Raw genomic sequence first — 72,089 nt, 5'->3', positions numbered from 1 at the left:
GGGTAACACTGGTCGATAGCTTGTAGGCTGCTCAGTGAGTCAGTATATAGGAGAAATGACTCGCCAGGACAGGAGTGGATGTACTCAAGAGCACGAGGTATGGCCGCCAGCTTTGCATTGAAAACACTGCAGCCAACTGTCAAGGAGTGCTGCTCAACATGTCCTCCATGAACATATGCTAAACCTACGTGACCATCAGCCATTGAGCCGTTGGTGTAAACCACTTCAAGCCCCAGAACATGTCAAGAATCGAGAGGAAATAACAGCGGAGAGCAGCCGGTTTTTTTGTTATGATTGTAGGGCGCAAAACGACTACGGTCATTAGCGCCCAGTCGGTGACTTAGGAAACCAGCAGCCATGGGAGCGAAACTCCAAAAATTGGAGAAACTAAAAATTGAAGGAAAGCTTAAAAAATCACTATAGAAGGGGGTTGTTTGTCCCCCAGAAGAACTTCAAATGACTGACATCATCTCACTGACACTAATAAACTCGAGAACGCGATCGGCTGAGCGGATGTCATCTGCTAAAATGGAAGATATATCAGGCGACGGCTGTAGACCGGCGCGTAACTGAGTAAAATAGGGGCACTCAATTAAAAGGTGTCTCACTGTCCACAGTTGAGAGCAGTGGAGACAAAGCGGGGGAGGATCGCAGCTTAAAAGATGTCGATGGCTAAAAAGACAGCGCCCTGTCCAGAGTCTCGTTAAAATTACCTCCTCCCTTTGACGAGTTCGGGAGGAAAAGGTCCAAGCACAAGGAAGAGCTTTCACGTCCCGCAATTTATTATTGGGAAGTGTCGACCAATGTGCGTGCCATAAAAGAGCAACACGACGACATAAAACACTCTGTAGACCCTCGAAGGGAACCATGCGAACAGCAGGCTGAAGAATAGAGATTGCAGCCTTGGCCGCTATATCGGCCGCCTCGTTTCCACAGACACCATCATACCCTGGGATCCAGAGGAACGAAGTTGTCAAGGAAGTTTTAGGAAAGAGAACGTAGCAGTTGACGGTAGCCGACTACCGGTGGTAATAGGAGGAAGGACGACCTGCATACCCTAAACCCAAGGAGGCATCGAAAAAAAAAAAAAAGTCATGGGCCGGATTAGCAGGCATAGAAGACAGATGGCTAGCTAGAACGTAATCCTTGGTGGTGGACACAGCCGAGACGCCGAAGAATAGACGGTCGAGCACAGGATTAAACTGTGCTTCCATAGTCCAATTTCTAACGCACTGAAGTGCGATCAGGGCGGTGAAGGACCACTCTGTCCGCTCTCCAGGAGGTGCCATTCAGGACACGGAGGGTCTTGAGGGATCGCAGACAGCGAGCTGAAAGATAGAAAACGTGGGAGGACCAGCACAGCTTTCTGTCAAACATAAGACCTAAGAATTTAGCGACGTCTGTGAACGGAAGGTTGACAGGGCCTAGTTGTTAAGAAGGCGGAAGGAACTCCGTGCTACGCCAAAAATGAATACAAACGGTCTTACTGGGAAAAAGCAAAAGCCGGTTTCGATGCTCCAAGAGTGGAGGCGATCGAGACATCCTTGAAGACGTCGTTCAAGAAGGCTGGTCCGTTAAGAGCTGTAGTAGATCGCAAAATCGTCCACAAAGAGAGAGTCCGAGACATCGGGAAGGAGACAGTCCATAATTGGATTTGTTGCAATGGCAAACAGTACAACACTAAGCACGGAGCCCTGGGTTACGCCGTTTTCTTGGGAGAAAGTACTGGAGAGAGTGGTGTTCACCCGCACTATAAATGTGCGCTCTGCCATAAATTCACGAAGAAAAAGGGGCAGCCGACCTCGAAAGCCCCAAGAGAACAGTGTGCGGAGGATGCCTGTCCTCCAACAGGTATCGTATGCTCTCTCCAGATCAAAAAATATTGCTACTATTGGGCGGTTCCTGAGAAAAATGTTCATGATGTACGAGGAGAGAGCAACAAGATGGTCAAAGGCAGAACGATGCTTTCGGAAACCGCAATGGGCAGGTGTTAAAAGACTTAGGGACTCCAGCCACCAGGCTAAACGGCTATTAACCATACGCTCCAAAACCTTACATACACTACTCGTGAGAGAATAGTGGCGATAGCTAGAGGGGAGATGTTTGTCCTTTACAGGTTTCAGTAGAGGAACGACGATAGCTTCCCGACATCTTCTGGGGAAAATACTGTCGGTCCAAATTCGATCATAAAGGCGAAGGAGGTAGCGCAGACTATGGTGTGATAAATGCAACTACATTTGGATATGGATACCATCCGGTCCTGGGCCGGCAGGGCGAGAAGAAGAGAGTGCGTGTTGGAGTTCCCGCATGGGGAAAACAGTATTATAGCTTTCGCGATTTTGAGAGGAGAAAGGAAGAGGTCGCACTTCCGCTGCACGTTTCTTCAGGAGAAAAGCTGGCGCGTAATTTTAAGAGCTTGAAATCTCATCAAAGTGTTGACCCATTGAGTTAGAAATTGCGATGGGGTCCACTAAGATACTGAGCCCAGAGACCGGGCAAAGAAACTAGGCGCCCCAGATAACAGTCGAATCCGACTCCAAACTTCCGAGGAGGGAGTGAAGTTGTTAAATGAGCTAGTAAAGAAGTCCCAGCACTCACGTATTGCGGCACGGCACCCCTCGTCCCACCAAGGAACTGGAGGGTGCTGGGAAATTGGAGGTACGGGTTATTGAACGTTCCACAGCTGTAAGAATAACTTCTGAAATATGAGTGACCTCATCGTCGACGCTAGAAAAGTGACGGTCGCTGAATGTCGCTAGAGATGAGAAAAGTGTCTAATCGGCTTGGGCAAACTTCCAGCAGCTCGGGCGCATAGATGGCAGTTGAGGCTGCAATCTAAGGACACATGGAAAGTGGCCACTCGAGCGCTAGCGGAACAGTACCGACCGAAAGGTCCTAATGAGAGAAATTTGTCGTGGAGACAGACAAAAATTTAGGGTCCCAAGTGCTGAGGCAAACAAGATCCGCTTGGTGGACGATGTCTTAATAGTGAGACACATGGACAAGGACGCGAATTTCCCCAAAATGGGTGGTGCGCATTGAAGTCCCCAACCAGCAAATAGGGGAGCGGAAGCTGACCCAGATGAAGGAGATTAGGTCTTGCCATTGGTGTGGATGATGGAATGTATACAGTACAAAGAGAGAATGTGTATCCAGAAAGGGAAAGACGGACAGCAACAGCTAGGAAGGAATTGTTTAAGGGAATTGGGTGATAATGGACAGTATCATGGAGAAGTATCACGAGTCCTCCATGTGCTGGAGTGGCATCAACAGAGGGGAGATCAAATCGGACTCTCTGAAAATGGGGGAAACAAAGCGGCAGTGGGGACGCAGCTTTGTTTCCTGAAGACAAATGACGACCGGCGAGTAGGATCATAAGAGAATCAACAATTCATCCAGATTGGCTCGAATGCTGCGGATATTCTAATGGATAATGGACATAGGGTGGACAGAAAATGGAGGAATGTGGCCAAGGTTGCCCTCAACTCCACGATTGCTCAGAGCCGGCGGCCGAGAGTGTGGAACAGCATTCTGCCGAAAGCAGAAGATCCTGATCCATAGGTTTTTCGGTAGCAGCTCCTGCCACCAGCAATCGGCCGATTGATCGGCCACCAACAGTGTGCCTTGGCGACACAGAAGATGGCCATGGGTGATAACCACCAGGTGGTGTGGTAAATGAAACATGCCGTGAGAGAGACGGAGAGGAACTGGGTTTCCTATTAGCTTTCTTGGATACAGGACGTTGAGGTGAGTGAGGAGTCTATAGTTGTTGAGTCAGGGTACATAAAAAAACTTCACAAGTAGCCTCTTTTTTTTTAAGTCCTGGTGTCTGATTTTGGGGCTCGTGTTTTAGCTGAACCCAATGAAGGGTGAGACATAGGGAGAGCAGGTGACAGTGGGGAGGTTGAATGGGCTACCTTGGCACTAAAGGTGAGATCACAAGTGTGTGGCTGCCTTCTTTGTAGGCCAAGGAGCGGCAAGGACAGCGCTGTATTTACCTGTGTGAGCCACAGTTGGCGAATAACTTTCGAGTAGCAAAGCTCGACACCTATTCCTTCACTCTGATTTCCTGAGTGATCCGCTCGTCTTTGAAAATAGGGCAATCTCTAGAGGAAGCAGCGTGATCACCCATACAGTTGATGCAACGAGGGGATGGAGGTGGACAAACACCCTCATGGGTGCCACACGTAACGCATTTGGCCGGATTGGAACATAACTAGCTGGTATGATTAAACCACTGACGCCGATAGCAACGCGTATGGTTTGGGATGTAAGGGCGAACGGAAATTATCTCATAGCCCGCTTTTATGTTCGATGGAAGTTGAACTCGGTTCCAACCCGTACTTTCTTGGCATTTGACAGTCCTTGTCAACCCTTTTCATGACTCGAACAGCCGCTATGCGGTGGTCGGACAGGTGGCTTTGAATTTCCTATTCCGACAATCCGTAGAGGGAGCGTGTATAAACCACCCCACGTGAGGAATTTTTTAAGTGCGGTGCGCTTCCACCTGGACATTGAATGTTTGTAGCAGTGAAGTATGCAGCAATATTTGTCCCTGGAGGGCACTGACTGTTTCTAACAACAAGGTGCCATTTCATAATCAGGAACAAGACTTTATAGGACCTGCAGTTGCGTCGACACCTTTCTGAATAATGAAAGGGTTGACTGTGGAGAAGACTTGACCTTCGTCCAACCGAGATAAGACAAGGAACTGTGGCACTGATGGAAGAAATGTTCGTGGCTGAGACTCATTTAACTTTCGCTTGTGAGCAGACATAGTAGATGATGAGGGAACCATTGCGGATGTATCCCCCATGATTACTGGCGTCTCCGATGGCGCGCTCCTTCCTTGTGGGGGCCCTCTCTGAGGGCATTCCCACCTTAGGTGATTGTTCACACCTCAGGTCACACCTGCCAAGAAATGGACAGAGGAACCAATCGGGACTTTCGGAAGGTACCAGCTCGGGTGATCACCCCTCTCTGGGCCAGGCCGTTACCAGATGGTACGTGCGTGTCCTACCTGTCTACCCGAGGCGGCTAATTACGTGTTATCCCATCTCCGGCTGTGTGTGGGAATGCACGGGTCAGCCTTCAGCCACACACAGGGAGGGAAAAAGAGAAAGGGAGGGACAAAGAAAATGAAATGAAAGAAGAGATATCTGAAACGCTGCAGCAGAGAAGAGGGAAAGAGAAGATGTGAGGAAAAGAGAACGACAAAGGAAGGACAGAGACGATATATTAGAACAAATAAGCCCTCGGTCACAAATATTAATAAAATGAAAGTTTGTACTGATTGGAAAGAAATGCAGTACTTACAAGTTACAATTTTAAAAAATCTAAACCGGAAAGGCGACGTCATAAATGGTTTTAAATAAGATGACGAGTCGCTAAGGGCTGCTCGTACATGAATGAACAAGGGTTGCAACAAGGACATACGTGCCTGCACAGAAAGCGAAGAAGAGAGACTGTTTTACAGTTTCAAGCATCTGTCTCTAGACCTAGGCCCTAAACATACTTCCATGGGGGAGAAAGTGAAGGGAAGAAGTGGAGGTGAGGAGGGGGGAATATGGGGGATGGGAAAGGGGATGGAAAAGGAATGGAAAGGAAATGGGAGGGGAGGGGGTCACACTAGCTTGGGGTCCCATGCTCGATATGCACGTATCCACCCTGGGGGTGGGGGTTAACGTCCTTAGGGCCATGCAAAATGTCCAGACGAAGTTTCGGCCGCAGCATACAAGAACGGATGGCAAGTAGAGGTGGTGAAAGAAAGGACTTCAGTTCAGTGAGAAGGGACCACACAAACCGCAATCGTTATCTCTGACATGGGCCGCCATTGGGGGAAATGGACTACCGAGGGCGGAAAAAGGAGACAGTAATTTGGATGCTCAGGGGAACTATATATGTGTGCTGCGTATCTGACGAGCAGTTGCACACGTCTGACCTGGAGTGGAGGGACACCAGCCTCCGCAATAATGCTTGTCACCGGACTCGCCCTAAAAGCTGCTGTCGCCAATCTAACCCCACAGTCGTGCACAGGGTCGAGGAAATGTAATGCAGGTGGCGCAGCTGTACCATAAACCACACTCCCACACCCAATTCGGGATTAGACAAGGGCTCTGTAGTGCTGCAGCAGCGCAGAGTGATCTGCACCCTAATTGGTGTTGCCCAGGCAACGAAGGGCGCTGAGGTGCTGCCAGCACTTCTGATTAAGCTGACGAAGATGAGGGAACCAAGTCAATCGAGGGTCAAAAACCAGTCCTAGGAATTGATGTCTCCGCTAAAGTGAGTGGATTGTCATTAACGTAAAGTCCGGGTTCTGGATGAACGGTTCAACGCCGACAGAAGTGCGTGAGCCAAGACTTTGTGGCTGAAAACTGGAAAAGGAAGGCTAGAGCCCATGAGTGGGCCTTGTGAATGGCTTCCTGGAGGCGCCGCTCAGCAACAACAGTGCTAGAGCAGCAGTACGAAATGCAGAAGCCGTCAGGATACGCTCAATACAGAGCCCTGTGGGACCCCATTCTCCTATTTAGGGAGGGGGGAGGGGACTATGGGGGCACCGACATGGACATGGAAAGTACTGAGCGACAGGAAGTTTCGGATAAAAATCGTGAGTGGTCTCTGGAAACCCCACTCATACAATGTGGCAAGGATATGATGTCACCAAGTCGTGTCGTATGCTTTACATAAATCAAAAAGACAGTAATCAGGTGCTGCTGTCTGAAAAGGCTGTTTAGATAACAGACACTACGGACAAAAGATTATCAGTGGTAGAACGACCCTTGGGGAAGCCACCGTAACATGGAGCCACCAAGCCACGTGGCTCAAAGATCCAACCCAACTGTGGAAATACCATATATTCCAGCAGCTTACAAATTTCGTTGGTGAGGCTGATGGGCAGATAGCTATCCACATCAAGCAGGTGTTAACTGGTTTTGAGCGCCAGATAGATGGTGCTCTCCCGCCATGGCGATGTAAAGACGCCATAGCATCAGATCTGGTTGAAGATGATGAGAAGATGTCGCTTGTAGTCAGATGAGAGATGGTTAATCATCTGGCAGTGGATGCGATCATGCCCAGAAGCTGTGTCAGGGCAACGTGCAAGGACACTGAGGAGCTTCCACGCTGTAAATGAGACGTTACAGGATTCACTGCAGCATGTAGTGAATGAGAAGACGTTCCCTTCCAGCCTCTGTTTGAGTATGCGAAAGACTGTGGGTTAATTCTCCGACGCAGAGGATAGAGCGAAGTCCTAAGTAATCGCATATGCGTCGGTAATTTATGGTATCATGGGGTACAGCTGTTGGGGCCTGGTACCAAAAAAGACGTTTGATCTTTGCCCAGACTTGAGCAGAAGACGTGTCGCCCCCAATGGTGGAGATGTATCTCTCTCAACACTCCTCCTTCCATTGATTGATAAGGTAGCAGACACTGGCATGGCGCCACTTAAAGGTTATGAGGTGCTTCACGGATGGGCGCGGCATTGCCGCTGTAAGCTCACCGACGGTGTGGTCAGGGGGCTACAATCAGAAGGGTACATGCCGGCCCCACCACAATGGACTGGCTACCGTGCTGGAAATCAGGTGCAAAGAAGTCCATGGTGGAAGGCCACCTGGCAGGATGGCCATTGCTGGGACTCCTGATGCCCCAGAGGGGTGGGCATATACCACTTGGCACACATGGGGAGTTAACGATGCAGTCGTCAGCATAGCGATCCCTGTGTGTGGTCAGGGGGCTGCAACCAACAGGGTACATGGCGGCCCCATCACAATGGACTGGCGACAGTGGTGTGTATCAGGTGCAAAGAAGTCCATGGTCATTATCGACACAGAAATCGACACTGCATAGTGCATGGTGGAAAACGAACCCAGGAAGGTGACCTCGCCCAAGAGATGGGGAATGAGGAGGACTGCAATGTGATGACAAGAAAAAGATCTCACTGCACGATGGACACAATGCACCTTGTAAGGCGCCATTCCCCAATTGGCTAGATCTTCTCGAAAATTTCGAAGAATGGAGGTCAAACTCGGCAGTTGCCTGTCACAAAGGCCAAAACGTTCAGTCTCCTCATACAACAGGAATGGATACCTCGGGCCTATGCTAGCCCCCGGACCTGCAGGGGGTTATGTTAAGGGTCAATGGTACAAAGATAAAAGAAAATAGGAATTGGATGTGCAACAAAGTAAGTTACACTGCTTGGGATTTGCTAATGCTCTAGCTCACCTTGCTAACAATATGCAAGAAACCATACAAGTTAAATCGCTACAAGAAACACAGAAAATTGGCCTTAGAACACCATTTGAAAAAAAAGGGATTATGCTGCTCTAACAGATCACAGGTGTGCTGATGGTCCATAGTGTCCAATGGGCACAATATTTCGGTGATCAGACATGTTGCCATCGTCAGGTGCGCTGATAAACTGAGCACCTGAGGGCTGGCGGTCATCTTAAATCCCCACCCTTCGTGAGGCGTTCTGCTGGCGGTCCACACCCACGAGTTGCCTGTCGGTGAGATGCTGGCGATGGCGTCTGTTGTGGCTTTGGTGTAATTGCCTCGTCCGCCCTAGTCACCCATATGTTGCCTTTGCTGTGAGTCTTTTTAATTAGACTCAATGCTGATTCCCACGCCCTGAGATTGTAGCCGCACTCTCGTTTGAATTCATCCCTGGTACGAATTTCGATAGCCTCTCTAACGACACTATCCCAGTATTTGGATGTCTGTGCCAGGCCCCAGGTATATAGGTAGTCCATTTCGTGATTTTCGCACAGACAGTGCTCTGCGACCGCTGACTTGCTGGGGTACCCAAGTCGAGTGTGCCTCTGATGTCCTCGGCCACAATCTTGAATGGTGCGCACTGTGCGTCCAATGTATGTCCTCCCACATTGACATGGAATCGAATAGATGCAAACCGAGATCGCCTTTGACACTTCCACATAATGCTTTTATTTGGTGGGCAAAGACAGTACCTACTCTGTGTTTCCTCAATATTCGTCCTACGTTCCCAATAGTGTGCCAGTATACGGTATATAGGCAGTGGCTATGTCTTTCTCCATGACTTCTTTCATCTCTGCACACTGTACTGTAGATGTGAGGCAGAGAACGCGTCTGATCTGCCATTCCGAGTACCCGTTTTTCCGAATACAGTTTTGAGGCGTTCCAGCTCTTGGGGAAGACACTCTGCGTCAGAGATTGGTCCCTTCTACACCCAACCAACCAAACTATGAGGTCATTGATTCCTCCGACCTTAGACCTAAAACCGATAAAATCCCACGTTAGGAGAGGCAACTACAAAGCCCATAAAATTAGAACTAAGGGACAGATGGAAAAGGATGGAAGAAGATGTGAGGGAAAGAAAGTGGCTAATGACAGGGGCGGGAACGAAGAAGCACAGGAGACAAGAGACATGCTCAAGAAGTAACAGAACCTGTAACAAAAGGAGTGGGAAGGCATAGGGCTGGGGGGAAACACCAAGCCCACTTGAAGCCAATCCACTTGGGACGAAGGAGGGAGCAAGTGGGCCCGTCATCCCCCCCCACCCCCACTCACTGATAGGGTGGAAGGTCCCTCCCATAAATAAATTGATAAAAAACCCCAGCCACGAATAAAACAAACAAGATCCGCCGCTCAGGCATGGTCAACAACACCAGGGGTAGCGTGTAAAGAAGGCTAAAGTCCATTGCAGGGTGGCTACATTGGGGCAGTCCAACAAGATGTTAGGCACCGTCAACCTCAACGACAGAGAGGGGGCCCTCACGACGGAGGAGATAACCGTGAGTCAGTGAAGTATAGCTGATGCAAAGCCAGCAAGGACAACAGAGGCCTTATGAGATGCCCAGAAGGAGGACCGCCACAGAGTTGTAGAATCCTTAATTGCTCTGAGCTTGTTTGGCTAAGGAAGAGCAATCCATTCTGCATCCCAAAGGCCCAAAACCTAACGACGTAATGCCGAGCAAAGGTCTATTTCCGGAATACCAATAGCAAGAGATGGTCTGGTAGTAGCTAATTTAGCCAGTCAATTGGCAAGTTCACTGTCTGGACCCCAACATGGTCTGGGTCCAAATGAAAACCACGTAGCATCCACATTCAGCAAGGAGAGAAAGGGAGTCCTGGATAGCGATGACCAATGGGTGGCGAGGGAAACATCGGCTGATAGCGGGCAAACTGCTCATTGAGTCGCTATAGATAGTGAAGGATAGTCCTGAGTAGGAGCGGATATGGTCCAGTGCACGCAAGATGGCAACCAATTCTGCAGTAAAACCACTACAGTTATCTGGTAAGAACGAAGTTCCCTGTATCGCGCATGGCTGTAAGCAAAACTAGTGCAACTCTCAACCATGGAGCCATCAGTATATATCACTTCTGAACCCTGAAAATAACTGAGGAGACAGGAGAACTGGTGTCGAATAGCCGTCTGAGGGACAGAATCGATTGAGAGATGAAGACAGAGTTACGGACGAGAGGGGTACATGCGTGAGCAGAGAAGAGACGTGGTAAAGGTAATTGCTGGAGCTCAGAAAAGAGCGACTGAATGCGGACAGCCATGGTAAGCCCACATTGTGGCCACTGCTGCGGCAGTGTGATCTCCATGTCTGGGTTGCAAGAAATGCAGAGCAAATAATATATCAGCTGTTGCTAGTGCAGTGGTGGAATCACGAAGGCTAAGTACGGGGCTAGTCCGGAAGACAACAAGCTCAAGTCAGACCCCATAGTGGTGGATGGGGTCTAGTGTCTATAGTGTCGAAGGCGACGCAGAACCATTGACAGGACTTCCATAGTCTGAACGAGACTGGACCAACGCTTGATACAATCGCAGGAGAACACAGCAGTCTGTGCCCCAGGTGGTATTGCACAGACTCCAACAAAAGTGAGAAGGGAACTGCGCATCATCTTCAGCTGGCGAACATGAGGGAGCCATGTCAACTGGGCATTGAAGACCAGACCCAAGAAGCGATGTGTGTCCACCACCTCGAGGGGCTGGCCATCGAGGAGCAGTTCTGGATGGGGATGGACTGTATGGCGATGGCATAAATGCATGACAAGTCTTGGCCACCGAAAACTGAAAGCCATGAGAGAGAGCATATGAGTGTGCCCGACAGATTGCCCCTGTAGATGGCCTTCTGCAGCGTCCATTATGGAGGAGGTGAGGTAGATACAAATATCGTCAGCATACCAAAAGTGGGACCAACAGCTACCACCAGACCATTAATGGCTATGAGAAAGAGAGGGACGCTCAGCACAGAACCCTGTGAAACTTGCCCATGGAAAGAGCTGTAGAAGGAGCCAACTTTGACCTGAAAAGAGTGAGACACAAGGAAGTTATGGATGAAAACTTGCAAAGTGCCACGAAGGCCCCATTCGTGAAGGGTGGTGAGTATGTGGTGGCGCCAGACTTCATGCAGATCAAAGATTGCTGATGGGCAAAAGCTGACCACATAGCAGACTTCAGGTGTACCACTTTATCAACCATAGAGCGATCACAGCAAAAACCACTGAGTCGATGACAAAAGGTCACAGGATTCAAGCTGCCAACTCACCATGCATTCAAGGAACTTGCAGAGGGTGTTATTAAGGCTAATTGGACGGTAGGTATTCAACTGAAGAGGCGGCTTTTCTGGTTTCAACACCGGAACAACAATGCTTTCCTGCCATTGGGTAGGAAATACCCCCACACTCCACAGACGGTTGAAGAGGGTTAGTATACGATAATGGCCAACTACCAATAAGTGTTGGAGCATCCGGTCCAGGACTCATGTCAGGACAAAGGGCGAGAGCGCTGGCAAATTCCCATTCGCTGAATGGGGCATTATATGGTTCTGACCAGCAAGGAACAAAAGACAAAGGTAGTAGTTCTGAACGCTCTTCAGGAGAAGGAATGTGGACGGATACTGAACCAATGCCGAAGGTTCAGAAAAGTGTAGAGCGAAATTTCCTGCCACGAAGTCCGGATTGGTAAGGGCAACATCATGCATGGAAATTCCTGTAACTCCAGTGGGAGACAGTGGCAAAAAATTCACCGGCTTCGGCCAGACTTGTAAAGAGGGGGTGTGGGGTCCTATAGCAGCTACATATTGCTCCCAGCAAATCAGTTTCTGAAATTTGATTAGGTAGCGGGCCCAGGTGCAGAGTCCTTTAAAGACCGGAAGTAGAGCAGTAGAAGGGTGCCGCTTGAAGTGTTGAAGAGCACGGTCGCGGTCTTGTATGGCTGCAGCAATTTCAGGAGTCCACAGTCCACCAAGGGTCCAGCTTCCGGCGGAGGGCGGGGGGGGGGGGGGGGGGGGGGACTTGAACCTGAAGAAGGGATTGCTGAAACAGCTCCTGAAAGGATGAAGGCAGTCGAAGTCTATACATCTACATTTATACTCCGCAAGCCACTCAACGGTGTGTGGTGGAGGGCACTTTACGTGTCACTGTCATTACCTCCCTTTTCTGTTCCAGTCGAGTATGGTTCGCGGGAAGAACGACTGTCTTAAAGCCTCCGTGCGCGCTCGGATCTCTAATTTTAGATTCGTGATTCCCTCGAAAGGTGTAAGTAGGAGGAAGCAATATATTCGATATCTCATCCAGAAACGCATCCTCTCGAAACCTGACGAGCAAGCTATGCCGCGATGCAAAGCGCCTCTCTTGCAGAATCTGCCACTTGAGTTCACAATACATTACATTTGTCCACGTTAAGGTTCTGTTGCCACTCCCTGCACCAAGTGCCTAGCCGCTGCAGATCTTCCTGCATTTCGCTACAATTTTCTAATGTTGCAACTTCTCTGTATACTACAGCATCATCAGCATCACCATGGAACTTCCGACACTATCTGTTAGGTTATTTATATATATTGTGAAAAGCAATGGCCCCATAACACTCCCCTGTGGCGCGCCAGAGATTACTTTAACGTCTGTAGACGTCTCTTCATTGATAACATGCTGATTTCTGTTTGCTAAAAACTCTTCAATCCAACCACACAGCTGGTCTGATATTCCGTAGGCTCTTACTTTGTTTATCAGGCGACAGTGCGGAACTGTATCGAACGCCTTCCGGAAGTCAAGGAAAATAACATCTACCTGGGAGCCTGTATTTAATATTTTCTGGGTCTTATGAACAAATAAAGCGAGTTGGGTCTCTCACGATCGCTGTTTCCGGAATCCATGTTGATTCCTACAGGGTAGATTCTGGGTTTCCAAAAACGACATGATACTCGAGCAAAAAACATGTTCTAAAATTCTACAACAGATCGACGTCAGAGATATAGGTCTATAGCTTTGCGCACCTGCTCGACGACTCTTCTTGAAGACTGGGACTACCTGTGCTCTTTTCCAATCATTTGGAACTTTCCATTCCTCTAGAGACTTAGGGAACATGGCTGTTAGAAGGGGGCAAGTTCTTTCGCGTACTCTGTGTAGAATCGAACTGGTCTCCCGTCAAGTCCAGTGGACTTTCTGCTGTTGAGTGATTCCAGTTGCTTTTTCTATTCTTTGGACACGTATTTCGATGTCAGCCATTTTTTCGTTTGTTCGAGTATTTAGAGAAGAAACTGCAGTGCGGTCTTCCTCTGTGAAACAGTTTTGGAAAAAGGTGTTTAGTATTTCAGCTTTACGCGTGTCATCCTCTGTTTCAATGGCATCATTATCCAGGAGAGTCTGGACATGCTCTTTCGAGCCAATTACTGTTTTAACATACAGGGTGTTTCAAAAATGACCGGTATATTTGAAACGGCAATACAAACTAAACACGCAGCGATAGAAATACACCGTTTGTTGCAATATGATTGGGACAACAGTACATTTTGAGGCAGACAAACTTTCGAAATTACAGTAGTCACAATTGTCAACAAGGCTAAGCGCTGTGATCTGGGAAACTCTATAGTACGATATTTTCCACATATCCACCATGCGTAGCAATAATATGGCCTAGTCTCTAAATGAAATTACCCGAAACCTTTGACAACGTGTCTGGCGGAATGGCTTCACATGCAGATGAGATGTACTGCTTCAGCTGTTCAATTGTTTCTGGATTCTGGCGGTACACCTGGTCTTTCAAGTGTCCCCACAGAAAGAAGCCACAGGGGTTCACGTCTAACGAATAGGGAGGCCAATCCACGCCGCCTCCTGCATGTTTCGGATAGCCCAAAGCAATCACACGATCATCGAAATATTCATCCCGGAAATTAAATACGTCGGCCGTGCGATGTGGCCGGGCACCATCTTGCATAAACCACGAGGTGTTCGCAGTGTCGTCTAAGGCTGTTTGTACCGCCACAAATTTGCGAAGAATGTCCAGATAGCGTAATGCAGTAATTGTTTCGGATCTGAAAAATGGGCCAATGATTCCTTTGGAAGAAATTGCGGCCCAGACCAGTACTTTTTGAAGATGCAGGGACGATGGGACTACAACATGGGGCTTTTCGGTTCCCCATATGCGCCAGTTCTGTTTATTGATGAAGCTGTCCAGGTAAAAATAAGCTTCGTCAGTAAACCAAATGCTGCCCACATGCATATCGCAGTCATCAATCCTGTGCACTATATCGTTCGTGAATGTGTCTCGTGCAGCAATGGCAGTGGCACTTAGGGGTTGCCGCGTTTGAATTTTGTATGGATAGAGGTGTAAACTCTGCCGCATGAGACGATACGTGGACGTTGACGTCATTTGGACTGCAGCTGCAACATGGCGAACGGTAACCCGAGGCCGCTGTTGGATCACTTGCTGCACTAGCTGCGCGTTGCCCTCTGTGGTTGCCGTACGCCGTCGCCCTTCCTTTCCAACACGTTCATCCGTCACGTTCTCAGTCCGTTGAAATTTTTCAAACAGATCCTTTATTGTATTCCTTTTCGGTCCTTTGGTTACATTAAACCTTCGTTGAAAACTTCATCTTGTTGCAACAACAGTGTGTTCTGGGCGGTGGAATTCCAACACTAGAAAAATCCTCTGTTCTAAGGAATAAACCATGTTGTCCACAGCACACTTGCACGTTGTGAACTGCACACGCTTACAGCAGAAAGACGACGTACAGAATGGCGCACCCACAGACTGCGTTGTCTTCTATATCTTTCATATCACTTGCAGCGCCATCTGTTGTTGAAAATTGTAACTACTGTAATTTGGAAAGTTTGTCTGCCTGAAAATGTACTGTTGTCCCAAGCATATTGCAACAAACTGTGTATTTCTATCGCTGCTCGTTTAGTTTTTATTGCCGTTTCAAATACACCGGTCATTTTTGAAACACCCTGTAAGACCAGAACTTCCTAGGATTTCCTGTCAAGTCGGTACATAGAATTTTACTTTCTAATTCACTGAACGCTTCACACGTAGCCCTCCTTACGCTAACTTTGACATCGTTTAGCTTCTGTTTGTCCAAGAGGTTTTGGCTGCGTTTACACTTGGAGTAAAGCTCTCTTTGCTTTCGCAGTAGTTCCCTAACTTTGTTGTTGAACCACGGCGGATTTTTTCCGTCCCTCACAGTTTTACTCGGCACGTTCCTGTCTAAAACGCATTTTACGATTGCCTTGAACTCTTTCCACAAACTCTCAACATTGTCTGTGCCGGAACAGAGATTGTCGTTTTGATCTGTTAGGTAGTCTGAAATGTGCCTTCTATTACTCTTTCTAAACAAATAAAGATTCCTCCCTTTCTTATATTCCTATTAATTTCCGTATTCAGGGATGCTGCAACGGCCTTATGATCACTGATTCCCTGTTCTGCACTTACAGAGTCGAAAATGTCGGGTCTCTTTGTTATCAGTAGGTCCAAGATGTTATCTCCACGGGTCGGTTCTCTGTTTAATTTCTAGAAGTAATTTTCGGACAGTGCACTCAGTATGTCACACGATGCTCTGTTCCTACCACCTGCCTAAACATCTGAGTGTCCCAGTCTATATAAGGTAATTTGAAATCTCCTCCTAATACTATAACATGCTGAGAAAATTTATGTTAAATGTATTCCAAATTTTCTCTCAGTTTTTCTGCCCCTGATGCTGCTGACTCGGGAGGTCGGTAAAAGGAGCCAATTATTAACCTAGTTCGTTTGTTGAGTGCAACCTCCACCCATAATAATTCATAGGAACTGTTCACTTCTACTTCACTACAGGATAAACGACTACGAACAGCGACAAACACGCCACCGCCGGTTGCATACAATCTATCCTTTCTAAACTCCATCTGTGCCTTTGTAAAAATTTCGGCAGATTTTATCTCTGGCTCGAGCCAGCTTTCTGTACCTATAACGATTTCAGCTTCGGTGCATTCTATCAGCGCTTGAAGTTCCTGTACTTTACCAAGGCAGCTTCGACAGTTTACAATTACAATACCGACTGCTGTTTGGCCCCCGCATGTCCTGACTTTTCCCCTCACCCTTTGAGGCTGCTGCCCTTTCTGTACTTGCACGAGGCCATCTAACCTAAAAAACCGCCAAGTCCACGCCACACAACCCCTGCTACCCGTGTAGCCGCTTGCTGCATGTAGTGGACTCCTGACCTATCCAGCAGAACCTGAAACCCCACCACCCTATGGAGCAAGTCGAGGAATCTGCAGCCCAAGTCTGAGTAGATTCATCAACACTGTCGTTTGGCAATACTGGGGGGGGGGGCATAGGAGAAGGCCCCAATCAGCCTTAGATACGGCCCACCTGGGAGGGTGTCAGAGCGAGACACACTGAAGGAACGTCAAAACAATTGGCTAATAGTCGCTGTCAAGTAAGTCATCATGGACGCCCCACTGAATGGAGGGAAGAAGGCCAGGACTGCAGATGGAGAGGTCAATGGTTGAGAAAGTGCCATGTGCCACACTAAAGTGTGTGGGAGCGTCTATGTTTAGTAAACAGAACAGCTTCAATTGTCCTGCGCACAACCCTCTTTGGGTTAAAGTCCCCTAATAACAGGAAGGGAGAAGGGATTTGTTGAAAAAGGGTGCTGAGGGCACTGGATGTGGGCGACCTGTCAGGTGGGAAGTAGAGATTATAGATTGTGGTTGGAGTGGCCAGATGGACCCTGACAGCAACGGCTTCCACAGTGATATGGAGGGTAACCCATTTACTAACAATGTCCTTGCGGACCAAGGTGCACACACCACCAGAAGCTTGCAATGGGCCACTTCAGTTCCAACAGAAGCATGGAACCCACAAAGGGTGGGTGAGTAAAAATTGACAAAATGGGTCTGCTGGAGCGCAATACAAGTGGCAGTGTAGAAAGAAAGAAGGGGCGGCAATTCTGGGAGGTGATGCAAATATCCATTACAATTCCACTGGAGGATTCTCAAGCGAGAGTCCAAAGTGGAAGCGAACGTACCAGAGACGGTCACGCCACCGAGTCGCTAACCGTTCCCAGTAAGGATGGGGTAATATCCATATAGGTGGGGTCAGACTCTGCTGGTTCATTGACTGTAGGAGTGGAAGGCTGCACCTCAGGGGGGTACCACAGGGGCCTTGTCTTTGTTCCTGAGTTTCTGCTTTTCTCTTGGGAAGGAAGAGAAGGGCAGACTTCAGCAGGCACAGAACTACACTTGCCAATCTTGGCACCCACCGGCTGAGGATCACACTGCTCATGTGGAGCAGTAGATCACCTTTCACAGGGGTGCCGGGAAGAGGAGTCCCGAGAGGGAGCTCCAGTACGGCAGCTGGCAAAAGAAGGGAGCACTTCTCCAATGGGGGAGGGGGAGCAGCACCAAAAGGGGTGGGTATGGATACTGAGAGGGAGGGGGGAGGGGGAGTGGGGGGAGGAGGAGGAGGAGGACTAAGGCATGTGGTGAATAGGGTGGGGCTGGGGTGAGGAGGGGGTACGAGGGGGAATGGACGCAATTGAAGCAAAAGTCGAGGTCATAGACAAGGGGTGGAGCCAGTCATATTTCTGACGAGTTTAAGTTTAGGTGAGCCCATGTATAGTTGTGTAGATGAGCCCATGTAAAGTTTTGTACTTTTGAATCCTCCTTTCTTTGTTTCACGAACTCCAAGCATGCTGTCCATTACAATTTACACACATTGGTGGGGGAGCACAGCCACTCCTCTCATGGAGGGGGCACCCACAGTCACTGCAGAGAGGGATCAGTGGTGCAGCAGGAATATATGTGACCAAACCTTAAGCATTTAAATCATCTGTGGTGGAATGTAAGGTTTTACATGACACCAATACACCATTACCTTGACCACGTCTGGGAGTAAATCCCTCTCGAAGGCCAGGATAAAGGCGCCCTTAGCAAGGCAATTGTTTGGAGGGAGCCCCTCGCCTCTCGAGATTGGTACGGAGCTCCTGTCAGTTTGCAGAAGAAGACCTCAGTGGAAAATAATGCCCTGTACTGAGTTCAAAGTTTGGTGGGGTGTGATGGGGACTGGGACGTCACCGAGACAGTCACAAACACGCAGAGCGTCAGATTGGGCAGCTGAAGATGTGTTGATGAGCAAACCACTGGACTGCACTTTACTCATCGGTTCAACTTCGCCATACTTATCTCCAATTGTCTATACGAAAAACGAAGGCTTGGTCGTGTCACAACTACCGCCATCCGTACTGGTACAAACCAGGTACTGAGGGAAATGATTCAACCCAAGCTGGCGAGCTTGGCCCTCTTCCCAGAGGGTGGTCACGGAGGGGAAGGCCTAAGGATCAGGGGAAGTGCAACGTCTGCTACCACTCTTAGTGATGGCCACAGAATGGTCAGCATAGTGAAGCTTTCGTCGCTCCATACACAAGGTGTCCGTCCTAGTACCACCCACTCTAATTAGTGGCTCACCCCATGGGCGCCACCCAGAAACAGCAAAAGCTGCCTAGCACGGCAGCCATTACTGGGAGTTCTGGTGCCCCAAAACGATGAGCATTGACTCCTGGGCATACACGAGGCGTTCACAGCTCAGGTAGTAGTAGTGTGATCCTTAGAGTTTCAGGGGCCTCAGCCAAATGGGTACTTAACAGCCCCACCACCCGGACTGGCTACTGTGCTGGTGACCTAGCAGGAGGGGAGCCAGGGGGCAAAGGGAAAGGGGAGGGGGGAGAGGAACCTGTACCATGGAAGCTAAGTAGGGAGTTCATCCCCAAATGGCTCACAATGAAAGGAAAATTTTTTAAATGGAGGTCAATCCTCAAGGGGACCAAAAACGCCAGAAAGGACATCGAGACATTAAACTAAACAATAGCACAGACCAAAACAAAGCTAGGAGGATAGCAAAGTCGACATAACGAAGTCCACTAAGAGGGAAAAGAGGGGGCAGGGACAAAGGACCAAGGATAGGGAGGGAGAGGAACAGGGATGGTACTGCAGCCTCCAAAGGAAAGATAAGGAAACTGCAACAGCTCGGGACCCTGTGCGCGCCACACGTGTACCTGCAAAAGGACCGTGAGTTCCCTGAAGGGCTGTGACAAAGATAGTACGCGCCCTGTACACCAGTGTTTTTAACACCCTATTCCTCTGCGCTGGGTGGTGGCAGCTATCCACTGGCAAATACAGGTCAGTGTACGTTTTCTTCCTGTATACCCCTTGGTCCAGGGTGCCATCCGCTCTTCTTTTGACCATTACATCCACAAATGGTAATCTTCATTCTACTTCGGTCTTTGCAGTGAATTTGATGCTCGGATGTACGGAGTTCAGGTGTATAAGGAAGTCTAGGAGCTTGTCTCTTTCATGGAGCCAGATCACGAACATGTCATACACATAACGTAGAAAGCAAGTAAGTTTCCATTTGGATGACGCCAAAGCTTCCTCCTGGAAGTACTCCATATAGGAATTCGCGATCACAGGTGGGAGTGGCTCCCCATTACGACTCCTCTTGGTTGTCCATAGTATTCTCCATTAAAAAGAAAATACGTGGAGGTCGGAACGTGCTTGAAAAGGTCGTTCGCCTTCTCGTCAAATTTCTGTGCAATAAACTAAACTGATTCTCGAAGAGGAACACTACCACATAATGAAACAACGTCGAAACTCACCAGGATATCTGAGTCTTTCAGCTTCAAGCTGTCGATACTTTTTACGAAATCACAGAATTACGAACGTGGTGAGGGCATTCACCCACATAACGGCTTCTTTTGGCCACCTAATATGCAGGTGCCCTAATGTTGCTGACAACTCGGCGTAACGGTCCCCCTTGGCCGCAACTTTAGTGCACCTACATATTAGCTGGCCAAATACCTGACAGGATTACTAAGTCCTTAAGTGGATAAATGCCGGGAGAAACTGAAGAATCACAAGATTAGACTGACTTATCTGACCCGCAAATAGTATTACAATATAACAGGGAATCAAAACTGGGTTAAAGTTACTTATTGGGTACCTCCCCTCCCCCTGAAACCGTAGCCATGGTGACAAGGATTTGTAGCACAGCCGCTAGTCTATGGTGGAAATCTGGTTGAGATGTCACAGCCAAGTAATGTGAAAGTAGAAAATATGGATGTGGTCACAAACAGACAAGTAGTGAAGAGTAATGTCTGCATCTGTCCCACATTGAAAAAAATGGATGGGGGTCCAATACGCAACTTTTAGGCAAAAATTTTGATAAATGTGAGTATTTAGATGAAACCGTAACAGTCAATCTAAATGAGAACAGAAAATGGCAAAATAGAGTAACTGAAGAAAAGCTTCAAATGAAACCCTACACAAAAAAATAGAACAAATAACGAGCACAATCAGGAAAAACTGCATATCATCGTCTGGACATCTCGCGAGAACACCAGAGAGCAGAATTAGTACAAAAGTAATAGGAAAGTTGTGGAATAGTAAGAGTAATTTTAAATAGCTCACAGAAATTAAGGAAGATACAATTATAGAATAAAAAAAATACTATGAGACAGGAAAATCAGTCTACAGACGATCAGGAGAACAACTACAACATGATTCATCCCATAAGAATAAAAAAAATAGCCTAAAGAATAGAGAAGTATTGACCGGACGGGAAACTAAAATACCCTTTGTGTAACAAATTATAACACTCCTTGAACAACTACTGTTTTGTTAATTGCCTTACTGAATTATTACTGAACAATTGCATTGCAGAACACCACCAACAAATTCTATAAACCTTTGTAAATTTAATGGGAGTGGTTCAATGAAGAATAATAATGATATAGCCGATGAAATCGGCAGAATATGGAAATAATTCATGTATCTCAGGTTTTACACAGTGGCAGAAGGGAGTGTCATGAGCAACGTACTAAACATTCTGACAGGGAGGGAGGCTGGAGGGGCGTGTAGTTGGAGATCATTTCTTTTTTACGCCGTTCTGTAACAACTCGAGGACAGACGACTAGCAAAAATGCATACCATTAAAAAATTAAACATCATTATATATGCTACGAAAATGTTCTATTCTCTTTTTGTTTTTATTTTAGCGAAAAGAGCGAGAGAATATTGAAAAATATCGAATGAAACGCAGACCCTAAAGCTTAGGTTTTCCACGTAGGCCAATCTGAAGTTAAAGCGTGGTATTCCCGCCACGCTATCCCCCACCCACGAATCTTGGTTGTGTGTGGTAACAGACTGCTCCGTCGCACAACCTGAGAATTATTATGTTACGTTGGAACGTCACAATTTGATTGATAGCTGGCGGCAATCAACGAATGTGAAAGGCAACATCCCCCAGGCTTTGGCTAAGCCATGTCTCCGCAATATCCTTTCTTTCAGGAGTGCTAGTTCTGCAAGATTCGCAGGAGAGCTTCTGTAAAGTTTGGAAGGTAGGACACGAGGTACTGGCGGAAGTAAAGCTGTGAGGACAGGGCGAGAGTCGTGCTTGGGTAGCTCAGTTGGTAGAGCACTTGCCCGCGAAAGGCTAAAGTCCCGAGTTCGAGTCCCGGTCCGGCACACAGTTTTAATCTACCAGGAAGTTCCAAAAGCAAATAGAGTTTGTGGTAACGAATTGACAGGCAGTGAAGCCAATGTTTATATCTGCTCCATACTGATAAATTTAACAGGTTGAAATACGTAACATTTGCCGACAATGAGTCAGTTCCCGTGCTTGGTGCATAGGAAGTACATCGAATTGCTCTTCTCGACTTTCCCTACACCACAGTGGTACGTTGTGAAAGGTACCGCTTACACCCTCCGTACTGCGCAATATGGTAGGCGTCCGTGAAAGGGAGGAGCGGTTACGGTTGAGGCATTACAGAATTCTCACTGACGCTTGAGAGGCTTAAGAAAATCCGAATTATTTAGCCACTGTTTAAGCCATAATATTTGCCATCACGGACGACAATGCTGCAACTACGTTGTAGTAAAGACGTTATTAAGCTTGTAACACCATAGCTCTAATACTCTAATGATTTATTTTGCTTTCGCTTCATTTAATGTTACATTGCTGAGCTTATGGAAACGTGTTTGTTTGAATCAAGAACACAAAATTCAATTTTTTTTTTTGTAAGAACTTTGATGTCATGATATGATTCTGTGCAATGTTATGTATCTGTCATTTAAATTCTTTGTCCCATTTGGAGGGAACAAAACTTACTGTATGTAATTGTAATTTCTGTGTGGATAATTTTTGACAGAAATGTCAATATGTGCAAATGTTCTGTTTTATATAATGTATTTGATTATTATGTAAACTGCTGATCCTCACTTAGCGTTCTTAGCTCTCTAGTATATAAAAGGTGTAGTGGTTGCCCTCGGGAACGGAACTGTGTAGCGCGCAAATTGCGGTTGGCATAGGTAGAAAAGGTGGAACAAGAGTCAGTCGGGGGCGAGCCATCGGTCGGGGACGAGCTACCAAACTGTGCATTGCCATGTAAAAGATGCAAATTGTGCTGGTTCCGGGAGAGGCTTTTTCTGCTACTTTCCAATGCCTCGGATGGATGGATAAATAGATAGGACGATTCTGGAATTGGTATTCATCATCGCCACCAAGAAGGGCCAGAGTCCAGCAATTCCGCCTGCGAATCCTCCTACCAATATGCAGTTGCCCCAACATTGCGCAATCACTGTAACGGAATACTATAATGATGTACAGTGAAGGATCAGCTAAATTGACGTTAGTGTGCTCAAATATAAGGTAATTAACAACTGAATTTATGTACCTGCCTTGATTTTTCTCCTTATCAAAACACCTCTCAGGTTCCCCTCCTTTTGAACTGAACTGATTTCCGGTGTCCTTACTGAAACAACATTAAAGCCCAGTGTTTTGCTAATTGATGCCTGTTGAACATAGTAAAAAAAAGTTAAAGTTAATAATGCTTGATGAAAGTAATTTTCCTAGTAAAACTGCTTATTAATGAATGGTTGCCAACTTCAAATTAGAAGTTCTTAAGACGGATGCTTATAAAGTTTTGCTTCGTAAATGATCTCATTACTGCCTGTTGTAAATCACAGGTGAGTCAGTATCTTACATATATGTTAATTTCGTCTCTTACTACATTGAGAGTAGAAAACTGCAGTATGAAACGTTATATACTCGTGTTTGCTAAGTGTTTGTCTCTCTTGTCTATTAGAAGTGCATATGAGTAGTATACCAGGATCCACAGTTTGTCTATTATGTTAATGGTCGGTAGCAAGTAACGGAAAGACCATTAATTATGAAATCCGTAATTTCTTAATTGAAATGATAGTGAGGAGCAATCTGTTAGTGCATTCCAATTAACTTTAATTTAAATAGTGAAGTATTTAACTGAGAGAGACTTAACCTATATCCAATTAATGATTCTGCAGTGAATAGTAATAATAACGTTATGAAGACCATCCAGTTTGTGTAAGCCCTGAAAGTAAGAGTGTATTTCGGCATCAGTTACAATTTTGATAATAGTTTGTGCTGCTCCAACTGTTAGTTTCAATCTTATCGTAAACATATGCATGTGTCGCGAGTTCACTGCACTCGCGTGTGACAAAGTATAGGTTATGTTTATCCAATAAAGTTAATAATAACTATTTTTTGAACGAGTTTTATTTTACAACCTGCTTCCAGCCCAGCTTTAAGATCATGGTGCAGAGGTAGCAGACTGTAGTGTTATAAGCTGACTGATCATCCGCTCACGCGTAAGATGAACGTTTTTGATGGATTGAACATAAAAAGCTCCTAACGTATCTAAATTACGTAAATATTTCTAGGAGATTATTACTATCGTAAATACAGAAAGCTTCTAATACTGAATAGTTCCAACATATTTTTCAAATACTAGCATTTATAAGTGATATCATGCTGGTAGTTATTTTAAATTCAGTTCCTATATTGGATCATTCGAGTTGAGAGGGCGGTAAATGGAAATTCCGTGCGGCTAGGACCACCGGTCGGGTAGACGGTTCGCCTGGTGCAAGTCTTTTGCCACTTCGGCGACTTGCGCGTAGGAGAGGAAGAAATGATAAGACAACACCACCCAGTCCCTGAGCGGAGAAAATCTCCGACCCACCCGGGAATAGAACGCGGGCCTTTAGGTATGACATGCCATCGCGCTGACCACTCAGCTACCAGGGGCGGACAGTGTAGCTTATTATTTGGGCGGACAGGAGGGCGATAATTAACAGCAGTATAATATTACGGCGCCTCTCTCATGTCCAAATAAGTTGCGTTATGCAAGCAATGTTCACAGTTGTCGAAAAGAGTTACGATATGTAATCGAAGTTTATGAAAACACTAACGAGCGAAGTGGCGCAGTTGTTACACGCTGAACCCTCAGTCAGGAGAACAACGGTTCAAACCCGCGTTCTGCCATCCAGTTTTAGGTTTTCCGTGGTTTCTCTAAATTGCTCCACGCAAATTCCGGGACGATTCCTTTGAAAGGGCACGGCTGATTTCTTTCCCCATCCTTGACACAGTCCGAGCCTGTGCTCCATCTCTAATCATGTCCATGTCGGCGGGACTTTAAACCTAATCTTCCTATCTTCATTCCTTCCTTCCTTCCAGAAGATCTATTCCAGCGCTGTTGCATACATCCGCTAGAAAAAAAGTGAATGAATGAAAGAAGATTGTTCAGAGCGCTATGGCATTTCAACAGAAAGTCGTAAGAACAGTTTAAATTTATTTCCACGTTTGCGCTGTGAAAAATGACTTCGTTTTTCACGTCCCCACTACCCGGCGCATACTGCCTCCTATGATACAACTCCCCCTGCCTCTCCCACCGCCGCGTTTGATCCACCTCTACTTTTCAATGAGTAATACTGCCCGACAATATACGTGAGTTTAATAAAACATTTACAAAAAGGAAATACGATTTAGCTTTCGAGATTGTTTATCACAAACAATGAAATTTATATCCGTTCACTGTCTTCCCGAAAATGCTGAAAACACTATGCCACGTTTGCTCGGTTTGCAAACTTTCCTTCTGACAGCCTTCACCACAGACCTTTTGAGTTAAATGGTTAAGAATTTGGAAGTCAATGAAAGAAAGCAAATCTCTAATCCAAAAATCAACAGTGCAGAAATATGAGTTCACTTACCGTGACTGCTTGCTCCAAGACCAGCAATACCACGACGACGACCACCACCACCACCACCACCACCACCACCACCACCACCACCACCACCACCACCACCACCACCACCACCACCACCACCAACAACAACAAAAACACCTCCACCGACAACAACAAAAACACCTCCACCGACAACAACAAAAACACCTCCACCGACAACAACAAAAACACCTCCACCGACAACAACAAAAACACCTCCACCGACGACAACAAAAACACCTCCACCGATGACAACAAAAACACCTCCACCGATGACAACAAAAACACCTCCACCGATGACAACAAAAACACCTCCACCGATGACAACAAAAACACCTCCACCGACGATAACAAAAACACCTTCACTGTCAACAACGAAAACTACAACGATAAAAACTCCAACGACAACAAAAAATACAACAACTCCAACAACAGCGAACACTACTCCAACAACACCAACTCCTCCAAACAACTCGAAATAGCACTTCACAACTTCAGCAACCACCAAAGCAGGAAGAATGATTTGCAACTCTTCCTTTCGTCTGTCACAGCCGTCAGCCTGATCACGTGACTCACCAGCAGCGCCTCTCGTGGCGCCTCAACCACCGACCGTGCAACAAATTGGCTGCGTGTCGGTGTTTTGACCGACCGACGAACTTTCTCTGTCGGGCGCGTCGCACCACTCGATAGCCGACCCAACAGATTGCGTCGAGTGCAGCGCGATCGTGCCAGCCGCCCGACTAAAATTCATGTTTTGTCACAGCACACGGAATTAAATGCTATTCTAATGTACATGTGGACGTCCGAGGAGGATGAAACTTTAAGAACAGAGTATTTAAAGAAATTTAAAGACTGCTGATGTATTCGCGACGATGCAAGAAATGAAGCACCTGTTTCATTTTTACCGAATACATAATGGTTTCTCTATGTGCAACACGAGGTTAAGTCTGTCGCCCTTCTTTATTTCTGTTTTTAGGTTTTATTTCTGATACTTAACGGAAATGAAATCTAAAAACCGAAGAATCGACATTCCATGGACGTTCATTCATAAAATGTACTTGCTTCATTTTTGTAAGTAGTGAAAAATTCCAGTCTATATCCATGCCATCTGCTACGTTTTTTTTCTTTTTTTCAATTCTAACAGTCGCTAAATGCTTCATTTCTTACGCATCTGTTGTATTTATTAGATGACGTGCGCCGACACCATGTGTAGTCTTTCTTCTTCGAATATGAGTCTCTGGAATTTACAGGTCACCTTGTTGTGCTACGTCCATAAATAAATTAATAATGTTTTCACGAACGTCTTTTGTTGTATTTATTTTGCTTTACCACGATGCATTTTCTCAGTCAACTATAAATCACGTTGCACATTTCAGGAACAATTTTAGTTTATAATTGTGGCGGCAGAAGAGCACTCAATCTTACGCCAGCTGCCATTGGCGTGAAATTGTAATATACGTAGCTAACACTCTCTCCTCGGAGTTTACAACGTCTGTCAGGACTGCAGTATTTTCCCTTAAGAATGATTTTATAATGTTTAGCAGTTCCGAAATGCACGATTCACCAGTTCTGCGATTGCCACTTCTTTGCCCACAGGTATCTCTCGGCTATTTTTCCTTGTTGCCTGTAAAACAGGAAAAGCAAACCCCGTTTTTGCTTCTGTGAAAAACTAAGCGGGATCCCGTAGGGCAAACACAACGAACTAAAGATAAAATAAACGAATTACAGCAGGTCCGCACTATAATCGCTGAGTTCAGTCTGTCGGGACGTGTGTATGGAGCAACGGAATTGATCATCTGTCAGCCGATAAATGGTGCGTGTGGAGGGGTGTTATATACGCCTTAATTTACGCAAATAAAGTTCGCTGATACTTAAACCAATGACAAATGCGACTTCCCTGATTTCCGAGGCTGAGCAGCCTCTGTTTACTTTACTTGGTCTCTGATGATAGCCAACACAACCGGATAAATGTTTCCGTTCTGGCACAAATTTTAATTACTTCCTGATGAACAGCGGAGAATCGTTCACAAACTATCGCGCAAAGGTTTTTAGTGACTCCACGTTCCGTGGGAAAATTGTGATAACCATGTTGTTGTTGTTGTTGTTGTTGTGGTCTTCAGTCCTGAGACTTCTTTGATGCAGCTCTCCAAGCTACTCTATCCTGTGCAAACTTCATCACCCAGTACTCACTGCAACCTACATCCTTTTGAATCTGCTTGGTGTATTCATCTCTTGGTCACCCTCTATGATTTTTACCCTCCACGCTGCCCTCCAATGCTAAATTTGGGATCCCTTGATGCCTCAGAACATGTCCTACCAACCGGTCCCTTCTTCTTGTCAAGTTGTGCCACAAACTCCTCTTCTTCCCAATTCTATTCAGTACCTCCTCATTAGTTACGTGATCTACCCACCTAATCTTCAGCATTCTTCTGTAGCACCACATTTCGAAAGCTTCTATTCTCTTCCTGTTTCACTTCCATGATTCACTTCCATACATGGCTGCACTCGATACAAGTACTTTCAGAAACGACTTCCTGACACTTAAATCTCCACTTGATGTTAACAAATTCCTCTTCTTCAGCAACGCATTCCTTGCAATTGCCAGTCTACATTTCATATCCTCCCTACTTCGAGCATCGTCAGTTTTTTTGCTCCCCAAATAGCGTCTCATTTCCTAATCTAATTCCCTCAGATCTGGGCAAATATTAACTCTATTTCGTAGCTGGAGGAGTAGAAGGTTCAAGTTTAACATCGTGTCGACAACGAGGCGGAGCACAGGCTCGGAATATGTAAAGATGGAGTAGGAAGTCGGCAGTGTCCTTTCAAAGGAACCATCCCGGCATTTGCACCAGACAATTTAGGAAAACCTGTACCTGAATGGCCACACGCAGATTTGAACTATTAATCTCCCGAATGCGAGTCCAATGTGCTAACCACTGCGTAACCTCGCTCGTTAATTTCGTAGTAGTTTCGAGGAACGGCTCTGAGGCTACAAGCAAACTGCGAGAAATCGTGCTCAGCTACCCAGCCGAGCTTGTCTCAAGCATTGCCAGTAACTCTCCAGTGGTGTGGCCAGTGAGCTGTCGTAATGTTTGCATCGGTATACTACATAGCTGGCGAGGTACAGAATTCAAAACCTTCAACGCTGCAGTCAGAAGCCTGTTATGAGATATCGGAATATACTGCTGCGAAATCTGGTTTTTCGAGCTCTTCCTCTCATTCAATTATTGTCAGAGTCTTATTGTCAGTAAAGGACCCTACAAATGTTCCGGTTTATCGACCGACCGATAAATTGTGCGTGCGTAGCTTGTTGCCCGACCGACCTACTAATTGTACGAGTGTTGCTTGTTGATCGAAAGACCGACCGAATTTTCGTTGCGGTCGGTTGGTTAGGTAAGACCAGCAAACAGTCGCACCCCTCCTCTCCATTCGACCTACAAATTGTGTAGTTTGCCGTGCAAACCGCGTGACAACAGTTCCTTTTCAGTCACCACGCGCGAGGTTCAATTAAGTCCAAATGTGGCTAACGTGACAGTGTGCGAGACAGACGAAATTTTTACTACAAAGTTTTCGAGTCTTCATGTATCTGTCGGACATGTCGTGCGAGAAGAATAGCAATACAGAGGTAAGCAACGAATCCGTAGCATTTTCATGTAGCAAACAGTGAAAAATTAAACGTAGACCCTGTTGTGAATAACTGTTAGTCGTCGGTCTGTTGGTTTTATTACCGATACTCTTCGGAAATGAAGCCTGATACCCTTAAATAGACAGACTGGATATTCATTTTCGATACGTATCGAGAACATAAACTAATAACCGAATTACGGACAGTCCATGAACTTTTCTTCATGAAATACGTCTGGTTGATCATTAGAAGTGTTACAAAAATGCTACCTATCGTCACTCCCTTCTGCTATGAACAGGAAAGTGAAGGACTTTTTATAAGTTCTAACAACTGTTAAGTGCTTCATGTTTTATGAATATGTTGCTGAATTTGTTACGTAATATGCGCCGTTGCCATTTTCAGTCTTCGTCTAATTTGTAATGAATTTCTCCAACTTACGAGGGGTATTATGAATATTACACACAAACATAAATTCATAACGTTTACATGAATATAATTTCATTTTCGTTTCGCTTTTGCTTTATCACGAATATTTCCTCATGTCATTACGAGTCACTTTGCAGGTTTCAAGGATCATTTTAGATAATAATAGTCGGGATGAATTGCGGTGAATCTGAGTTGCTCGTAGCTTCCGCCAGTGGCCAGAAATCGTGATGTAGCTATCGTTTGACGACGTTCACGCGCTTCGAAGAGCAGCTATCGTTTGACGACGTTCACGCGCTCCGAAGAACATTACTCATCCACTCTTAAATAATTCCAAAAATTTTCGGGTCCCAGCTCAGTAAGTAATACAGAGTAGGAGCACTTGATACATTCCATGGTCCATTCCATTACCCACGGCTTTGTCATAGCTTTTTCTGCTCTTGTTAATTCGAAAACAACCAAGCCAAATCCGAATTCTTTTCCTGTGGAATACTAAGCGGTACATCACAGAAAAGAACGTCACAACCAGAGCTAGGAGCCGGGCGGCGCTGAAGTTACTCAGTGTAGTCGGTCGGAAAGTGCGTCATGTAGACTGCCTTAAAATTTGTCGGTCGGTCGACATAGTGTGTGTGGATATGTAACTAATCAACGTTACTGTTTTTCTATTCGAGAGCAACTGATTTAAGGAAATTCATTTGTAAAAATTCGCACATTGACACCTTCAGGAATGTAGGTAGTAGTAAAACGTAGCAGCGAAATTTGCTGCAATGTGTGCTAAGGACATGACACCTTTTAGAAGTGAGAGGGGTGTCTGATGAAGGTTTAAACCAAATAGGCCAAGAATAAATTTATATGGGTGCACATTATCGAGAAGTCAGCGTTTTAGACGTCATGTCAATTATATCTGCTGTAAGTAGACATATCAGAAAAGAGGCTTCTTGCAGTCCAAAACCGGATAAGACATTTTGTTATTAAGTAAGTTATTAATAAAAAATTGACTACGATAGTTGATATTCCGACTGATTCGTATAAAACGTGCATTGACACTTACGGCACATTACATAAACACAGATTGATCTAGTTTGAATAACGTTTTATTCATAGGCGAATTCCCGGCCGTTAAGCTCACGGAAGTAAATATTACGAGAAGACGCACAAGAGAGGGACTGATACGAAAATTTCGCCGGACATGTTGCATAGTTTTGTTTTTGTCTCCGACCAGGGTTCCAATACAACAGCAGCTTTGGAAATTCGCAAAAGCCTTCTGTATGGTGCTAACTGTATAAGTGCATTCAGCCACATTTACGATGTTAAATTATATGAAGTGGCTTCTGCTCATGCTTCGAGCCAAAGTTTCGCACGCGCTGCAACAGTTTGTTCACTATGCTAGGGTCCGTACACACACTGTGTAACGAATTTGTCGCTTTAGTGAAGGATAACAATTCCGCTTACAGATTGCAGGGCTATGATAATGAGCTTACAGGAAGAATTGTAGATTTACCGGAGGAGGTACATATGAATTAGAAGGCAAAAAGAACCTACGATCCAGTTAGTTTTTACTTGGTTTTACAAACTGCAGAAAATCTGCAGAGTCAAACATTGTGAGAAAGCTGAATTATTGCAGTTCCAAGTTCTGTTTCATCAAGATACGAGGAAAAACTAGATTCGTAATCAACTAGTGTAGCTGATGGAAATGGAAATGACGTGTGGCTAGGGCCTCCCGTGGGGGAGACCGTTCGCCTGGTGCAAGTCTTTAGAGTTGACTCCACTACGCGCGAATTGCGTGTCGATGCGGATGAAATAACACCCAGTCCCTGGGCCGAGAAAATCTCCGACCCAGCCAGTAATCGAACCGGGGCCGTTAGGTATGACATCCCGACGCACCGACCACTCAGCTAATAGGGGCGGACAGTGTAGCTGATTATTTGGCAGATACATATTTCTTAACAGGAACAAGGGATTAAAAATAAGGTGCTGACTTTTCAGTTCCAATCATAAAATTGCCACGTTAGTTTTGCTGTGTGTCCGTTATCCCAGTATGTTTGACAAATGAAAAATACGAACTTCTTGGCACTGTGTGACAAATGTGTGGAAGCAGTTCAGGTACAACATGTAACAATAAACTTAGTCGTTTTTGTGCAGTTAGTGTAGTGTCTTCCATAGCCAAACGAAGTTCTGGTGATAATTAAAGTACAGGTACTCATTCAGGCAGCAGTAGCCGACAGCGACACAAGCATTAACAGGAAAATAACCGATATTGTGACTTTTACGGGTTCCTAACCAGGTGCGAATTTTGTAATATCATCTCTGCTTTAATAGTTTAGTTTCTTGTGTTTCTGCGTGTTTAAATAATAGCCACAGTTCTCGCGTTTTCGTTTGAGTCGGAAAGTAAATCGATTTTGTGACATATTAAAAGTTCCTAATCGTGGGCAAATTATTTAGTTTCCTCTGAGTGCTTCAGTAGTTAGCTTTTTGAATCTCTGCGTGTTACACACAGTTCCTGCGTTTTCGTCAGGGTCTACAGTAGAGTTGCGCTGCACGTGCCGATAGTCCGTGGAAAACTAAACTATGTAGGAAAAACGGTCTTTAGTGTGGACAATAACTGCCATTGTTGTGTGCGGATGCGAGCCGAGTTGGCGACGCTTCGCTCTCAGCTTCAGGCTGTGACAGCTTCGGTTACACAGCTTGAGGGTGCAGTGGACGGACACCACTGTTGTGGACTGGCCGTGGGGATTCAATTGACGTCCAGCGCGTCCGAATCCTCCGATCGGTCCTCACCGCTGGACAGCCCAGTTACAGCTGGCACTGATGATGATCCCTCACCTGTGATCGAGTGGGACGTCGCCCCACCATGTAGCAGGTGGCGAAAGAGGTCCCAGGCGGCCGATCGTAAGGCCTCCCCGGTTTGTCTGACAAACAGGTTCCAAGCGCTGTCTGTGGCTGACGCTGTCGCAGAGCCAGACGCTGTCACCTCTCCTGTTTCAACCTACAAATGCAGACAATTACAGAGGGTGGGATTATTGGGATTGATAGTTGGGAGCGCCAACGCTAGGCTTCTTATGGGATCCCTTAGGGACATGGCTGCCGAGAAGGGAAAGAAAACCAGTGTGCACTCAGTGTGCATACCGGGTGGAGTCATTCCAGATGTGGAACAGGTCCTCCTGGATGCCATGAAGAGCACAGGATGCAGCCAACTGCAGGTGGTGGCTCACGACGGTACCAATGATGTGTGTCACTTTGGATCAGAAGAGATTCTGTCTGGTTTCAAGCGGCTAACAGAAGTGGTAAAGGCTGCCAGTCTTGCTTGCAAGATGAAAGCAGATCTGACCATTTACAGCATAGTTGACAGGACCGATTGCGGACCTCTCGAACAGAGCCGAGTGGAGGGTGTGAATCAGAGGCTCAGACGGTTCTGCGACCGTGTAGGCTGCAGATTCCTCGACTTGGGCCAAAGGGTGGTTGGGTTTCGGGTTCCGCTGGATAGGTCAGGTGTCCACTGTACGCACAAGGCGGCTACACGGGTAGCAGGGGCTGGGCGGGTTTTCAGGTCTCGGGAAAACACAAAACGGCTTCAGTCACAAAGGGTGCAGGCCGAACACAGGAAGAACGTGGAGTACATACAGGAACCATCGGTACAACAGTTGTAAATTGTCGTATCTGCGTTGGGAAAGTACTGGAGCTCCAAGCGCTAATAGAAAGCGCTGATGCTCAAATCGTTATAGGGACTGGAAGCTGGCAGAAGACAGATACAAGCTCGGCCGAAATTTTTGCGAAGAACCTAACGGTGTTCCGAAAGGATAGGCTAAACACGGTTGGCGGTGGCGGGTTCGTTGCTGTCAGACGTAGGTCAATTTGCAGCGAAATTGAAGTAGATACCTCCTGTGAGTTAGTATGGGCAGAGATCACTGATGGCAACTGGAATAAAATAATTGGATCCTTTTGCCGACCTTCCAATTCAGGTGATACAGTTGCTGAAAGGTTCAAAGAAAACCTGAATTTGATTTCAAACATGTACTTCACTCATAAGATTATAGTTGGTGGTGACTTTAATTTACCCTCGATATGTCGGCAACAATACATGTTTAATTCCGGAGGAACGCGTAAAACATCATCCGAAATTGTGGTAAATGCATTCTCTGATAATTATTTCGAGCAGTTAGATCATGAGCCCACGGGAATAGTAAACGGTTGTGAGAACATACTTGACCTGTTACCAACAAATAATCCTGAGTTAATAATGAGTATCAAAACGAATCCACGGATTAGTGAACACTGGGTTGTCGTAGCGAGATTGAATGCTGTAAACCCAAATCCTCCAAAAATAAACGAAAAATATACCTATTCAGGAAACAGATAAAAATTCACTTGACGCCTTTGAGGGATAATCTCCACTCCTTCCAAATTAATAATACAAGTGTAGACCAGATGTGGCTTAGATTCAAAGTAATAGTATAGGCAGCAATTGAGAGATTTATACCAAATAAATTAACAAACGACGGAGCTGATCCTCCTTGGTGCACTGAACAGGTCAGAATACTGTTGCAGAAGCAACGAAACTAACATGACAGTTTTAAACAGACGCAAAATCCCCACGATTTGCGATCTTTTACAGAAGCTAGAAATATAGCGCGGACCTCAATACGAGATCCTTATATCAGTTTCCACAACGAAACTTCGTCTCGAAACATGGCAGAACATCCAAAGGGATTCTGGTTGTATGTGAAGTATGTTCGCGGCAAGAAACAACTGATGCCTCCTCTGCGCGATAGCAACGGAGATACTATCGAAGACAGTGCTACCAAAGTAGTTACAAAACACAGCCTTCCGAAATGCCTTCACAAAAGAAGACTAAGTAAATATTCCAGAATTCGAATCGAGAACAGTTGCCAACGTGAGTAACCTAGAAGTAAATATGCTCGGAGTAGTGAAGCAACTTAAATCAGACTGTATACCAATTACGTTCCTTTTGGAGTATGCTCATGCATTAGCTTCATACTTCTTACTCATATACAACAGTTCGGTCGACGAAAGATCCGTACCCAGAGACTGGAATGTTGCACAAGTGCCTCTGAGCTCTACTAAAGGACTTATTATCTATGGTTATCAGTCCCCTAAAACTTAGAACTACTTAAGCCCAACAAACATAAGGGCATTACACACAGCCATGTGCGAGGCAGGATTCGAACCTGCGACCGTAGTAGTCCCGTGGTTCCGGACTGAAGCGCCTAGAACCGTTCGGCCTCTGGGGTTGGCAACGTTGCACAGGTCACTCCAATATTCAAGAAAGGTAGTAGGAGTAATCCACTAAATTACAGGCCCATATCGTTAATGTAGACATGCTGCACGATTTTAGAACATATATTGTGTTCGAATATTACGAACTACCTCAAAGAAAATGGTCTATCGACACAGTCAACATGGGTTAAGAAAATATCGTTCTTGTGAAACACAGCTAGCTCTTTATACGCATGAAGTGTTGAGTGCTACTGACAAGGGATTTCAGATCGATTCTGTATTTTTGGATTTCCAGAAGCCTTTTGACACTGTGACGTACAAGAGGCTTCTAGTGAAATCGCGTGCTTCTCTAGTGAAATGTAACAGACCTACTAAGGAGACTGCCTACACTACGCTTGCCCGTTATCTTTTAGAATACTGCTGCGCAATGTGGATCCTTACCAGATAGGACTAACGGAGTACATCGAAAAAGTTGAAAGAAAGGCAGCGCATTTCGTGTTATCGTGAAATATGGGAAAGAGTCTCACAGAAATGATACAGGATTCGGGCTAGACTTCATTAAAAGAAGACGTTTCTCGTTGCGACAGAATATTCTCACGAAATTCCATTCACCAACTTTCTCCTCCGGATGCGAAAACATTTTGTTGACACAGACCTACATAGGGGGAAATTATCAATACGATAAAATAAAGGAAATCAGAGCTCGTACGGAAAGATATAGGTGTTCGTTATTTTCTCACGCTATATCAGATTGGAAGAATACACAATTGTGAAGGTGGTACGATGAACTCTCTGCAAGGCACTTAAATGTGATTGGCAGAGTATCCATGTAGATGTATAGGTCCTGTGTGGGCCGTATAGTATGGCAGCGAATATTCTCATGAGATAATACGCAACCGTTTTACGCTGGAAAAAGTTAGTTCTAGAAATTGCCACCAGGTGCACTTCTGGTGCTATGAATGCAGGGTAGACGTATGGAAATGTTTCCTTAGGAAACGGATTATGAATAGGACTTCGTCGGCAAGGTCAAACAAGTGGAAAGGTGCATTCTTCATTTTCTTACTAACCGCCGCCTATACTTTTTCAGTATGAGCACCAGAGTCATTGAGAAGATAATGCAATTTTCTCGTGATTTCAACACCGACCAATGACGCGGCAGCATGCTTCCCCGTCTCTGTATCATGACTAACACTACTTTAAGGGAACCAATCCTTGATTACGAATGTAGATAGATGACTATGCAGTAAATCTATTCACTGTCAGTTCTCGAACATATACACCAAAGTATACCAGACAGCGATCTACACATTTCTAGCACATTGCTCGTAGTGTGTAATTTAAGATCATTCCCTACGCAATGGTCACAGAGAATTCTCGCATTCTTAGGATAAAGTTAGAGATTGAAAGATCTCATTGTCTGCAGCACTGTCACTGAGTTAATATGCAGCTGTCCAGAAGTAGACCGCTACATTTCGCATCTCGTGAGGTAATAGAGCGAGCCGAATCCCTGAGCACTGTTCCGCACCAATCTTTTTTGCTGTACCCATCCAAGTGCACAAGATTTCTCCACATGCGCGCATGTCCAGGAGGTTAGCACCCCTTATCGGTGTATAGTAGTAGAGACGAAAGTGTTGTGTTGCAATAGCAGTCAAGAAGAACAAGAAACGTGTGGTTTTTACGCATGATTAAACTCCAGATGTACGGAGTTTGAATCATTTTATGTATATCAACTGCGCTCTCAATTGTAACGCATCGTACTAGTGTTTGGGGACAGTACTAAGAACGTATTGGTAAGAGATATCATAAACACATGCGATCCTAAGGCTACACTGTTCTGCACTTAACACTCTATAATGTTAGAGCGGTGCACATTTCTAAAAGTCGTGTGGAATGCAACACTGTTAATATTCCAATGTATGAAATATATTTCAAGCACATGACATACTTTCTTCTTGCAGGTTTCCCTACGATAAACTGAGGTAACAAACTTTAAAACGAAAAAGAACTACTTCCTTAAAACATTGATTCTTCGTGATACGTCCACTTATAAACCTGCAGAGGTGTATGGCGTCCACTGTTCACATCCGATCACGGTTCAGAAATTGTACTATTCTTGCATCACTCATATAAAATATTCTATAGTAACGGAGAACGCTTCTTACAAGGAAACAAACGCATATCAGCCGTGTTTGACATGTGAAATTACACGTCTTGCCGTCACTAACTCCATAAATAGGACATCTGTAAAGCAGATGTATACATGGGGAATCAGTGCCTCACAAACACCTGTCGGTAACTTAGAATCACCGTATTTATGAAACTGAAGACTTTATTTTATTGTCAAGATCTGGTAGGTGAATGGAGTACGTTGCATATATCTTGGTTCGTCTAGAAGAAAGCACAGCGCGTTAGTTTCCGGAGCGTTGAAACAGAGGTTGCGATGTCTTTTCGTGAGGCAATCATACAGTATCTGATGCCACGTGATCTAGTCAGCCGATGACAGCAGATATTCAGAGCGTAAGACACGTGTTATAGTCAGCAAATAGCAAGATCAGTGGTTACGTAGCGCGAACACACAGAGAAAAAGTTAACGGTTTATATTAATGCACATAGGATAGCTACAAGAAAAGCTGAGCTTTTACACGTAATATTTCTCTTTCTTGAGGTGTGTTGTACTTAAATATACATCACACAAACGTGCCAGTAAATTTAAAATTGAGATAAATGCCTGGGCTCGGAATTCTTGTAAGTGGCTGGCCCTCAAACTGCTCAATTTTAAACGCTCTGTGATTTAGAAATCCATACCACTCGCTCACACGTAACATAATTCATCTTGCGTAAAAAGAAATTTACTTTGAAAGTAACGCTTTTCGAACCACTGTTCGCAATACTATCTGGAGACTGTTAGAAATAGGTTCGATTTACCAGTTGCCACAGAGCGCCAGAAAAGAGGCATTACTGCGCGTGAGGAGCTGCAGTGGTGTAGGAAGCTCACATGTAAATATGTACAAAGCACTAAGAGAGCTTACATTACAATATAAAAGAAACAGGGCATAAGAGCATACTCTCAAGATCACCGGAATTTCGTAAACCCCACTAAACAGCATAATTCGGCTTGAAGTGCACATTGGTTTTTTCCAGATTGTCAATGAAGTAGGTCCCATCTGATATTAAGTTTTTGAGAGTGATTTTTGGGATGTAAATTTTCTTCAAGTATCAGTACTCCACGATCTCATTTTTGTTTCTTTATTATAGTATAATGCCATGCATGGCAGAAGATAACGTGGACTTGAAATTCAGCGAACAGTTGGAACTAACCAATACTGTACAATGAAACACTTCCGTTTCAAACAAAATGATTGCCTCAGGTGAAAGATTAATAAAGCCAAATTTCTTTAGCAAACTTGCAAAAATAACCTCATTGTTCTGCAAGGCGATTAAGTTCCGCGTTATTTGAGCGTACACAACTTTCGCACTAGTGCGCGCAACGCTAAGCACAACACCTCAGTCACAGCTCTCGTCCATCTCCGCAATATGAGATGGCACTGTCTTAGAGACGGACCAAATTCTGGTTCTGCTGATCCACGTATTAATATGTAACGCGCAACGTACGAGATTGCTGCTAACGGAGAACCTTTTCTCCTTTCTGATCATACTCGGCAGTGATACCTGAACGGGGGAGGTATTATAACGAGTGTACCGACCTTCGATTAGTCAGTCTGCACCAGTCTGAAATTTCACTATAGACAGGTACAGACAAATTCAGTCTGCGCCTAATAAGATAATCATATTCCTGTACATAGCCATGAAGAGAAATGTATACACTCTTCAAGTATCAGAGATATGTGAGAATAAGATTCATGTACCAAGACCAAAGGAACTTCAGATTGTCAATTGTAAACAGCATCCAGAATCAAGTTATGTAATGACTATGATTTTTATTATTTTAATAAATGTGTGCGAAAATTAATCAGGTTCTGTTTAAAGCTGGTCACCGTCAATCTGCTACTCTAGCCTTGCAAGTGGCGTTTCTATCGTCTGACCTAATGGCAGAAGACAAACACGCTGCGTTAAGACCACGAGACATATTGCTGACACTCGCCTACTTCGTTAGAGCGACAAGTCAACTAATCTGATAATGTGTGTACCGAAGGTCTTACAGTACGCACACCACGAAACTAAAATCAGAAAACAAGTTAAAAAACATATTTTTGCCCTCCGTAATTATGTGCATGGAACTTGATAGAAATAAGTTTTGTTTTCATTTGACGTGGGAGCTGTAAACGAAGAAAGCAGCGAAATCACTTAACTTAATCACGGGTCACGTGGAGACTAATCCCCTCCACACAACAACTCAGACGACTCTGCGTATGAGCAAATCTGGCAGCTAGGGCGCGCAAGAAAAATTTTTTTCGGTAGCATCTGGCTGCTTGCTGCTAATGCATATACAGTTGACACACCCACTTCAAGTAGCGGCAAGCGGAGAAGTTACTGCTCAAACGCGCGTCAACTGCGCATGGGCATCAGCCCGCTGGCGACTGGTCAAGCGAACCTAATGTGAACAGTTGCGACGTCATGGTCATAGCAAGCAGTTTATTGTTTACGGAGAATTACATGGTCCTCGCCCTACGGCCTTTGGCATAGTTTTGCTATTTGCAGACGCTTGTGAATGCACAGTGTTTTGTTGTTGTAAATTGCCTTTTCCTTTGCCATTAAAGATTTATTTTTTTCTCGCGTTTATATTTTATTGCTGCAGTATCATTATCCAGTAGCAGGATATAGTAACATCTTTTGCTAGAGACTCAATTCTTACCAGTCAAAATTACAAAAATTTAACTGAAAGCTGAAACAATGAAAAATTCGTTTTTCAGACAAGTTGTGCATATTATTATTATCATCATCATCATCATCTATTCTTTCTGAGACGTTATGTCAGGTTAAAAATGGAAAGTGACGCGGACCTTGCTCAAGCGTGACTTCTTTTTTAACTGTATGGCATATGTTACATTGCATTTAGAAACTTTCAGGTAATTGAACAACTATCAATAATAACAGATTTCTGTAGCTGTATAGATACGTTTGGATGTAGATGTATTGCGTTGATGCACTGGTGCATATTGTGTGGTATGATTCCTGTAGTTAATAGTATAATTGGTATGATGTCAACTTTATCCTGATGCCACATGTCCTTGACTTCCTCAGCCACTTAGATGTATTTTTTAATTTTTTCTCCTGTTTTCTTCTGTATATTTGTTGTATTGGGTATGGATATTTTGATTAGTTGTGTTAATTTCTTCTTTTTATTGATGAGTATGATGTCAGGTTTGTTATGTGGTGGTGTTTTATGTTGTAATGGCTCTGTCCCAGTATAATTTGTATTCATCATTCTCCAGTACATTTTGTGGTGCATACTGCTATGTGGGAATGTGTTGTTTTACTAGTTTATGTAGTATGACCAGTTGTTTATTATTACTTTTTCTACATTGTCATGTCTTCTGGTGTATTCTTTATTTGCTAGTATTGTACATCCGCTTGTGATGTGATCTACTGTTTCTATATGTTGTTTGCAAAGTCTGCATTTATCTGTTGGGGTATTGGGATCTTTAATAATACGCTTGCTGTAATATCTTGTGTTTATTGTTTGATCCTGTATTGCAATCATAAATCCTTCCATATCACTGTATATACACTCCTGGAAATGGAAAAAAGAACACATTGACACCGGTGTGTCAGACCCACCATACTTGCTCCGGACAGTGCGAGAGGGCTGTACAACCAATGATCACACGCACGGCACAGCGGACACACCAGGAACCGCGGTGTTGGCAGTCGAATGGCGATAGCTGCGCAGCATTTGTGCACCGCCGCCGTCAGTGTGAGCCAGTTTGCCGTGGCATAGGGAGCAGCATCGCAGTCTTTAACACTGGTAGCATGCCGCGACATCGTGGACGTGAACCGTATGTGCAGTTGACGGACTTTGAGCGAGGGCGTATAGTGGGCATGCGGGAGGCCGGGTGGACGTACCGCCGAATTGCTCAACACGTGGGGCGTGAGGTCTCCACAGTACATCGATGTTGTCGCCAGTGGTCGGCGGAAGGTGCACGTGCCCGTCGACCTGGGACCGGACCGCAGCGACGCACGGATGCACGCCACGACCGTAGGATCCTACGCAGTGCCGTAGGGGACCGCACCGCCACTTCCCAGCAAATTGTGGACACTGTTGCTCCTGGGGTATCGGCGAGGACTATTCGCAACCGTCTCCATGAAGCTGGGCTACGGTCCCGCACACGGTGAGGCCGTCTTCCGCTCACGCCCCAACATCGTGCAGCCCGCCTCCAGTGGTGTCGCGACAGGCGTGAATGGAGGGACGAATGGAGACGTGTCGTCTTCAGCGATGAGAGTCGCTTCTGCCTTGGTGCCAATGATGGTCGTATGCGTGTTTGGCGCCGTGCAGGTGAGCGCCACAATCAGGACTGCATACGACCGAGGCACACAGGGCCAACACCCGGCATCATGGTGTGGGGAGCGATCTCCTAAACTGGCCGTACACCTCTGGTGATCGTCGATGGGACACTGAATAGTGCACGGTACATCCAAACCGTCATCGAACCCATCTTTCTACCATTCCTAGACCGGCAAGGGAACTTGCTGTTCCAACAGGACAATGCACGTCCGCATGTATCCCGTGCCACCCAACGTGCTCTAGAAGGTGTAAGTCAACTACCCTGGCCAGCAAGATCTCCCGATCTGTCCCCCATTAAGGATGTTTGGGACTGGATGAAGCGTCGTCTCACGCGGTCTGCACGTCCAGCACGAACGCTGGTCCAACTGAGGCGCCAGGTGGAAATGGGATGGCAAGCCATTCCACAGGACTACATCCAGCATCTCTACGATCGTCTCCATGGGAGAATAGCAGCCTGCATTGCTGCGAAAGGTGGATATACACTGTACTAGTGCTGACATTGTGCATGCTCTGTTGCCTGTGTCTATGTACCTGTCGTTCTGTCAGTGTGATGATGTGATGTATCTGACTCCAGGAATGTGTCAATAAAGTTGCCCGTTCCTGGGACAATGAATTCACGGTGTTCTTATTTCAATTTCCAGGAGTGTAGATGTTCAAATAGGAGCTATCGTATTGCATGAAGAATTTGATGCAGCACTGAAAGACTAAAGTCGAAACAAGGCCTTGGGAGTAGACAACATTCCATTACAACTACTGATAGCCTTTAGTGGACTACCCATGACAAAACTGTACCGTCTCGTAAGCAAGATGTATGAGACAGGCGAAATACCGTCACACTTAAAGAAGAACATAATTATTCCAATCCCAAAGAAAGATGGTGTTGACAGATGTGAAAGTTACCGATCGACCAGTTTAATAAGTCCTGGTTGCAAAATACTAACACATATTCTTTACAGATTAATGCTAAAATTGGTAGAAGACGACATTGAGGAAGATCAGCGTGGATTCCGTAGAACTGTTGGAACACGTGAGGCAATACAGACCCAACTACTTATCTTAAGGAAAGACAAAGCAATGTTTCTAGCATTTGTAGACTAAGAGAAAGTTTTCGACAATGTTGACTGGAGTACTCTCTTTCAAATTCTGCAGGCAACAGGGGTCAACAATAGGGAGCGAAACCCTATTTACAATTCGTACAGAAACCAGATGGCAGTCACAAAAGTCCAAGCTCCTGAAAGTGAAGCAATGGTTGAGAACGGAGTGAGGCGGGGTTGTAGCCTATACCCAATGTTATTCAGTCTGTATATTGACAAAGCAAAAAAGCAACCAAAAAAATTTTTTGTAGGAAATAAAATCCATGGAGAAGAAATAAATACTTTGAAGTTTGCTGACAACATTGTAATTCTGTCACAGCAAAGGACGTGGAAGACAGCTGAATGGAATGTAGAGCGTCTTGAAAGGAAGATACAAGATGAACATCAAAAAAAGCAAAACCAGGATGAGCCTTGCTGCCCCAGGCTTATGCATTGTTTTAAAACTTGGCTGTTACTCTGCGTTTGGTTCCCCGCGGTTATTGCGGTTATGCAGTGTTTCTTCCTCTTTCTAGCATGGCAACAGCGGTGTGTATCGATATTTGCATCGTATACCATCTTAGTTCTGGTGTTTATAGTTCCGACTTGATGGCGTACAGCCAGTGAGTCGGTTTGAGCGGAACAGCTAGCAAGTCTCTGAACGGTGCAGTCGACCGGGACCACTGGCGGTCTCTATGCATTGTCGGAGCATGTGGGGGCTGTTCAGAGTGCTTAGAGGTTCGGGGCTCACCGACCCAGGACATGAAAGTTGAGTGGTGATATAATTACCGATGCCACGTCTTTTCACCTTGTCCCCTCGCTTGGTGGTTCGCTGTTGGCGATATTCCTGGGAGCAACAGCGAGTGTTGGGGTTCGTGAAGGTTTAGCTTCCGTGTGGTGGAATTAACAAAATCTTACATTAGTTGGCCTTAACTACTGTTTCAGGTTAAAGCCTAGAGCCTTCTGTCTTAAAAAAATAAAACAAATATTTATAGCAGTAGTATTTAATGCTTGGGCCTTCAGCTGTTTTAGTATTAAAGTCGTTTCCTGTCGATAGTCAAGCTTAGAAGTTGCGCTGTAATGTTTGGACAACTAAATAAAGTGTTATGTTTGGAGTGTAACTGACAGCCACCTTCCACAATTCCTACTACTTGTCCTGTTCTGCGGGTTCAGCAGGGCGTTTCACTGGTAGCAGAGCGTGGTTACGCTTGTGCTTGCCATTCTAGTTGCTGTCAGTTTCACTCTTTTTTTCTGTTTGTATTTTATGGCACCGTACTGCTCCCTGTGTGGCTTGTTTCAGGTGCGTGTGTCCGGGGATCAGTCTCCCCAGGAAAGACCACATTGTCTATGAGTTGGCAATAAGGCGCCAACAGATTGAGGGAAGTGTTCCGGAACTGGTGGTCCATTTGCGGACTGCCGTGCTGCCGCCGGTTGACGTCACGTCGGCGGTGGGCGGTGAGACAGGAGCGGCGATGAAATATCTGTATGAGGCTGTTACGGGCCTTGAGGACACTATTTGTCTACTAGAGGGAACCCAACCTAGTGACATTCAGCTGGATCGGGTGCGAGCACAGTTGATGCATTTAACTAATCGGGTAGCCGATGTAATTGTTAAATTTGGGGACCATCACAAGAAAATTTGACCCTTGAATTGGGGAACCAGGTAAGGTATTACACTTTAAGCTCACGTGTTTGGTGTTGGATGGGAGGAAGTTTGGAGATGGTGTGCTATCAGCGAGAGCATCAGTCAGCCCGACGATGGCACTGTTCCATTTTCTGTTAATTTAGGTACTGTGTTCGCCAAGTTGCCTAATCATCTGGCCTATTTCTTTCGGGATATTACTGAATTGCTTGTAGAGCGACTTGATCGTGTGAAGTTGTGGTTGTTGGTCCGTCTAGACCAACACGCGCCCGCCTTTCGCATTCCGCACCAAGTAATTTTGTCATTGTTTTACCCGCTAGCTAGAGGCGAGTTGCAGAATCTCCTCTCACGTGCCATGGGGGAATAGCTTTCCTCGCCGCAAATAAGGTAGCTCGTAATTAGCCAAAGGTTAACCACCGGGGTTCGAAAACAACTCGAGTGTCGTTATATTTGGGAAGTGCAGCAGGGTGAGGAGCTTATTGATTTTCCTGAACAATAATTAGTCTCTATCGTTATTAATGCAGATACGTCGCATTTTGTTATCCATAAGCAGCCTGAAGCATGGGGAGAGCTCTGTGATGGCGTTAGAGCAGCATCTGCTATACCTCTTCAGAACCACGTACGTCAGGAGAACAAGGAGGGTGACGTAGGCGCCGATCTGTATCCATTTAAGTTATCAAAAGGTGACCCCAGTGTTTCAGGTGCACCAGTACAGCTCATTTGCTACTATCTTGTGTTCATCCTCATGCTCCTAGAGCAAGTAGATGACGCCAGGTTCGTCCTCAAACTCGGGTTCGTACCTTCAGGCCTTAGTGTACCCGGGTTGTCGCTCCCTCATCACACCTTTGACCTTACGTTTCTTCTCTGGTAGGTGGCGAGCCCGTCTGTGCTCTCTTGGATTCTGGCAGTTCCTTTTCATTATCAAGTTTTGAGTGGTTTTTGGAATTAGGGCATCTTAGGAAACTTGGTTCGGTCGCTTCGTCAGTGCAGAGATGTTGAGTGGACAATGGCCGGGCGTTACCTCTGGAGGGATGGGTCTGGGGAGTATATCCGTCACCGATGTTTCCTGGCCTATATCTTCAGCCTTGGTTAAAGAACTGTTAACCTAATATTAAGGTGTGATTTCATCCATAAATCCGGGTTGATCTTGGATTATTCCGGATACAGCTTGTCCTTTGTTTTCTCCTAGCGAGAAGTTTGGTCTTGGAGAAAGCGCTAAATCTAGGGTACGGCAGATTGCCAGGATCTTCGCCGTGGAGTTTGCAGCTAATGAATTTGATTTGGCCCATCTCTTGCCCAATCAGGTCTCTCAGTTGAGCCAGCTGTTGCGCGGTTTTCCCCAACTCCTTAGTGATAACCTCGGTGTCACTAGCGTTCTCGAATATCATATGTCTCCTCGATGATATTCCAATTAGGCAATCTCCATATCGCCTCTCACCCCAGAAGGTAAAGATACCCAGGGCTAAGATCTCTCAGAAACTCATGATTAGGTCCTCTGATTTGGCTTATGCTTCTCCAATATTTTTGGTACCTAAAGACCAGGGGCGCGATTACAGACCTGTGACCGACTACTGCCATTGGTTGCACTTGAATCAGTACCTCTACCGGATCTGCACAATTCTTTTACTTTGCCGGCGCTAACTGGTTTACGTCCTTGATTTGAATCAGGCCTATCATCAAATTCCTTTGGCTGAGAAATGTAAACATGTTACTGACTCTTGTACTGCTTGGAACTTTGTCGAATATGATTTCCTTTTGGACTAGCTACCGGAGCGGTGGAGCTTACTCGTTTGTTGGATAATATCCTTGGTGACTTGAAGTTAGTGCGTGTCTGTAATTATTTGGATGGCTTGGTTATCTACAGTCGTTCTTTTGAGGATCATTTGGATCATATCAGTTCAATTCTCTTAAGGTAACAGGGAGCCAGTCTGTTAAGCCTAGTAAAATCACGCTTGCTAAGCAGGTGACTTTTCTAGGTCATATAGTGTCGGGTCAGAGTATTTGCATTGACCAAGAGCAAACGAAAATCCTGCGGGTATTGCCTCCTCCTACTGATAAGTGGGAATTGCTAAATTTATAGGCATGGCAAATTACTTTAGCGCTTCGTTCCTAATTTTGCTCAGTTGGCGGCGCCCTTAAATCAGTTACGCCGGAAGTGTGTGCGTTTTGAATGGGGTCCCACCCAGGAGGCTGCCTTTGAGCACATCAACACAGTGACAGTTCATCCGCCAATTCTTGGTGTAGCCGATTTCAATAAAAAGTATTGTGCAGAGTGAGGCTTGTAATGCGGGGATTTCTGCTGTTCGCCTCCAGGAGTTTGAGGGGCAGAGACAGCCATTAGCTTACCCGTCTCGTCGGTTAACTGATGCCGAAGTTAAGTACTCTGTCTACGAGTGCGATTCCTTGGTTGTTTTATTTGCCTTACAGAAGACCCGTTTCTACCCTGAACATCGGGTTTTCCAGTTGGAAACCGACAAGCCATTCCACAGGACTACATCCAGCATCTCTACGATCGTCTCCATGGGAGAATAGCAGCCTGCATTGCTGCGAAAGGTGGATATACACTGTACTAGTGCTGACATTGTGCATGCTCTGTTGCCTGTGTCTATGTACCTGTCGTTCTGTCAGTGTGATGATGTGATGTATCTGACTCCAGGAATGTGTCAATAAAGTTGCCCGTTCCTGGGACAATGAATTCACGGTGTTCTTATTTCAATTTCCAGGAGTGTAGATGTTCAAATAGGAGCTATCGTATTGCATGAAGAATTTGATGCAGCACTGAAAGACTAAAGTCGAAACAAGGCCTTGGGAGTAGACAACATTCCATTACAACTACTGATAGCCTTTAGTGGACTACCCATGACAAAACTGTACCGTCTCGTAAGCAAGATGTATGAGACAGGCGAAATACCGTCACACTTAAAGAAGAACATAATTATTCCAATCCCAAAGAAAGATGGTGTTGACAGATGTGAAAGTTACCGATCGACCAGTTTAATAAGTCCTGGTTGCAAAATACTAACACATATTCTTTACAGATTAATGCTAAAATTGGTAGAAGACGACATTGAGGAAGATCAGCGTGGATTCCGTAGAACTGTTGGAACACGTGAGGCAATACAGACCCAACTACTTATCTTAAGGAAAGACAAAGCAATGTTTCTAGCATTTGTAGACTAAGAGAAAGTTTTCGACAATGTTGACTGGAGTACTCTCTTTCAAATTCTGCAGGCAACAGGGGTCAACAATAGGGAGCGAAACCCTATTTACAATTCGTACAGAAACCAGATGGCAGTCACAAAAGTCCAAGCTCCTGAAAGTGAAGCAATGGTTGAGAACGGAGTGAGGCGGGGTTGTAGCCTATACCCAATGTTATTCAGTCTGTATATTGACAAAGCAAAAAAGCAACCAAAAAAATTTTTTGTAGGAAATAAAATCCATGGAGAAGAAATAAATACTTTGAAGTTTGCTGACAACATTGTAATTCTGTCACAGCAAAGGACGTGGAAGACAGCTGAATGGAATGTAGAGCGTCTTGAAAGGAAGATACAAGATGAACATCAAAAAAAGCAAAACCAGGATGAGCCTTGCTGCCCCAGGCTTATGCATTGTTTTAAAACTTGGCTGTTACTCTGCGTTTGGTTCCCCGCGGTTATTGCGGTTATGCAGTGTTTCTTCCTCTTTCTAGCATGGCAACAGCGGTGTGTATCGATATTTGCATCGTATACCATCTTAGTTCTGGTGTTTATAGTTCCGACTTGATGGCGTACAGCCAGTGAGTCGGTTTGAGCGGAACAGCTAGCAAGTCTCTGAACGGTGCAGTCGACCGGGACCACTGGCGGTCTCTATGCATTGTCGGAGCATGTGGGGGCTGTTCAGAGTGCTTAGAGGTTCGGGGCTCACCGACCCAGGACATGAAAGTTGAGTGGTGATATAATTACCGATGCCACGTCTTTTCACCTTGTCCCCTCGCTTGGTGGTTCGCTGTTGGCGATATTCCTGGGAGCAACAGCGAGTGTTGGGGTTCGTGAAGGTTTAGCTTCCGTGTGGTGGAATTAACAAAATCTTACATTAGTTGGCCTTAACTACTGTTTCAGGTTAAAGCCTAGAGCCTTCTGTCTTAAAAAATAAAACAAATATTTATAGCAGTAGTATTTAATGCTTGGGCCTTCAGCTGTTTTAGTATTAAAGTCGTTTCCTGTCGATAGTCAAGCTTAGAAGTTGCGCTGTAATGTTTGGACAACTAAATAAAGTGTTATGTTTGGAGTGTAACTGACAGCCACCTTCCACAATTCCTACTACTTGTCCTGTTCTGCGGGTTCAGCAGGGCGTTTCACTGGTAGCAGAGCGTGGTTACGCTTGTGCTTGCCATTCTAGTTGCTGTCAGTTTCACTCTTTTTTTCTGTTTGTATTTTATGGCACCGTACTGCTCCCTGTGTGGCTTGTTTCAGGTGCGTGTGTCCGGGGATCAGTCTCCCCAGGAAAGACCACATTGTCTATGAGTTGGCAATAAGGCGCCAACAGATTGAGGGAAGTGTTCCGGAACTGGTGGTCCATTTGCGGACTGCCGTGCTGCCGCCGGTTGACGTCACGTCGGCGGTGGGCGGTGAGACAGGAGCGGCGATGAAATATCTGTATGAGGCTGTTACGGGCCTTGAGGACACTATTTGTCTACTAGAGGGAACCCAACCTAGTGACATTCAGCTGGATCGGGTGCGAGCACAGTTGATGCATTTAACTAATCGGGTAGCCGATGTAATTGTTAAATTTGGGGACCATCACAAGAAAATTTGACCCTTGAATTGGGGAACCAGGTAAGGTATTACACTTTAAGCTCACGTGTTTGGTGTTGGATGGGAGGAAGTTTGGAGATGGTGTGCTATCAGCGAGAGCATCAGTCAGCCCGACGATGGCACTGTTCCATTTTCTGTTAATTTAGGTACTGTGTTCGCCAAGTTGCCTAATCATCTGGCCTATTTCTTTCGGGATATTACTGAATTGCTTGTAGAGCGACTTGATCGTGTGAAGTTGTGGTTGTTGGTCCGTCTAGACCAACACGCGCCCGCCTTTCGCATTCCGCACCAAGTAATTTTGTCATTGTTTTACCCGCTAGCTAGAGGCGAGTTGCAGAATCTCCTCTCACGTGCCATGGGGGAATAGCTTTCCTCGCCGCAAATAAGGTAGCTCGTAATTAGCCAAAGGTTAACCACCGGGGTTCGAAAACAACTCGAGTGTCGTTATATTTGGGAAGTGCAGCAGGGTGAGGAGCTTATTGATTTTCCTGAACAATAATTAGTCTCTATCGTTATTAATGCAGATACGTCGCATTTTGTTATCCATAAGCAGCCTGAAGCATGGGGAGAGCTCTGTGATGGCGTTAGAGCAGCATCTGCTATACCTCTTCAGAACCACGTACGTCAGGAGAACAAGGAGGGTGACGTAGGCGCCGATCTGTATCCATTTAAGTTATCAAAAGGTGACCCCAGTGTTTCAGGTGCACCAGTACAGCTCATTTGCTACTATCTTGTGTTCATCCTCATGCTCCTAGAGCAAGTAGATGACGCCAGGTTCGTCCTCAAACTCGGGTTCGTACCTTCAGGCCTTAGTGTACCCGGGTTGTCGCTCCCTCATCACACCTTTGACCTTACGTTTCTTCTCTGGTAGGTGGCGAGCCCGTCTGTGCTCTCTTGGATTCTGGCAGTTCCTTTTCATTATCAAGTTTTGAGTGGTTTTTGGAATTAGGGCATCTTAGGAAACTTGGTTCGGTCGCTTCGTCAGTGCAGAGATGTTGAGTGGACAATGGCCGGGCGTTACCTCTGGAGGGATGGGTCTGGGGAGTATATCCGTCACCGATGTTTCCTGGCCTATATCTTCAGCCTTGGTTAAAGAACTGTTAACCTAATATTAAGGTGTGATTTCATCCATAAATCCGGGTTGATCTTGGATTATTCCGGATACAGCTTGTCCTTTGTTTTCTCCTAGCGAGAAGTTTGGTCTTGGAGAAAGCGCTAAATCTAGGGTACGGCAGATTGCCAGGATCTTCGCCGTGGAGTTTGCAGCTAATGAATTTGATTTGGCCCATCTCTTGCCCAATCAGGTCTCTCAGTTGAGCCAGCTGTTGCGCGGTTTTCCCCAACTCCTTAGTGATAACCTCGGTGTCACTAGCGTTCTCGAATATCATATGTCTCCTCGATGATATTCCAATTAGGCAATCTCCATATCGCCTCTCACCCCAGAAGGTAAAGATACCCAGGGCTAAGATCTCTCAGAAACTCATGATTAGGTCCTCTGATTTGGCTTATGCTTCTCCAATATTTTTGGTACCTAAAGACCAGGGGCGCGATTACAGACCTGTGACCGACTACTGCCATTGGTTGCACTTGAATCAGTACCTCTACCGGATCTGCACAATTCTTTTACTTTGCCGGCGCTAACTGGTTTACGTCCTTGATTTGAATCAGGCCTATCATCAAATTCCTTTGGCTGAGAAATGTAAACATGTTACTGACTCTTGTACTGCTTGGAACTTTGTCGAATATGATTTCCTTTTGGACTAGCTACCGGAGCGGTGGAGCTTACTCGTTTGTTGGATAATATCCTTGGTGACTTGAAGTTAGTGCGTGTCTGTAATTATTTGGATGGCTTGGTTATCTACAGTCGTTCTTTTGAGGATCATTTGGATCATATCAGTTCAATTCTCTTAAGGTAACAGGGAGCCAGTCTGTTAAGCCTAGTAAAATCACGCTTGCTAAGCAGGTGACTTTTCTAGGTCATATAGTGTCGGGTCAGAGTATTTGCATTGACCAAGAGCAAACGAAAATCCTGCGGGTATTGCCTCCTCCTACTGATAAGTGGGAATTGCTAAATTTATAGGCATGGCAAATTACTTTAGCGCTTCGTTCCTAATTTTGCTCAGTTGGCGGCGCCCTTAAATCAGTTACGCCGGAAGTGTGTGCGTTTTGAATGGGGTCCCACCCAGGAGGCTGCCTTTGAGCACATCAACACAGTGACAGTTCATCCGCCAATTCTTGGTGTAGCCGATTTCAATAAAAAGTATTGTGCAGAGTGAGGCTTGTAATGCGGGGATTTCTGCTGTTCGCCTCCAGGAGTTTGAGGGGCAGAGACAGCCATTAGCTTACCCGTCTCGTCGGTTAACTGATGCCGAAGTTAAGTACTCTGTCTACGAGTGCGATTCCTTGGTTGTTTTATTTGCCTTACAGAAGACCCGTTTCTACCCTGAACATCGGGTTTTCCAGTTGGAAACCGACACTCAACAGTTCAGCTGGGTATTGGCTAAGCCACGTAAAACTGGCCATATTGCCAGGTGGACAGTACGTATTTCAGCATTTCCGTTTGAAGTCAAGCATGTGAAGGGCTCTGAAAATGTCCTTGCGGATGTTCTCAGCCAGATGTTTTCCGAAGCTACGATTAGTGAGACAAGGGAGCAAGTGGAACTTGACAATCTTAATTGCATGGTGTTGGGTGAAAGTCCCCTTTTCTTCGAAGACGTTGCTCAGCATCAGGATCAGGACCCTGTTTGGGCCAGTTTTAAGCAACGTGTGTTGGCAGGAGAGCTGTCGGACGAGTATGAGGTCAAGAGGGGTATTCCTTGCAGGGAGGTCGGCAATGCTAAGCAGTATAATGTCTGTTTGCCTGTAACCTTGGTATGTCCGGTCTTTCGTTATTTTCATGATTCGATGGTGGGTGGCCGTTTAGGGACTTCAGTCTCCCAAAAAATCACGGAGCATTTACCTTGGCCCTCCATGGACCAGGATGTGAGACAAATGGCATCCTAATGCTGCTTGTGTAATTTAGCTAAACCCAGCAATGCTCTTCAACAAGGTTGGTTCAGTTCTGAACGAGTGTTCTCTACCATGCACAAGCTCAATATAGATTGTGGTCTTTACCTCGTACTAAAAGAGGTCATCGATATGTACTAGTTATTATCGATGCATTCTCTAGATTTACTTGGCTCCTTCCGAGACGTAACGTTACTGCTACGAACACCATTAATCAATTAACTAGTATCTTCAGTGTTTTTGGGCCACCCAAGCAGTTAGTTGGCGATAACGCTCCAGCCTTTCTTTCAGGTCCTTTCAAGGCATTCTGTTTTCAGAGCTGTGTCAAGCATGCCACCACCACCACATGTTATTCCCAGGGGTCCTTTGCGGAGAGAGTTAATCGGAATCTTGAGTCCTTTGATTATTTATCAGAAAACCCCCAGTAAATGGGACTAGAGTCTTCCCTGACTTGGTTTTGCCTTTAATACCCCCAGTCATCAAGCCTTGCTAGATATGCCTGTATCCTTCATCTTTTCCTACCCAGTTAATTCCCCTCTTTCGAAGCTGTGGGGGAATTCAAGATCTTATTCCAGTCGACGATAATCGGCATGTTATCAAAGAAGTCTGGAACTGGGCCAGGCTTAATATACTCAGAGCTCATAATAAGCAAGTGGGACGTTATAATCGTAATCGGGAAACCTTTAAGGGCAGGCCGTGGGACTAGGTTTATGTCCGCAATTTCCAAGGGAGGCAGGTGCGTGCTGGGAACCGCAGTAATTTTACTCCTCGTGTTTATCGGCTGTACAACATCATGCGTGTATTAGTCCCAGTAAATCTGTTTGCCAAAGAGAACAGCTCAGGTAAGTAATATCGGGTTCCCCTTAGTCAGGTTAAGTTCAAGTAGCTCAGTGTTTGGTTTACCTCCTCCCTGGGTTAGGGTTGTGGGGGGTGTTTGAGCCGTGCTACCATGGCTTATGCGTTGTCTTGAAACTTGGCTGTTACTCTGCGTTTGGTTTCCCGAGGTTATTGAGGTTATGCCATAGTTCTTCCTCTTTTTACACCTACCGTATACCATCTTTGGTCTGGTGATAATAGTTCCAGCTTGGTGGCGTGCAGCCAGTCAGTCGGTTGGAGTGGATCAACAAGCAAGTTTCTGGACGGTGCAGTTGGCCTGGCCCGTTGGTGGTCTCTGTGCAGTGTCGGAGCATGTGGGGGCTGTTCAGAGTGCTACGAGGTTCGTGGTTCACCTACCCATCACATGAAGTTCAGTGGTGATTTAGTTACGGAAGCCACGTCTGTTCACCTTGTCCCCTCGCTTGGTGGTCCGCTGTTGGAGGTATTCCTGGGAACAACAGCGAGTGCTAGAGTTGGTTAAGGTTTAGCTTCCGTGTGGTGGAAATAACTATATTTGTCGGTTTGAAATTACAGTGTACTAGCAGAATTTTATGCCTTGTGGCTGTTAGTGTTCCGGTCGCTGACGTAAATTGAGGCAGTGTGCTTTCCTCACCTGTTGTTGCTGTCCAACATGGTGTGTAGTTTTTCACAGCTTAATGTATTTTTGGTTGTGGGCGGCTATGTCTGTAACGTTTTGGCTTTGGAATTATCTTATACTGGTCAGTGGTTAGCAAGTCGTCTTGTAGCTGGGTCTCTGACTGTCTATTGGTTGTTGCCGGCGGATCAAGTATAGTTGGGCTGACTTCTTGTCCCGACTAAGCGAACGTTAAGATTTCAAGGGCAGACCAAGCCCCCTAGAAATTTCTGAGCGCCATTGTCCTGTACTGCCTTTGTTGTGTGTTTTTAATATCTTAATTTGTATGCATTTAGTTGTGTTCCCAATATCAAAGACCTTCATCCGTTTTAAAAGTACGTTTTTATAAATTGGGCAAGTCTTAAATTTCCTGAACATAAAGCTCAGGCAATTTGCCTGTTGAAAGGTTAACGTAGTTATGTTTTAAAATTATCGGCCTTCAGCCGCTTGTTAAAAAATTAATCTGCCTAGTCAAATCTTACATTAGTTGGCCTTAAATACTATTTCAGGTTAAAGCCTAGAGCCTTCTGTCTTAAAAAAATTAAACAAATATTTATAGCAGTTCTATTTAATTTATGGGCCTTCAGCCGTTTCAGAAATAAAGTCGTTTTCTGTCGTCAGTCAAGCTTAGAAGTTGCGCTGTAACGTTTGGACGACTAAATATAGTGTTATGCTTGGAGTGTAACTGACAGCCGCTCATTCTGGGCCCCCTTCCACAATTCCTACTACTTGTCCAGTCCTGTGGATTCAACAGGGCGTTTCAGAGGCTAATGGAATGTAATCGAATTACATCAGGTGATGCTGAGGAATTTGATTAGGCAATAAGAAACTTAAGGACTGATAACAACTGCTGCTTAAGATTTGGACACAGCTTCGAAGCAGCTGAAGTAAGTTTTGTTTCTTGGACTAACGACATAGTGGCGTCTAAAGCTATGAACTGTAAATATGTCTTCAAAAGTACAATAGTTAATCAAAAATAATTAGATAAATCACTACTTTGTCGTTTCATGGTGCACATTTTAAATATTCATTCACATATCACGTAACTGACTCTTGGTGCAAGCACAGCCACTTTGGGTATGATATACTAGCAAGCACGGAGAAATAAAAAAGCGTTAGCTATGTTGAATATCAGAAGTCTGGTTAATATCTTACGAAAAATTTCTCGTGTGTGTCTGTGTGTGTGTGTACGAAAAATTTCTCGTGTGTGTCTGTCTGTGTCTGTGTGTGTGTACGAAAAATTTCTCGTGTGTGTGTGTGTGTGTGTGTGTGTGTGTGTGTGTGTGTGTGTGTGTGTGTGTGTGTGTGTCTGGATGCTCGTGTTTGATTCGCGCACGTCGTGGACAACTTATGTACCCACTTTTTGCTCTGACGTCTTAAACATCAGGCCATTTAGCGTTGGAACTAGGTACATGACCGAACTTGAAGAAAATAGAAAAATCTTGCTTATATAACTCCATTGGTAAAACCAAAAGAGGGTTACTAAATATTTAAGTAATTCTGGTGTTGTATTGTTTCACGTTCTGTGAGAACAAATTACTTGCACATCATCTATTTGATTGTCACCGTACATAGCAGCTCCTAAGAAAAAGAGATCAGGCGAATATGTGAAACCTAACTCTTTTTCAGGGCTGCATAGCGCGTAACAAATGTTTTGTCTCTGATGCTGCCCTTAATTTGTTTCATAGAAACGATGCTGATGAGCTGAGAAGCCGAAGTGCAGCCCTCGGGATATGGTGCGATCCCTGGCGCGAGCAACAGGCATTTGTTTGTATCAAGCAACCAGCTGGTGTGGCGGAGGAGCTGCAACAGAACAGATGCCAGGACTCGCCGACCGTATGATGTGCGCTCCTTACCAGTGAAATAAGAGCTGTAGCAAATGAAATTTACAAGTGGAAGAATGTTGAGGTGTGTCGAAAGTTCAAGAACTTTACTGCAATTTGTGAACGGTTGAGCCAAAAACACCTTGGACTTGTAAACAATCAGTACAATAATTTAGATACCACAAAGCAAAACAATTACATATGAAATTGTTTCATGTAACTGTTCCTTTGGATAAAATTGTAAATATTCAGCAAAACTGTTTAAGTTAAACAAATTAAACTGGATGGGAATTTCGTCCCTCGCTGCGGGTATTTTTTTATTTTTGGCGGGGGGCTTCCTGTCGGCTGCGCCTAAGTGGGGAGAACTTTAATCAAAGTGTAATACCACGTAGACACAACTATTCAGTTGCGACTCATAAACTCAAATGTAAATATTGTAAAAAGGTGTCACCCAATCCAGGAGCAAACAAAACATTGTAATAATGACAGGTAATTTATCGATCAGCGCCCTAATAACTAAAAGTTTATTACATGACTAAAGCAAATGAGAATGCTTCCGAAAATATTTTTTATTAGAAAATCAAAGCTAATAATTCAAAGAAAAGAGTTAATTTATATTGTGAAATATTTCAACGAAAACTTGTGTACTAGTTAGATTGCCAATGGAGTAGGCCTCGACCTGATATTAAGCTTTTCAGAGTGGTTTTCGGGATGTGATTTTCTTGGAGTACCGGTACTGTATTCTCATGTTTGGTTCTTTATTATGGCATCATGCCATACGTGCTAGAAGACGAAAACATGCACTTGAAATGCAGCGAGCATTTAAAACCAGCCAATAGTGTGGAGTTAAGCACTTAGTTTAAAATACATTGACTGCCTCAGGGGGAAAGATTAGTAAAAGACAAATTACTTTAGCAGACGGACAAAAATAATTTCATTGTTCTGCAAGGTGATTAATGCTTGACTGTCAGAAAGTTGGAAATAAAAATCTGAAACTAATAACATATATTAGACTTCCGCAATTATGTGAATGTATTTTAATTCACGAGAGAGCAGTAAACGAAGAGGAAACAGCAAAATCACTAAATGTAAACACGAGTCACGTGGAGACTACACACTTCCCCACTATAGTTCAGACTGGTCTGCGCATCAGCTCAGGATCTACGATATTTCCGCACTTTGGCAATACTACATAGTGGAGCCCTCCTACATCGAGTGTTTGAGATAGGACGACAAAAATTTTAAAAATTACATTAAAAAAAATGTTCATATCTAGCGCCCATCTTTCTGATGAGTCTGATATATAAAACATATGTGCTCGATATGTGGTCTTAAGTGTGCCAAAGTGCAGTGCCTCGCATCTTCACACAGCATTCTTCTGTCGCACGTCACTGTATATCGCTCTGTGAAATTGAAACGCGTATATCTTGTAATGGATGCCATCAAAGTATATTAGGACAGTGGAAATTAAAATGTCCGGTGATGCCTCTCCTGCTCCCAGTCGGCCGGTTTGACACCCTGCGCCTCAAAAAAACACTCGCAATTAATAGTTGATGGGATTATTTGCAATCGAGATACCTAGAGCTCAGAAAATTTACACTCTTTATTGACCATTAGGCAATAACGTTTGCTCTAGCTTGACATAAGACTGAGTATAGGGTACGTGTAACCAGTAAAGAGAAGACACAAGCACGACAGTACACTTTTCTTCAATCCTTAGCGCCTAGCATTTTTTCTCTCCGATCTTGTTACGGCCTTACATGGTGTGCTTTCCTTTCTGCGAAAGAATGTTACCTCAACAAAGTTTGTCAAACGTTTTGCTACATGAAAAATAGAAATGTAGGTGTGTAACACTGCAAAAGCTGTTAATACATATAGTACCAAAGAACGGTGTGGTTTTCGAACAGATTACGTGTATTTTGTCTCTCTGCTGGATAAAACAAAATAGGCTTTCCAATGTTGCAGTAATTGCAACACATATCAAATAAACCAGTCTGTTATTGGCACGAATGGTCATTTTTATAACAATGCAAGATACAATTCTGGTCTGTTAGTCCTACTACAAGCAAAAAGCTTAGTTAGCGTCACACTTCATTCAAACGCTCCAGTTTCTCTAGCATGACATCGAAACGTAGTACACGAAATTTTTATATAAATTTGAAATTGTCGTATTCTTCCATAATTTGTGTGATGCCCCTGTTTCTTCTCCTTTCTCATTCTAACAATCAATCTTGTCACCACTAATTCCGGGACTATTCCTTCCACTGTCAAAACTTATTCGCCGGTTAATTTCTCTAACCCTGTCAGAACATCCTGTTTAGTAATAGCCCGATTATCCTCCGGTTTGGCGTTTTTACATGTTCGTACATCGCGTCCTCTGCGCTACTTCCAGACCAGAACTTCTTACTGAGAACTGTGTAACTGGCCCTAACCAGTGTAGTGATCTGACCAAACATTTTCTGTCAGTTTCATTTTCTAGGATACACCGAGGAGATAATACGTAATCTGTCTTAGCTGTTACTCCTGATACTCGTTCATTTCCACTCTGGTAGTCTGAATCTATGGATTTCGCTATTACTTAAAACAACGCTGGTCATTTGCAAACATAATCTACGACATAATCAGGCCGCGATTCGCATTCACCCGTTCGGCTTTAATCCGCTCAGCTCGTATTGCCCTGTCTTCTTTTGCCTGCAGGAAAGTTTGTTTTTAGATACGACGAGGATTCCCCTGACATACACATCACGTACACTATGCACACATTCAAAAATCAACTTATGATTTGTTCAGAAATCAGCTTAGAATGTGTTCAAAAACCAACAGGGATACGTTTCAAAATCATGAGAGTAATCCATAGACCAACGTGTGCTGGATGCTAGGCGCTTAGTGCTGTTCGTTCGTTGCCGCGCGTCCGCCAAACACACGGTGATCTTCACACGTTCCAGCTTCAGTAGCTTCATTAGTGAGTTGAATGCCTCTAAGAACTGCGGAATTTCAGGACGTCATTCAAACAAAGCTAAATTTCTGCTGTCCTTAAGAGCACTGCATTACCTGGTACGTGTACAAACTCTGACAGTCAGGATTCTAACAGTGGTGCTGAAAGAGTTAAAATAGATAGTGAATGTAAAAAAGAAAATGGTAATGATGGTGCTAATGCAGGGAAGGGACTGAATCTCCGGTGCCTGAAAACTGTGACACGTCTCAAGGTAGGAATGGGAGTAACGGTACTCTTGAGATAATAGTAGGAAATTGTGTTGCCTAATCACGTTTTCAAATCTGGCAAAAGACGAAGCCGTGGCTGTCTGTAAATAACAAACTTAGTAATATGCACAGTGTGTTCACAAGGTCGTGAAGTTCAGGTGGAAAGCAGTGAACGTGTGCGAATCGATAACGCTTTTTTAGCTGGTGTTTCTGCTAATAACGCCAAAAAACTATATGATAAAATCGGGGATCATGCAAAGTGAAAATCACACGTGAAGTGCGTAGAAATCAAGAGTATAAAAGAAAAGTGCAGAAAAATGCGTGAGTGAAAGTGAAAAGTTGTGGGGGAAGCAGCATCAAGAAAAAGTAATCGCAACTGCTTTGTCGTTCAGGTCTGCATATGTAATAGCTAACCAGAAATTATTATTCAAATCGTATCCTGCAGTAACCGAACTGCAAAAGCTTAATGGTTAATCAGTTGGTAATATGCTTCATTCTGACCATGCATGCCGAAATATCTTTGTTTGTAAGAGAAAAAAATGAAAAACAATCTTGCTCACTTCCTTGTGGAATCGGGTAAAAACTTTAGTATCATGATGGACGAAAGTACAACGGTTTCCAATAAAACTTGTTTAATGATATATTTACGTTTGTCCTTCGAGGGAGTTGTTTGCAATTATTTTTTTGTCATTGTTGAATTAGATAGTGGGTCAGAAGAGTGCATTTTCAGCACACTATTAGCAGCTCTTGAAAAGTATGGCATTACAAATGATGTACTATAAAAACCACCTAGTAGGTATCGCAACAGATGGTGCCTCAACAATGCTTGCACCTTACAAAGGCGTAGCCGCTCTACTACTTAGTCATTTACATAAGGATTTAACTGTCGTTCATTGTAGGAACAACAAAAGGGAATTAGCTGTCCACGATGTTATGAATGATGTAGCATATGTATACCATATACAGTTTTTTTAGATTCCTTATATTCTGCGTTTTCTCGAAGTCCCAAAAATCTGATAATACTACAAAGTGTTCCACAAGCATTATCCTCGCATCTATTAAAATTAGGCCGTATTTTTCGCGTACGTTGGATTGCTTCCTCATTTAATGCTGTTCGAGCTCTTCTTGAAAGTCACAGTTCTCTTGTCCATCTTTCTGAAAAACTGAGACATGATGGTTCCCGATCAACTCAGGAGGGATCTAAATTTGAAGGTACACTAAAACGTCTCACAAAGTGGTTGTTTGTAATGGAATTAGTTATGCTTTATGAGGCCCTGGAAGTTCTGCAAGTATTACCATTCTTCACGCAGAACAGAAATCCTCAGTCTTTAAAGCAAAACAGGAAACTGAGTGTTTTAAGAGTTCTTAGAGCCACGTCAAATGACTCGCCATGGACTAGGATGATAGTACAGGAGTTGGAGGAAAAGCGTGCATTCAAAGGGGTATTAATTAAGGAACCATCTTGTGATGAATATAACAGATTACAGACATTTCGGAAGAAATTTTTTCAGTTTTTGGTAGACAATATAAAAAACCGCTTTGAGGACCTGGATTTCTTTTCGGCTGTAGCCATATTAAATTCAGATACATGGTCTTCAGATGATTATGAACATGTGTTTTATGGTGACATGTCAATTTCTCGTTGTGTAATAAGGTGGATTTTAAATTACGTGAAAGCATGTGTGCATCACTAGTTAACGATTTTCGAATCTATAAAGAAAATCCTCAACACATGACCAATTCTGTGGAGGAACTTGTGAAAGCAGTTGAAGTTATACCTGTATCTACGGCTGAATGTCAACGCGGATTTAATGCCATGAATTTAATAACACTGACTGATCAGAGAAATCACTTACAAATTCCGACACTTTCAAATTTACTTCTCATTTCAATAAATGGACCTTCGATACAGAAAAAATTGCTGCAAGGTGGATCAAGTCTCAGCACCATAGTGCCCTTGACAAACTAACAGTCAAACCCTCGAATCTTCAGGAGCACTCTGATTCATCTCGTCTCTTCAACTAAACTAAAGTTAAAATGACAATTATGTTCTGTATTACTAGCTGAACCGACCACACTTTGCTGTGGCTTTGTCATAATTCGATGATTTAACAAATTAACATTCACTTATAATTTCAGTGTGTTAACATTAAACACAAAACACAAAAATTTTAATTTTACAATTAATTCATCTCATATTTTAGTATAGTTTGAGTATCGTATATTACCTCAATCATTTACAAAGTTGTTAATTAACAACATATGAAGATTTATTAATTTTATAAATGAGCTAAATAAACTCGGCATTGCCCAGATGTCTCTACATTCCCCTTATGTCCCTCTCCTATTCCCACTACCCATCTTCTCCTGCCCTTATCGCTGACGGAGGGGATAGGAGGTGATAGCGAAGAGGAGAGTTTCCATCTGCCTTTCTCCTCTAAGCAAATTTATCTCTTTCTCTGTCAGTCTCCTACAACCCCCCCCCTCCCCTCTCTGTCCCTGACATCCTACATTTACATATTGAAAGCAGTAATTTGAGTCTACAATTGTCATAAGGACAATGCTGAATGTTTTTTTGTAGTTGTGTTCACTTCCAGTATTCGGAGGACACACAATTTGCACATGTTTGCCATATATGGCTCCTATGTATCGAGGGAAATTCCACTTCATTTCGAAGTTTCTTGCCACCTTCTGCCATTCTTCAGTATCTTTTGGAATCTGAAAAGTAAATGATACTCAATTCTTTTCCTGTTTTCCAGACTGATGACACAGAGGACACAGTATCGAAAGATGACGGCGATGTAGCTCTTGAAGAACATGTACCTCCCACATATGTCAAGCACATGTTAACAAATGTTCTTTTTAAAGCGGCCTTGGGGGAGTATGAAAAACAAACTCCGAGCATCGAAACATTGGTTGCATAACCTAGCTGTGAAATTGTATTTGTGGACGATAATAATTGCGACGAATTTGTTAAAACAGAAACAGGAGAGCTCGAATTAATTCGATTTTGGAAATAAGTATTTTTAACAGTTCTTTAATATCCATTTTAATTTGCTTAAAAATGCCAATAAAACATTACTTAAATGAAATCAGTACTGAATGTTGCGTGCTTACCTTTATGCAATTCAAAAACAATGAAAAAGCTTCACATACTTCTGGCACTATGAGGGAAATAGCAGAATATGATAATTTAAATAAGTACATCAGTGACTTGCATGAATCGCCAGTGGCTAAAAATCGTAATGTGGTGGCCCATCGAATTCTTGGTGAAATACTGTCTTGGCAGTTGTTATATTTCTTTACAATAAGAGGTGTAGTTAACTATAGTAAGTTATTAAAATCTTCAGTCGACATTCTCGTAAAATTACTAAATATCGCACCATCGTCTGCTTCTAGTTCCTAGGATACTATTTCGTGGACCTTCTTTAAAAAAATTCCATTTCCGTTGTTAGCTGCATGTGCAAGTACCAATTAGGCCGCCGCTGCGATCACTTTAACATCCATTATAGTGCAAGACCGACACACGTGTGGCACAAATTCTGTTGCTTTGGTATAAATTAACCTGCCGCATTCAACATACGCCGTAATATGTTGCCTGTTGTAGCATTCTACAAGGCGACGCACGCCACATTTCCGTAGCATACCACAGTGTGGCAAGACGTCGCCCCAGCGTAAACGAGGCTTTAGAGACAGGTCTGTATTGTATGGTGGATGTGATGTGTTGCATACGAAACTAAAACCTGCAATCAGATCCTAACTGTGAAGAGATCTCACACTGCAGCAAGATAAAGCTCGCCCACCTTGTACCAAACGGACAGCCGACGCAATAAAGGAGTTGAGATTCGAGGTGCTGGAACATTCACCAGACCTGGCTCTAAGCAATTTTCACATGTTTGGACCCTTAACGGAAGCACTACAGGAAAGATGATTTGAAAGTGATGACGTCATTGCAGCGGTGCAAAATTGGTTACAGATGCAGCCGAAAAACCTATTCTCTGATGAATTAAAAAAAAAAATTAGAAAAACTGAAACCTGCGTTCTTTTTCTACGTAACCTCCCTGGACTTCAATGCAGCTTTCACGACGTTTTACATCATCAGAATAAAGGCACATTTGTGAAAATCTATACTTACTTTTTGAATTCCCCTCGTATACCTGTATGTACATGATTTTCTAAATAAGCTTTACCTATAATGTACTTTTAAAGATTGCTTTTTTCTGATAGTGCACACGCGTGAATAGTGAGTTTCGGCATTAACATCTATTTATAAATAACTGTTTAACCATGGGTAACGCCACGGTCCAAGCTACTAACATATATAATTATACAAACCCACTAAACCCCCCCCCTCCCCAACACTGGTAAAAGCACAAATCGCACACTGCATAGAATTCCTGTGCTGTGAAAATGAGACAGTGGGAAACATCCACAAGAGGTTGAAAAAGGTGCATGGAGATGCTGCTGTCGATCTCAGTACAGTTAGTCGGTGGGCAAGCATGTTACGTGATGAAAGCGGGCACGGCAATATTGAAGATTGTCGTCGCCCCGGTACTCCTTGTACTGCACACACTCCAGACAATGTGCAGAGAGTTAACGAACTGGTGACTGCTGCCAGACGCATCACAGTGAACGAATTGTCACGCTACGTTGGGATGGGGGAAGGAAGTGTTTGCAGAATACTGAAAGTGTTGCCGTTAAAAAAAAGATTTGTGCCAGGTGGGTTCCCAGGATGTTGACAGTGGCTCACAAAGAAAGAAGGAAAACGGTATGCAGTGAACTTTCGGTACAGTACGAGAATGTTGGACAATAATTTCTTGGAAGAATTGTGACAGGTCATGAAACGTGACTCCATTATTTTTCACCAGAGACGAAGAGGCAATCAATGGAGTAGCATCATGCATATTCACCCAAGAAATAAAAATTCAAAACCACACCTTCTGCTGGAAAAGTCATGGCTATGGTATTTCTTGATTCCAAAGGACTCTTGGGAGTGGACATCATGCCAACTGGAACCACCGTAAATTCTGATGCATATGTGACGACAGTGAAGAAATTTCAAGCTCGACTGAGTCGTGTTCGACCACATCGGCAAAAGCAGGACGTTTTGCTGTTGCACGACAATGCATGGCCACATGTCAGTCAAAATACCATGGAAGGGATAACAAAACTCGGTTGGACAAAACTGAAACAACCGCCTTACAGTCCTGACCTGTCTCCATGCGACTATTATCTCCTTGGGAAACTGAAAGACTCTGTTCGTGAAACAATGTTAGAAGATGACGACTCCATTGTGCACGCTCCCAAACAGTGGCTCAAAGAGGTTGGTCCAGAATTTTACCATCTGGGTATACAGACACTGGTGCCAAGATGGCATAAGGCAGTTCAGAGGGATGGAAATTGTGGAGAAACAAAAATATTGTTCGTAAAGGATGTAGTTGCACGCTGTAAGACTTTTTAATCTCTTATTCTACATGTTTGAAAAAGATGGATTGTATTTGTATGAGGGTCACTCCAAAAGAAATGCAAACTGTAAGACCTTTTTTGGATGGTGGGAAAAATAGCAGTGGTGATGGTATTGAGATTCAGCATAAAAGAGAGAGCAATCGACTCCCACAGTACTACGACCGGCTATGACTGCTCATGCCATCAGCTGCCTCTGGTAATATAGCTCATTTGAATGAAATTGTTTCAATAATTTCTGAGCAGAGAGAGAGCCATCATCGAAGAAGTACAGAGACTATAGTTCAAGAACTGCAGAAACCAGCAAACAAAAAATACCCTCGAAGCAATGATTAAATGTTGGGACGACCTGTGGCCGGCCAAGCTTGTCATGAGGGAATATTCACGTGTGAATAAATGATTCAAATACATTTTAATGGTCATTGTTAGTTATTCTAAATATGCCTCAGCATTACCAGTGAAAGGGAAAACAGGGATGGAAGTTGGCATGTGTTTGATGGATTGTTGAAGACGGGAACGAATCGAAGCCGAGACAACCTTCAGACATGTCACAGTGGCGAGTTTTACAATAGATTCGAAGGCTAAGAAAGTAGGGAACTTATCTGTCTGACGCCGCTAGGTGCGCTCGGATCGCGTATATTTGGCATGTGCGTGCTCGGCAGCTCAGTCGGCATCCATCCATAGCAGCAGGAACATCTCTGGACGTCAGATTTTTTCGATATTCGAATTTGAAATGTGCTCTGCAATCTAAAATCCCGCCAGTTGTGAGGTGCGATCTGATACGGTTTTTTGGCAAAAAACATATAGAAATTTATCGTGAACTGATCGAAGTGTACGGAAACAACGTAATAAGTGAATGTTACGTCTGGAAATGGTGAATCCGGTTTAAAAATGGCCGAACCAACGTTCATGGTGAAGAGAAGAGGAGACGCCTGAGCATTGCGACTGACGATTTTGTTGCTAAAGCTGATAAAACGACTCGTGTAAACCATCGGTTCACAATAACGGAGCTTTCGATTTCTTTTCCACAAGTTTCACAGAGTTAGTTGTTTAAAATTTTCACTAAAAGATAGGCAACCAAAAATGCTTACAGAGCACAATAAAAAAACAGCGAATGGGGGCAACGTTGACATTTCTGGAGGCCTACCACAAACATGGTGATTCATTACTCGATCGAATCGTACCGGTGACGAGACTTGGGTGAAACACGTCAATTGCGAGACAAAATTACAGTCCATATATAGGGGACCTACAACGTGCTCCCAAAACCCAAGAAATGTTTGCAAACCTTGTCATCTGGAAAGTTGATGGCGACAGTCTTATGGCATAGGCAAGGTGTGCCTCCTATTCATTTTATCGAACGTGTAGCAACCATAAATTGTTCCTGCTACTGTAAAACTTTGCACAGCCTTAGAGCAGTTCAAAACAAACGCCGAGGAAAGCTAACGTCCAAAATTATGTTTTTCCACCACAATGCCCGACCTCACACAGCAAACTTCACTAAAGAACCCCTTAATTTATTCATATGGGAGATTTTCCTTCATCCGCCCTACAGCCCCGATCTAGCACCAAGCGGCTTCCACTTGTTTCCCAAGATGAACTGGCTTGCAACGCAGCGCTTTGTTGACGACGCGGAACTCCATTCTGGCGTGACTCACTGACTGAAGTCTCAGGTGGCAGAATTTTAGGACGAAGGTCTCTCACAGCTTGTCTGCCGCTATGATAAGTTCCTCAATGTGTTTGGTGACTATATGGAGAAGTAGTGTGTCAGTCGCTCTTTCAGATGCATATAATAAAAAGTGTTTCTTATATCTAGTTTTTTTAATTCCAAAACGTTCCCCACTTTCTGAATAGCCCTCGTATTTCAAGACTGTGATGGAGCTGTATGGAACACACAACTATTAGACATTCACCCACCTGAAGGTGAGTATCGTCGAATGTCTGAATAGAACAGTGAAAACCCAAATGTGGATGCAATTCAATCATCGTGGCTTACACAAATGGATCGATATCGTCCCACAAATAATTGCACAGTGTAATCGAACCAAAGATGGTACAATAAAAATGAGACCAATGGATGTTCGTAATAATAGACTTCTAGATACAGTATACAACGGTATTAAAATGTGACATCCGAGAAAACAGCAATTTAATATAGGTGGTTTGCTACGTATTTCGAAATACATGCCAAACTGGTCAACCGAGATACAGTTTCCGAAGTGCGGAGAACGAATCCTAGAACCGACGTCTTGAAGGACAGCAGTAGTGTTGAAATTGTAGGATGCTTTTACATATACATCTGGTTCCGAACACTTCTGTAACTCTCGTATCTCGTAGAGAGGGCCACACGGCTTCGAGGGATTATAGAATTGGTTAAATGGTTTGGCTGGATCTACACTGATGATTTGTTATGTAACAGGGATCGCAGACCACAAGCATAACGTGCAGTAGCATAACGTGCGTGATAAAAGACGCATTAGAGGAGGAGGCGGTATTCTCGGCAAGCTGCCAGTCTAATTACACACTCCTGGATATAGTAACTGTAAACCTGCAACAGAACTTCAAAAACGATTGGCACGCGGTGATAAAGGGATAAATCTATTCGATGATTTCATTGTGAGGAGGGCATTTCACTCTCTAATTTTACTTCAAGACAGCGAGAATGCTCTGTGACTCCCATACGCAGAGAGAGAGAGATCGTAAATTAAACACTATGCTCAAGGTGATAGAAATATGTGGAGCGCTCTTTGGTATACTTCGATGATTTATGTGTTCGAGAATTAAAGCTGAATTGACGTACCGCACAGTCATCTATCCATGTTCGCAATGATACTCGCAAAGTGGAGAAAGGGGTGTTTAGCTATGACACTGAAATTGGGGAAACATGCAGTCACATAATTGGACGATGTTGAAGTTACTGTAAAATTGCTAAAATAGTTCGCGCTATCAACTGTAATGCTTATTGTTAGAGTACTTCGATGATGTCTTTTCCATCCCACCTGTGCCGTGGCACGCTGTTGGTTAACACATGAAGATTGACTGATATCGCTTGTTTGGTTTGAGGAAAGAGTTTTGGTGATGGACAGCAACTTCTGCGGTGAATAGCACCGAAACACTGATCGCGTGCATGAGTGCAATATGAGGAATCATTCGAAAGGGAAGCCAGAGCCACCAGCTATTCCGTCTGTGTGAGAGACGAGTCTAAATGTGGACTGTAGTTTGGAAACCATTGACAGCTCCCCAGTTTGCTTATGTTGTAACTGTCTTTTTTTAAAATCAACCGATGTGTGGCGTGTTATGCTATCCGCCGTAAGAATATAATTTACACCGTGCAACGTCTAGTTTCCTGCGAGAGGCCATGGATCAGAACTTCTTAACGTCAGTTTAGAACCTGGCACAGGCCTCGAGGTCGTTGCAGAAAAACGAAATGTTTGGCATTGTACAAAAGTGTTTCAAACAACTAAACAGGACCAGAGGGAGCGTCTCATGTGATTTAGCATAGTCTGTGGGATACGATCATTCGCCTATAGTATAAGTGATCAAACTTAAAAGTCGCCTCTGCAGTGCCTGCACATTTAATAGGATCGTGCCTTACAGGCAGCAATAGCAGCAGCAGTTTGAAGTGTAAATTCGGTGAGGAGCGTGGTATACCGTTAGGGGTGCTTGGATGGCTACACACTGCGCTATTCTCGAGAGCATTGCGAAATCTCTTTCTGCGCACTGGACCGCACTGCAGCGATGCGTCACTGCGCCAGCATCAGTGCCTAGGTGACTTCTAAATGAGATGAAGTTAGTTGAGCTTTTATAGTTAATTCTTCTCTGCTTGGGGGGGGGGGGGGGTTAGAGAATGACGGTGAAGCATGTTGGGCTGACTGATTTGAATGGACGCGAATATGCTTCAGGCTATAGTTTCTCTGTATCGTTTGGAGATGTACCACATTGCGCACATTTCCACCGAATGGTCAAAACATGGTCCTGCTGCTGTAACTCAGGTCGTTCTGTTTTTACATGGATTACAGAATGAGGTGGATACGTCTCTCTCCGACTTCTGCTCAGTTCCGACTTTAATTGGAACGATCACAAGCCGAGAGCTGTAGAAATGGGAGCAGTTGAAAGGTGCGTAGGGGGTGACTGGCTGCTACAGTAAAATTCTAACGTGGTTTCAGTTTCGGGAAAGGTGACTCGTTTCGAGATATGAGAGTGCCACAAATATGATTGAGTAGTGGTTGTAATCATTAAAGGAATTGTTAATAGGATCCAACGCAGGTATGTGCTCGAATGGAAAGACCCGATTCAAAATCATGGGCATCATTTCTAGCAGATAGCGTAACACTGAGGTCGTAAGAAAATCTACACTAGCTTCTTACATCTTTAATCAGCAGATCATCTACTACTGCTGTTTTTGTTCCTTTTCAGTCAGTCATCGCCTATAACTCAGTGGATACAACACAGAACCTCTGACACGATATCGAGACAGAATCCCCCACAAATACTATAGAATTATCTAGCTGGGGTGGTGTGCGGGAGTCGCAAATACTGCTTACATACTACGTTCCTTAGCTGAATCACTTTCAAAATGAGGTAATTTCATCATGAGTTTGCATCGTGGACTACGTGTAGGTTTGATAATACACATTCCTACGATCATCTTCACGGTATTTGTCCCTACATGAGACGGTTTTTTACGAAACAATGTCATACCTCGATTAGTAAAGCTGGTGTAGCTTGTAACATGGATACTTATGTGCACCTGTAGAACCAAGATCGCTTGTGACAGTAACATGAAGTAATTGTTGAGATGTTTTTTTTTTTTTTTTTGACATCTGGCCGATTACGTCTCTTCTTCTAAGACACAGAGGTATCGCTCACAAGGAAAAACGTCAAAAATAGGCCCTACTTTTGGGTTTACCCTCGTATATTACTTGACCAATAAGTGATTCCACACGATGCAAAATAATGATAGGTGGGCATGAGTCTTACAAGTACATAGACTTGTTTATTGTTATAATGGTTTACATCAGTTTACAGCTTGAACATTTAGCTATTTTTATGCTTAAATATCATTTCATTTTTGTAGACGCTGTGGCAGTTTCTGTATGCCCATGTCATAGCAGCTCGCCGCCATGCTGTTCAGAAAGTTATGAACCTCTTCTTTCACCTCGTCGTTGGGGCTGAATCGCTTTCCAGCCCAATGTTCTTTTAACCTATGAGTGGGTGGATGATAATGTTCCACTGAAACTGTTGCACGAGAGCAACAGTTTGTCGAGCGATGCGTGGGCCAGCGTTGTCATGGAGAATGTGTACGCCCTTGCTCAACGCTCCTCTTCTCCGGTTCTGAATTGCCTGTTTGAGTTTTTTCAGAGTCTCACAGTACCTATCAGCGGTAATTGTGGTCCCAGCGACTCAGCTCCGATGACAAGATGAAAGAAGAGGTTTATAACTTTCTGAACAGCATGGTGGCGTGCTGGTATGACATGGGAATACATAAACTGCCAAACCGTCTACAAAAATACATCGACAGAAATGGTGATTACGTCGAAAAACAGCTAAATGTTCAAGCTGTAAACTGATGTAAGCCATTGTAGAAATAAACAGGTCTATGTACTTATAAAAAATAGGAGACCTTACTTTTGGGATTACCCTCGTACTTAGCAGTAGTGATGCATTTGAGCATCAGGCTGATAATGTGTGTGTTTGTGTAAAGGAAATGACTATTTCCAGTCGTAAGGAAGGTGCAGATATTTCTATTTCCATAGCCACAGCCGTCAATAGTGTATTTCCGATACTTCACTCATTGTTCAATGCCTTTCAATTAAGACCGCAATCATAACATTTGATTGGAAGCACATGGATAAAGTATGTGAACGAATTTGTAGGATGATTGATTCTACCTGTAAGTGCTTGGCCTGCAGCGAAGGTGACCTGTGCGGGAATGATTCACGTTTCCTGTTAATAGCAGCAGCCGTCCAAATTCAAAGGCCTGTAGGAGTATAGGAATGTACATGCTTTACGATGTTGTCCTCTAGACTACCGAATAGCGAACTAATACATAGTATGTGTTGGATAGCTTTCGTCAATACATGGAAATTTGAGAATGAATATGGAGGTGTGTTTACGTTTGACCATTATCCGCTCCCATGTAAGTTGTTTGGTTGACTGCTTCTGCACATTTCGCGCATTTCCTTAGTTGAGAGAAGACCAATGGTGGGGCGTGCATCTGGCAGGTGAAAGAGACGTTTGCTTGTTCTCTAGACATGAGAAACACCTCAGTTGACTTTGTAAATTATATGGATGATTTCGAATCTGTTACATCAGCGAGGTCGATATTCGCAGGTGAAAATATCATTTTTCGTCTGTTTGTTTCTAGTTACTTAGTGGTCTAGAGCACGCTCCACCTAGCTACAGTTTCGGGTTTGTAGAGAAATAATTTCCAGGCTATATCTTCAGAATTATTACGTTGTGTGAGTGATCGGGAGGCTACTGCTGTGTGCTCGATATCGACAAGTACCACGAAAATGAAATAATATTATGGTGAACCATGCGAAAATACTTTGTTCTTGTAACCCTAGAGTCTGGAGTTGGTTGTAGAAATGCGAGAAAGCAAGCAGGCAGGTTTGGACTAGAGATAGTAACGTATTTGTACCGTCGACAGTGACTTCAATCCACTGACGGCTTTCTGATGTAAAAGGAGTGATTTAGTATGGTGGAGGATATGAGTTGTATGTTTACTACATCGACATGATGCATGGTGATGTATTGCTGGGTTGGAGATCAGTCTCACACTCCAATATTCAAGCTCCTATCTCCAGTGGGAGAGCATTGTAATTGAGTGAGAGTGTTACCGCATTTGACGATATACATGGCACTTTGCGAGGTTTAGTTGTAGCTGCAGTATGACGATCTGTGTAAAATAGTTTATTGCAGCTGAATGCCACGTCTATAGAAAGAAAGAAAAGGTGGGCGGTGCTTCCTTAGGACTGAGGAGCATGTAAGGTGTCAGGCAAATGCAACACCTTCCATGAAAACCCTGACATGATAAGCAAATCCATTAGTATGTCACATAGCTCCGAATAAATCGTGACATTAAATTAACCAAAGTAATACGAGTAAGAAGTGAGCAAATGGAATACCACAGACTAACACAAGAATGCCTAAATGCATGGCATACCTTCCCACCATGAGACAGACGCAGTTCTGATGGGAGAAATGAGAACAGAAGCTGAGAGCAGAACCGTGTTAAGCTAGAAGGCCCTACGGTAAGGGACGGACACCCACGTCGTAAGCTAACCGCTAGGACCACCCCCCAGCCCATGTTAAAAGATAGAGCTCTCCAGACGAACAGTATAGATCTTACGATGAGACTAAAAGGTCCACAACAGCTGCAAGTTTTAGCGCCTGTGTTATGTTCCAAATTTTAAAAACATTGCCCCACCACGAAATGTATAATATTACTCCTTGGATAGACGGAATTTTTGTAGGCGGAGCTCAAGTTAAACATTGAGACCCTGATTGGTCAGATGAAAACACAGCCAGATAGTTCTTTTTAAACCAACTTCGGTAAATGGTAGTAAGGAGACGTTAGGAGAGAGTTGCTTCCGAGACAGCGAGGTGAGCGGAGGTGTGCTGCACGCCGCCCCCTGATGAACACCGATAAGGTATTGAACGCACGTGATGCCACATAAGATCGCATAAAGCTTCACTCAGAACTGCAGTAGTCTCATCTGTTACACCCCCTTTTTGCGTAATACTGGTGTCGATCGTCAATTAAAGCTCATGGTGCTCACATTTGCCACTTGACGTAAAAATCTGAAACGGGATGATTTTTCTGTTACATAGTTATTGAGATGCCACATCAGCCACTGTAATTTACGACAAGTTAGATAAGTAGTTAAAGATAATTGAGAGTAACTGTAGACCATTTTGATAGTTTTCTCTCTTGTGAAACTTAATGTAAAAGTAGATTATAGATGTGATATGGCATAGGTCATCCTTCGATCCATTGTAGAACTTGGAAACCCACTCAGGGAATATTCGTTAACATTTTTGTTGAACGCAGTTGATTTTTATCATCCTGTATTAAAACATTTCCTTTTATCAATAGTGCAATTTATAAACAATGTTTTGTGAGTAGAATAAAATTTCCAATGGTAACATAACTGCTTTTTCGACGTTATTTTACCAGCTAACTAAAAATAGGAAAGCATTGAACCCCTTCCACTAAATTTAGTATTAAGATTCTTTTACAGGGAGTGCATTGGAGCTGACGCTGAAATCAATAAGTGTTTGGTTATATCATCGCTAGTCTCAATGAACATTTCTGAACTCTACATGTCATGTGTGGTCTGGCGTCTCCTTACCAGCAACAGGTCCCAGGTTCAAACTAGTCAATTCCCTAAAAAACATGCTCAGAGCGTCGTTGCGCGAAATTGGTATGGAGACACGATATAGAACAAACAGACACCACACAGAATGTTAGAAGCATTGGGACATATAGCCAGTGTGAGTG

General features: G+C 44.3%; 1 long non-coding RNA gene across 2 annotated transcripts; it reads left to right on the top strand.

The window, feature by feature from the left end:
* Positions 1-28,762: 28,762 nt before the first annotated feature.
* Positions 28,763-55,221, top strand: LOC126355131 (uncharacterized). Of its 2 annotated transcripts, none has more exons than XR_007565462.1 (3): positions 28,763-28,954; positions 43,446-43,808; positions 54,785-55,221. It is a non-coding gene; the product is annotated as an uncharacterized LOC126355131 (long non-coding RNA). The 2 variants fall into 2 exon arrangements; XR_007565461.1 differs by lacking the exon at positions 43,446-43,808 and adding an exon at positions 48,239-48,601 and having other exon boundaries at positions 54,785-55,179.
* The last annotated feature ends 16,868 nt before the right edge of the window (positions 55,222-72,089 follow it).

Source organism: Schistocerca gregaria, chromosome 3 (assembly GCF_023897955.1).
Source record: "Schistocerca gregaria isolate iqSchGreg1 chromosome 3, iqSchGreg1.2, whole genome shotgun sequence".
NCBI lineage: Eukaryota > Metazoa > Arthropoda > Insecta > Orthoptera > Acrididae > Schistocerca > Schistocerca gregaria.
The sequence above is the reverse complement of the archived record's forward strand: the minus strand, read 5'-3'. Positions and strand labels throughout refer to the sequence as shown.